Source organism: Melitaea cinxia, chromosome 1 (assembly GCF_905220565.1).
Source record: "Melitaea cinxia chromosome 1, ilMelCinx1.1, whole genome shotgun sequence".
NCBI lineage: Eukaryota > Metazoa > Arthropoda > Insecta > Lepidoptera > Nymphalidae > Melitaea > Melitaea cinxia.
The window spans coordinates 15,478,395-15,539,342 of NC_059394.1; the positions used below are offsets into that span (position 1 = coordinate 15,478,395).

The 60,948-nt window shown below is 31.6% G+C and overlaps 3 protein-coding genes across 3 annotated transcripts in view; all 3 read left to right on the forward strand.

Annotated features, from left to right (window-relative positions):
* The window catches only part of LOC123654253 (monocarboxylate transporter 3-like), a 7,569-nt gene extending 2,174 nt beyond the window's left edge, over positions 1-5,395 (forward strand). The window contains exons 4-10 of the mRNA XM_045590170.1: positions 380-482; positions 3,157-3,333; positions 3,427-3,565; positions 3,645-3,792; positions 3,964-4,111; positions 4,714-4,905; positions 5,220-5,395. Coding sequence (XP_045446126.1) covers positions 380-482; positions 3,157-3,333; positions 3,427-3,565; positions 3,645-3,792; positions 3,964-4,111; positions 4,714-4,905; positions 5,220-5,371 — 1,059 coding nt within the window. The 3' untranslated portion in view covers positions 5,372-5,395. The remainder of the gene's footprint in view (positions 1-379; positions 483-3,156; positions 3,334-3,426; positions 3,566-3,644; positions 3,793-3,963; positions 4,112-4,713; positions 4,906-5,219) is intronic.
* A 2,011-nt stretch (positions 5,396-7,406) lies between these two features.
* On the forward strand, positions 7,407-9,434 carry LOC123654264 (trypsin, alkaline B-like). Its single transcript, XM_045590181.1, has 4 exons — positions 7,407-7,490; positions 7,639-7,807; positions 8,490-8,742; positions 9,054-9,434. Exons 1-4 carry the CDS (start codon positions 7,445-7,447, stop codon positions 9,348-9,350), a joined length of 765 nt encoding a protein of 254 aa, XP_045446137.1. The 5' UTR covers positions 7,407-7,444; the 3' UTR covers positions 9,351-9,434.
* Positions 9,435-28,785: 19,351 nt separating this feature from the next.
* LOC123654276 (monocarboxylate transporter 9-like) lies at positions 28,786-58,286 on the forward strand. The gene is made up of 8 exons (XM_045590191.1): positions 28,786-28,905; positions 42,876-43,002; positions 45,914-46,336; positions 46,557-46,902; positions 47,254-47,401; positions 54,887-55,031; positions 56,740-56,931; positions 58,153-58,286. The coding sequence occupies exons 1-8, from the start codon at positions 28,786-28,788 to the stop codon at positions 58,284-58,286; spliced, it is 1,635 nt and encodes a 544-aa protein (XP_045446147.1).
* The last annotated feature ends 2,662 nt before the right edge of the window (positions 58,287-60,948 follow it).

Below are 60,948 nucleotides of genomic sequence, written 5' to 3' on the forward strand. Positions count from 1 at the left end.
TTTACAGACTGTGATGTACAATGGGCGGACTTATGGCTATTTAGCCATTTCTTCCAGACAACCCAACCTATATTATAATTTTGAAAATTAAAATTGTAACTTAAATGGTTTACAAAGTACAGGACTTAGTCATTATTATAAGATATATGGCCACAGCGTTGCATAACTTTTTCATAAATTGAAATTAAAATTGTAATATAATAGTTGTCATTACCTAGTAGCTCTAAATGAAGATCTACGATTATATGTGGTTCTATATTCTATAGTGGGATTAAATTCAATCCCAATTGAAAGTGGCTGAGACTTTTTACTATAAAAAGGTGTTTGCAATTTGAAAAACGTATTTCTGTAGTTACTACAAGTATTTTTTATGTTTCAGAGCTGCGGAAATGGCGTTTTATATAATTTGTCCTGTACTGCATTAAATAATTATTTCGTTAAAAAGAGACTACTGGCTGTTAGTATCGTACACACTATTGTAGGTTGGTAATATTTTATTTATTTATTTAAACCAAACTCGAGTTGTGTAAGAAACAACATCCTGATGCGGCGATATTTCTGTTAGAATTTTGCAATACGTATTTAAATTAAAAAAATAAAATGAAAATTATTAAGTTTAAGTTACTACTAACTTGAATACCTAAACTGTATTTTATTTCGAATAAATTTTACTGAAGTAATGCAAAAAATTTTAAAGAAACGTGCTAAGAGTATGTCCATTGCTAGTAATAAACGTACACCCAAGTCTTGGATGAATGAGGATATTCTGCGCTTTATCCGATACATTTACTACATTACGAAATACAATGCAGAAAAATTTACGTATTAATGATATGAGCGTTTAAAAATCACGCATAAAAAGGTATCGAAATTTGAATTTGAATTCGAATGAATTAATTAGAAATTTTAAATTATAATATATAAAAAAATAAACAGTTGGTTGTATCAGTAAAATATTATTAACTACTACAGGTGCAATTCTGATACTAAATGTAAAATATAAAATAAATATTTGCAATGTAAGCGCAAAAAACGCGTTTATTTACAACATCACATTAGAAACCTATAAAACTACCAGTGTTCCTCTACTATATTATGCATGTAGTATACATATAAATCTTCCTCTGGGATCTTTCGATTTACTAAAGACCGCATCAAAATCCGTTGCGCAGTTTTAAAGATCTAAGCATACAGACAAAGGGAAGCGACTTTAATTTATACTGTGTAACGATAATGATAAGTAATACGATTTAAGGCCCCTAGAATGCAAAAACCATCCAGCTATCATCAAGATTTTTAAGTTAACAGTGACACACTTAGAATCGGTCAATCCGGTCTACAACTTTTTTTTCGAGTATAGGCAGATCTCTTGCTTAGACTTTTACCGGTAGTGGAAACTGTTATAGTGTTTGTACTAGTTGTTTTATTTCTGACTTCCAGTTCTTTCTTTTGCTACACGAACGTTAGATACAGACCCATCTGAATGAGAGAGCATATTTATGATCTTATATTCAAGCGAAACAGAATGAGACAACATCGCAACAGCATTTCTGAAATAAAAATTCGAGGGAATTGTTGCTAGTGATTCGATTAATTTAATCTTCGATGAAGATAAGCATTTATGCCATCCCTTATCACTCCTGTGTACAAGTGAAATAAATCACTAATTATATAAATATCTGTTTTGACTATTATTCCAAAAATTATTTTAAAAAACACTGAACAAAATATTCTTAAACTATCTCAACACATTCAATAATATTATTAATAAGTAAATAAAAAATGGTACGTACGTAAGGTTTATCTATAGAGGATCTGAGCAAATAAATTATGCAACGGTCGGTAAAAACAAAAAGTGTTTCATAGTTTTCTTAAATTTAAAAAAACTCTTCGCGTCACGGTCAAAGTTCGAAACACTCATTATATTGAGTTAACTAGAACCCGAGATATTTTAGGGACAAGTCTGTAACTTTTAAATACGGAGCCCCCAAAAAGATACGATTAGACTGATTCTATTTTTTATATACAAGTATCAATTACATAATATGGAACTTAGGTAGAGCCAGTTATTTTCCTATTCAGATGATACTACCGTTATCTTTGTAACGAAAACAGAATTAGAGTTGTCCAAGGCGACAAAGTGGCTTAATGAGAATTCACTAACTTTGAACATTTCCAAAACAAATCACGTTTGCTTTACAAAGTTTAATGTGAAACTCAACCAACACCTTGTTTTGTAATAAAAATTCATAGATGCCCTGATGCCCTAAATTCTAATTTTAACTGTCCTAAAATAATTAATGTCTCAATTGCAAAATACTTTAGGATTATGGTTTACAGAGATTGTCTTGGTATTCGTTGTAGATTTGATGACAACCTGAATTAGGAAACTAATTTGGGCATTTCAGCCTCTACGATATATTTGGGTGGTTACGGCAGTAAAGAATATAGCCATCATCTCTCTTTCCGTGGATGTCGTAAGAGGAGCTAAGGGTGAAAAATGGTTTTTCTCGATTTCTAGCTAAACTACAAGTCCTATGGAAAAAAGTCCAATGGCAAAGTTGTAGGTACAAAAAAGATCTACAACTTTTGTTTTTACACTTTTTTCACTTTTATTTTTTTAGAATTCTAAGGTTATAAATTCATGTGACAAATTCAAAAAACCAATTTTTTGGTTTTTTATTTTTAGCTTTTACAAGATTTTTTCTACGAAGTTTGATGAAAACATCTTTTTATGTTCCAAACACACCGAAAAAGCACCCTCATTTTCAATCAAAAATTCTCATGTCAAAATATCAGCTTTTTTTAATAAGTAGGTGGGCTTTTTGTTCGTTGAAATCTCTTTTTTCTGATGGTTTAAATATATATATATATATATATATATTACTATGGTAAATGTTCTCACAAAATATAAAGCTATATATGCTATTGTGTTCCTATTGGTGAGTAAAGTGACTAGCTCCGGGGGCATTGGGGATAGGGTCGTAATCGCGCTTGTGATACTTCTGGTGTTGCAGACGTCTATAAGCTACGGTAATCGCTTATCATCAGGTGAACCGTACGCTTGTTGGCCGACCTAGTCATATAAAAAAAATTGCCTAGTATCAACATTCATATAAATAATACTAGTTCACAATACTCCTACTGTAATTTCAGGATTAGCTGCGCTTTTTTCACCTCAGTTTATAAAGTGGTCAATGGAAATATACGGGTTCAGAGGAACTTTGTTACTTGTGTCAGCCATTTCTTTACAAAGCATAGTAGGAACAGCACTAATGCAACCAGTAGAATGGCACATGAAGAAAGTCGAAGTACCTGAAGACAAAGAAAACGGTATATTAGTTGAATTGTTAACTTCGTATAAAGTATTGTACGGGTAGAAATATAAAAATATATTATATAATAGTTTTAATCATATATTTTTAGAAAGTAAACTTCTTTTGAGACCTGAAGAAAATCCTAGGACGTGTAATGAAGACACGAACATGATAAAATCAGCCGAAGATGCAAAAAACTTCAACAAGGCAGAAAATGTCAAAGGTCAAGAACCTAGTAGTTTTATAAAGTAACATCTTTCAAACTAATTTTGATTGCACATATTTACATAAGTTTATTGTTGATATTATTTTTAATATTTTTTTCAGTACTATTATTTCAAGTATCTTAGATGTATCAATATTCAAGAATTTTGTATTATCTAATGCTTGTGTCGGAATGGCTTTTGTTATTTTCGCGGAATTCACATTTACAACGTTGCTTCCACAAGCTTTATATGCGATAGGATTGAACGATGTAAGTTCTGATCGAATTCAATTCTTACTATATGTATCACTCTATTATATTATACATTTATGTTATTTTTTTAATACGTTTTCGGTCAGTGTTAATCATCTTTACTATAATTTTCATTTTTTAAACATTTAAAATTAGCTTGTACTTAATTATTTTTTGTCGTTTTTATAGGACGATGTAGCATGGGCTCTTTCAATGTACGCGTCAGGAGATGTAGCGACAAGATTCTTGTTTATATTCATTAGCAATTGGCTGTTTAAATTTGGAAGCCATGAGACTTATGTTATTGGACTAGTATTAACATTTATTTCCAGAATCGGTACGACCCTATTAAAAATAATACCGCCTAACCTTTATAGTTACTACATGCTCATACGAACTCCAGTATGACGTTTCATTTCTAATATTTCTTTACACAAATTGGCTTTTAAAGATATAAAGATCAAATACAAGAGAAGATAGAAAGGATAAAATCACTGGACCGATCCGAGCTAGCAGACCTTAGCACGCTTAATTTTATGATGCTTTATTATATTATATAACAATATTTCTGAAATGTACACGAACTTTATTGATTTTTTGTTTGATAATGAATTAATGATATATCTTTATCAAAACTTCATAAATCATTTGAAATTTTTGACGCACAATAATAATTAGTAATAACCCTATAATCTATACCAATCCATACTAATGTTATAAAGCTGAAGAGTTTGTTTGTTTGCTTGAACGCGCTAATTTTAGGAACTACTGGTCAAATTTGAAAAATTATTTCGGTTTTAGATAGCCCATTTATCGAAGAAGGATATCTATAGTGAAATAATAGACTAAAATGAATAGATAAATTCTTACTAATGCGATTATATACTTAAAAGTTTCGGTAATAAGGTCTTTAGCCACTTAAAATATTTTACCTTTCAGGAATGCTCTGGTCAGATAATAAGTTGGTGATTATAGTATTTATTACTGTAATGGGAGTTTCACGATGCTTTATATTGACGCTTATTCAAGTAGTGGTAGCGGACGCTGTGGAACCAGAAAAATTTAGCTGTGCTATCGGACTGTTATTCCTACTTTTTGGATTTTTTAATATAGTTGTTGGTCCTATTATAGGTGAGATATTTTATTTATTCACAAGTACTGTCGTTGTTTATTTTATTGCAAAAAAAAAAATGTTCCATTTGACTTAATGATACTGTAATTTTCTATCACTAAAACAATCGACCTTTGGATGGTATTTATTTCTACCATAATCACTACATATCTGAATAACTGCTATAGATAGGTATACCAACATAAAATATGTGCATATACTTTTTCCCTTACATTTTCTTTTTTCATATCGATAAAAGCAACATCTTTGTTTTTACCGAAACTGCACAAAAATTTAACGATTTTTTGAACATAAATAATTAACGTGTTTTCAGGCGCTATACGTGATTTGACGGATAGTTACTCGACTGCGTTCTACATATTAACATCGTGTATTGGCGTAGTGATCATCTTCTGGACCATAGAATTAATTTACAAAAAGAATAAACACAAGAGACAACCAAAAGAACATGTTTCAAAAGTGTGATTAATAAAAATGTTTTGTATTGTATTATTATTATGTATGTCATGTTTATTTTTAAATTTAGAGAACAATATTAATACATTACTTACTTATTTAACTAATTGTTTAATAACATTTCGAAAATGAGATTAATTTAAGTCTAGTTTATTGTTCTAACAATTTATATAATGATTTGTACAGAGTACATGTGTATTAAAACTTCTTAGAGATAATTTCCAAAACTACTTTGTAAATGAGTCCCTCTTTCTGAATTCAATCAAATAGGCACGTTATTCTATAAGTGCCGGTAACAATAGGTGCCTGATCCAAAAGCAGGAGCAAATTGCACGCTGCTGTCATTGCTGTATTTATAATTGGACTGTTAATTCGAGCCATTTTTGTTTCCTTTTTGTTTACAGACAACACACTTAAACGATATCTAAATACAAAAATAAAAATTTCTGTATCTGCTAGTGGATTATAACTTATGTTGACTGGAAAACGCGTATCAGTAACAAAACACAAAAACTTAATCAAACAATAGTTATAACTATATGTCCAATATGAAAATATGTAAATGTGCTCTGTGTAGCATTATATTATATAACGTTATATATATTTATATATATAATTGAAACTGAGATCAGGCACAAAAGAAAATATCCTACTCCAAAGCTGGAGCAACGCGGCTGGCGAAATACCACGACCTTAAAGAGCATGACAGCTGAATAATACTGCTTTCAAGCAGTGTGTGTTCTTTTTAGTGAGTAAGATGACCTCCTGGGGGAAATTTTGGATAAGGTCGGCAACGTGCTTGCGATAATTCTGGTGTTGCAGGTGTATAAGCTACGTTAATTGCTTAACATCAAGTGAGCAATACGCTTGTTTGGCAGCATAGATAATTCAAATATTTTAATTCAAGTAATGAGTTTCAAGGAGTATAGAATTGACCATAAGTAATGACATAAATCAACGTAATTAACACTGATCTTGTGTATTGTGTATATTTCCGGCCCCCGACACAGAAGAAAATCCTGCATGGGGCCGTTGAGTGTTTATTTATTTTATATTTTTATTTATTGTGCTCGATAAGATTAATTTCATGCTACCAAATTGGGGTGTTGTTGTGTGTTTGTGTTGTGTGTTTAGGTTTTGTTGTTGTGTTCCCTGATATACGCTTCAGCCTGTAATATCCCACTACTGGGCATAGGCCTCTTTACCCATGTAGGAGAAGGATTAGAGCTTAATCCACCACGCTGCTCCAATGCGGGTTGGCGGATATATTCCCTACCATGAGTAACGATCGCTATCAGGTGTACATGATAACAACCGGGACCGACGGCTTAACGTGCTCTCCGAGGCACGGTGGGGAGACCCCACAAGGACTGCACAAACACCCAGACCACGGCAAACACCTGTATGGCCAATACAAATGTTTGTCATGTGCGGGGATCGAACCCGCAACCGCCAGCGCAACAGGTACAATCCATGGCTGTAACCGTTGCGCCAACTTGGTGTGTTCCCTGATATAAAAAATATATATTTGTCACAATAGAAATTACATTTTTATGGACTCAGTCAAATTAGATCTGAATGCGTGTTTTCATTAAGCCTTTTAGGTGAAGTTTGTAATCCAGCTTCGAATTTTTTTTTTGGACTTTCACTGGTAGATAGCTGGTGTAATAGGGAGTAACTTAGGCTACTTTTATTTTAGACATTTATTTAATTTTATAACTCTGTGAACTGAACGAAAACTTTTTTGTTAAATTCCACGCGAATGAAATCGCGGGCCCAGCTAGTATTATATATAATATATAGATTTTGGCCTGAATCAATAAAATTTGAACGAAAGGTTTGGGACTCAAAAGTTCAGCTAGGGGGATTAGACAGTTTTTAATTCATTTACGTATTTTTATGACTTCAGTATTATCACAGTTTACAGTAAGAGATATCGTCCTATAATACCGAAGATTATTAACTCGAGGATTGAATCACATTATCTATATCTTTAAAAAACCCATTATATCAATAACGAATTAATACGCACCTATGTCCAGTCAGTATATGATTGTGAGGCAATCATTCTAAGTGTTCAGGATGCGTACTCACGTTGTTCTAGTATTTTGCTTAGCCGTGGTTACTGGTAAGATATCTGTTTATACTCTAAATACATAACTATATTCGAATTCATAAAATATATGTAAGTGTTATTTTACAAGAAATACTCACACATTTAAAGTTTGCAAAATTAAAGTTGTATAATTTAAAACTTAAAAAATATTATCTGTTAGACAGTACCACGGCTCAAAAAATTGTCGGAGGAGATGAAGTTGCGTCGATCACCCAGTACCCTTTCATAACAGCTTTACTTGGCTCGCCAACGGGTTTTTATTTCTCCGTACAATGCGGTGGTACTATAATAAATAACAGATCAGTTTTAACGGCTGCCCACTGTTTTACGTGAGTAGACTACATTAAATATAACAAACCTCCTATAGAGTACCAATTTTTTTAATGCATTTATAATATTTTTACCCATACGATTCACTATTCCGCTTCTATTAAAACAAATAATTGATATCACTGGAAAATGTATCAACTTTCAACATTTAAATGTCAATTCGTCTCCGTCAGGAGTAAATATCAATCATAATATAAGACGAAACTATAAGAGTTATCAATTTTATAGTTATATCTCTATAATCGTTTTTACACTTAACTCGAGAAACTTGACGTTTGCAAAGGTGTTGGCATGTATATTTAGTGCTCGACAACAGTGTGGAAATTGCTTTGTACGTCGTGCAGGGGTCGTAAACACAAAATAGCGTTGCTTAGTACAAAAATAAACGAAAAAAATAATAAGTATGTACTTGGAAATCTAGTTCCGTATCTTTGCCGATAACTATACAAAGTCACATAAATTGAAAATTTGAGACGACATCTAATAATGACTAAAAGTTATTTATTTTTTAACTTCAAAATAACAGTCACGAAAATAAAACAAAAAATTATTTCTAAGTTGTTAAGTGCTAGGAATTATTGGGTTGTGCTTATCATGGCTGTAGCATTTATATCTATGGTAATAAAATTACAATAATATTTTTTTTAATCAATAACAACTGGTAATAGTTATTTTTTTTAGATATTATCCTTTTCCTTTTCAATGGCGTATACGAGCTGGTTCCCTATATCACAATAGGGATGGATTTGTGGCTTCAACTAACTTACTCATTATCCACCCCAACTACGACACCATGACATTAAATAATGATATTGCTATTATAAGAATTATTGGCGAATTTTCATTTAATGACAACGTCGGCGTAGCGTCTATGGCTAGCTACACTCCTGCCGACAATTCACCGGTATGGGCTGTTGGATGGGGATCACTTTATGTAAGTTTGTTTATTTATATAAATAATGGTTTCTAACAAAACATAAAATAAAAATTATCTAATAGTACATTAGTTTCATGAATAATTGCTATTCTAATTATAAGTGCTTATAATACAACGACTGACAAAGCAACAATGAGAATTAAATAACCAAGAATCAATAAAAAAAAAATTAAGATTAAAGAAGTAAAAAAGTACCCCAAACTTTAAAGTTAAGTTTCAGTTCAAAATTTAAGTTGTAAATTTAACATATATTTTTTAGTAAGGGAGTATTGACATATTAAAAAAAGTATAATTACTGTTAATTTTAGTATAATGGTCCACCCGTTGATCGACTTCGCCATGTTCAAAAATGGACGGTAAACCAAGCAACCTGCAGAGACCGTTATGAAGAAATTAATGATGTGATCACTGAAAATATGCTGTGCTCCGGCTACCTCGATGTCGGCGGTCGCGACGCATGTCAAGGAGATTCCGGAGGACCTCTCCTCCATAACAATGTTGTCGTCGGTGTAACATCTTTTGGAGAGGACTGCGCCCACTCTTATTTCCCTGGAGTCAATGTCCGAATATCTAATTATATTTCTTGGATTCAGAACAATCGATAATAATATGTCCACCTTTTAATGTTTTTCCAGCTCTTTTATTTAATTTAGTATTTAAAAGAAAATAAATAATATACTACATATTAAGAGTGTGATCTTTTTTGCCCGTACTTAAAATACACAAAATACTAGTCCTAATACTAGCCATACACCATACAAAAAACACAGTTGTACTATTTCCTTTTTTGAAGTGAGAATTAATTTAAAAATATCGTTTGTATCTAACTATCAATACTGACAAAAAGTTTTTACAAATAAAAGCTGGTCCTTTAAGGTCTTATTCAGCAGAAGATATTAAAAAAAATATATTTACATATTCAGCCTGTAACATCCCATTGTTGGGTATAGGCCTCTGTCTCCATATAAGAGAAGGATTTGAGCTTGATCCACTACACTGTAACGATCGCTATTATGCTATCGCTAACTATTTACATGCTGCTGCTCATATTTAACTACAAGTTGTGCCTATAAACTGTGAACCTATAGACTTAAATTAAGTAGCGAATTATAACAATAAAATCAACTCACAGTCGTTATTATAACTATTCAAATATATTTTCTTAATTATCTCAATTCAATTTCTCTTTACAGGCTCGGGAGCGGAGGTAATAACGCTTATAAGCATTCTCCGAGTAAAGTTTAGGTGCGTCATTTCATTAAAAAAAACGCAGTGATTGTTTAGTTAAATTGGTAAATAGCTTTGCAATATAAAAGATAAAAATAAAGTTAAAATACACAAATGTACAAAATACAAAATAAGTATTAAAAATTCTGTTAGAGAGGTTATATATAATTTTTAAAACTCTTCTCTATTAATATTTGTAAGAATGACTAAAATGAGAAGCTCAGAAAAAAAATTGAATTTAGACATTAAAATATGTAAAGGTGTATACGACAAAATTCATACCACTCTGGTGTACAGGTGCGTATGGCGTAAGGGCGCCTTAACACCGGCGGTTAGGGGATCGAGTCCCACTCGTGAAGGATTCTTGTACATTGTATTAATATTATATTTACAAGCAATTGTACAAATATATGTTTACGGTGTGGGGTCCGTCTTTATTTTTATTTATTTATTTATTTATTTATTTATTTATTTATTTATTTATTTATTTATTTTAGGACAACTTACGAAACATACACTAATACAGATTTAACAAAAATGTTTACAATAATTTGCTAAGTGTTGTTTTATTTACGAGTTGCCACGGCGTAATTAAGGACAATTCCATCTGATTAGTAATTATTTTATTTATTTTGAATTTGTATAAATGTAAAAAACAAAAACCTAAAAACTCCCAATAACAAATTCTTATATAAATTAAAGGAGACTGTCCATTTTCGGCCCAGCGTGAACAGAATTCATACAAAAAAACAAATATACAAAAAAAAACATATATTAATTGATTATTCGTGATTTTCAATTGTATTAATATAAATTGATAAAAAGTTTATTTAATAAGTATTTAAATACTTCTAGTTTATTTTTGGTTGGTGATTTGATTACACCACGTTGCCAGTCTTAAACAAACAACAATAATTATTAACGAACAATCGATTTTAAAATATGTTTAAATCAATTATTTGTTAATATCGATTAAAAATAATGCTAAATTGAATTAATAAGAAAAAAAGGTATCTATAAAAGTGTTTTTAGTAAAAAAAGATTTAACTTTGGTGAAAATTAAACTATTTTAGAAACATTGTTATTGACTAAATAAAAAGCAAGGAATTAATTATATTAAATTCGATTATCGATTTATTTGTTTATTAAAAATATTATTTATTATGGCAACCCTAAAGTACAGAGTTTTGCGTCATATATTCATTTGACTTTCATATTGATATAGCAACCTACTGAAAGGTTTTCCGTCAACCGAGAATTCATCACTACTGCTACTCACTAAGTAGGAAAATATATTTTGTATTTATTTTATATTATGTGAGTGAGTGAGTGAGTGAAACAATAGGTCAGGCAGAGAAACCACAAAAAAATATTATTGCAACTGCATGGTTGATCGACGGACAGTAGGTTTTTGTGCCCATGTCAATTGATGACAATTATTTGGCTTTTGGGCTGGAAAAGGTACCAAGATTTTATAAATCTACCTGCCCTGTTTTTAGATAACATTCTGTTAACGTACGAATCCGATTAATAGAACAAAAATAACAAAAACAATGATTTTTTATTTTAGACACCTTCTTGCAATTATCCACAAAAAAACAAAAAATGAAACACCTGGACACAAAACTATATCATTTTTCTAATTCCTACTTGTTAGTACTTAATATATAATTATTATTCTCAGTGACTGTCCACTCAGGGCCGAAACCCCCCTCCATACAAAAAGATAGACAGAAAAAAAGTACAATTTATCCATAAAATCCTGTCTTGGTGTATCTCCTCACCGTACTTCGGAGAATATAGAACGAGTGTGATGAGATATCGTTAAAAGATTAACATATACTATCGCGGTATTTTTTGTAGACCTATGTAAGAGAATTAATTCCACCAGGGATTGAGATAACGGAGGAGAGGAAGGAATTTTGTTTTTTGCTCAGCACTAAAAATTTATGGCGAAGAAATACAATTTTGTCGTAATAAAAATACGTAGACATATATAGTCAGAAACAATTATCTAAACATATTGAAATGAACAAATAGGGATATAGTTTACTAAGGTAAAACAGAAAATATCTGTAAACTACGGTAATCACTTTCAACTAAATGGGACGTACGCTTGTTTACCGTCCTAGTATTTTAGTTAAAATGTATGAAATGGCTGTTTGAGTTAGCCCTGCCCTTAGTTAACCCTGAACAATGAACATACCATTTCAAGGCAAGTTTGGCAACCAAACCATAATAGCAAAATAAACAAACAGACTGATTTTCGCATTTATAACATAACTATGCAAATATTTTTATTAACATAAATTATAAATTTTCCATTATGTTGTGCGGACAACCAGAGCAAATATGATAAAACAATAAAGCAGTATGGGGTTTACCTCAATGATGTTTATAAGCCTTAACAATACATATCTTCTTAACATTCAAAACTAAAACGCTGTAAAATGTGTGCGTAACTATCACTATCACTACATATAATGAAACGAATTCCCCTTGTCTGTTTATTCATGATAAACCCAAAACCATCGAATATAGGTTATTAGGTAAGGGAGGGTTAGTGTAAAATTGATTTAAGTCTTCTTAAAGTGATCGAAATATGACGATGACTGTTAAATAAGTCATAAATCAAGTAAAAACTAAACGATTACTAATCTATTCGAGATATCATTTTTATCTATAGATAACTCTGCGATTTTATGTATCCATTTTTAAAGAATGGTTTATTATACTGATTCTGACTTGGGCTAAATGTGGGCTAATTAGACGGATGATAACGGTTCCTTATAAACTTAAATACATTAGTTACAATAAGTGTTTTCACATACATTGTGATAACCCTTTACATTTACAATTTAAACTTAATCACAGGTTTTTTTTCCAAAATGAAACTTAACGCGCATGAAAACGAAATAGTCACAATCACTAAGACCATATAATATACTATCCGTCAAAAGCCGGGGTGGGATGCTAGTACCATATAAATGTATAAAGCGCTATGCGCTGTTAGTGGCAAAAATAAGGTCGTTGTCGCGAGTTCAATCTTAGCTTACGATAAAAATTTGTATAGGCAACACATACATTTGTTATGGAATGGATGTTTTTATTCTTATGTTAAGGAAATATTAGTATTACAGTACATAGTGTTTATTATATTCTTTATTGCACTTAAAAAAAAAGGAAAACTGTTAGTACGATCAGAAATATTTTTTGCCGGATTATTTGATAACGCTTTGTTCTAAAGTACATACACAACATTTGTTTTTAAATTTTATAATGAAATCGTAAAGGGTAAATAATGAAGTAACTTTTATTCATTATTTTGATAAAACTTTTACCTAAACATTTTGATGCCGTACGGCGCAATTCCGGTTTTAATAGTATATATAGCTAGTATTCTGATAAATATGTAAACAATATATGTAATGTCTAGAACACAAAAATAGATTTATAATTCACTGTGAAGCTTGTACTCTAAATGATTTTTTCTTTTGTTACAGAAAAAAAAAAACGACACAGTAGGCGTTATTTTAACAAAAGTAATTTCATAATCACTAACATTATAATTTATGTACATACTATGATTTGTGTGTAACTCTAATGACATAACAATGCGTAATTTTTGTTTTTGTCTGCAAAAACTTTATATGGTTCTAAATACGGTCTAGGTTCGTGGAAAAATTAAAAATCAAAATCCAGTAAAAAAAAAATAGATTTTTATATTTTTTATTCTGTTCTATATGTGGTAAATTATTACAATACATGTGTACATTACATTACACTTAAATTTGGTTTATAAGTAGGAACAACTGTCTAATTGTTGTGTAGTTCTAAAAAAACACGTTTGAAAAACCGACTTAAATAATTAAAAACCAAAAAGTGCTTGATATAAATTTAACTGGCAACACGTTTTCTTATGCCAACCTACTTTCTACCTTTAATAAAATATTATTATTTATACGTGCTGCCTACTTATAGGTTTGAAGTCGCTACCAGGCTCTAAACAAAATAAACCTTAATATTATAAACAGCTTGAATGAATTCTTGTAAACTACTGTAATGAACGACGCTTGGGTTCTTTTGTTATAGGGTAAGTCACGGCAAGTGTTACATTTCTTACATTTGGCTTTATACCATAATTTAATCATGTCATTAGTTCCAGTTGAGTTGTCCTTTTTTTAATGTACAGACACTCCTGGGGGGATTGGGGATTGGGTCGGCAACGCGCTTGCGATGCTTCTGGTGTGGCAGGTATCTATAAGCTACGGTAATCGCTTACCATCAGGTGAGCCGTACGCTTGTTGCCGACCTAGTGACATAAAAAAAACAGAATTTTTATATCTAATCCCTACTAATATTATAAATGTGAATGTAAGTTTGTATGTTACGCTTTCACGCGAAAATTACTTAACCTATCATCGTGAAACTTTGTACACATATTCTTGGAGGTATTAGAAGTAGCATAGGATACTTTTTTTATTTAAAAAAATTCAATGCGAGCGAAGCCGCACGTAAAAGCTAGTTTGAAATATTTTTGTTCAGTTGTAGTAGTTTTTTCGACTTTTGTAAACAAAGGTCAATAATAGTAACAATTTAAAAAAAAATCATAAGGTTTGTTTGCAAGATTCTGCCGCAGGATATTGCTTGCACACATATGGTTGTCCCCAGATAAAGTGTCGCTATCGGGTATATTTCGCCTGTTTATTCTACGTCTATCGCCTTATTTTGAAAAGAAAATCGTGCCCTGAAGCTCAAGAAGATGCTTTGTAAAGTATTGTCATTAGGGTGTAGAAATATTATTGTTTTTTCAAGTTATTCAAAGCTATCACGGTAAATGGCGGACTATCTAACACAGCATTACAGATGTCTAGTCATCATTTATATCAAATTTTGACTTTACCACTACTAAAATAGCGATCGTTACTCATAGGAACATATCCGCCAACCAACAGTGGAAGAGCGTGGTGGATTAAGCTCCAATCCTTCTCTTACTTGGGGAAAGAGGCCTATGCCCAGCAACATATATCCCATTGATAGATACCTAACAATTACAGTCTTTTATGATGGTTATCACGTCATGATGTCACGAAAACGACTGTTAGTGACATGATAAGCATTCTTCAAAGAAGTTCGGAGTTTAACATTAACAAGTAAGTCTTAGGTTATCGGCGCATGTTAAGAAACAATGTAACCCTATCAAGTTCGGAAGTATGTCAAGTATCGACTGGAATAATGAACTTTTAGATAGGATTTTAAAAAAAAAACTTATTATCAATTTGGCGCGTGTATGGGTTATCGCCCGATTTACGTTTTTTTTTATGAATCGAGAATATCATTCACGCTTATCACTTTGACGATAGTCTAAAAAAAAATCTGCGTTCCAATTAAACATGATCATATTTTAATTAATAATAAAAACGAAATGTTTGTTCGACCCCGAAAAGAGTTTATGTTCAAATAACTGCACTTTCTTTGTTGGGTATGGTTAAAAAAGACGGTGATAATTATATAAATATAGACATCTTAGAATTTAAGACTAAAACTTAAGGTTCACTTCAAATTTACCTAGGCGCTGAGCAGTCAGGTCTGTACGGATATAAAAGACTTGGAAACAAACATCCGGTAATAATTTACATTTACCCATTACCGGTAATAATTTCCATTTTTTTATATGAAAATTGCAGCAACAAGAAGATATTATGTAACTTCTAGAAGCTTTTAATTAGAGTAACTTGTAAAAAGTTAAGATTGACGCCAACCAAAGCCTATTATCTATCCTAAACCTAATACTATAATCCTCCTTGGTCCTAATAAAAATTAAAAACTAAACTACTAAATTTAAAGCATATGAGTTAGCGAGACATCCAGTACAATAGTATATTTTATAACGTTCTAGTTCTGACGTATAATTTTAATTGTTTGAGCTTTAAAAATGGCATAAAATTAGTTAGTAATTAAGTGGAACGTTTTTGACCTTAATTGTTTTAACTTTTGACCCCTCTTTATCGCCTGTTTGTGTTTCATGTATGGGAGCAACATCACTCTACAGCCTATTTTTTGTTTTTTTTTTTTTGTTATCGCAGGGGAACTTTTTTATGGGTGATATCCAGGACGCCCGGGTAGGCTCCCGATCCTATCCCGGCCCGACACGAGCACAGGGGCGTTACTGGAGGTGCATTAAGTAGCACCTCCTACGCACCCCCGTTCGTCGCCTGCGGACGGAGGCTTCGTCGGTGGCCTCCTCTCTCATCCGCTCGTCGTTCTCCTTCTGGAACATTACTGTCTCGCAGAAGGAGATCATCGCCGTCCAGGACTCGTCGTCGCCGAGCATCGCGGTGATGATGCTCGGCAGTGACAAGTCTCCTCCGAGGACTGTCGTCAGATCGCGACGCAGCACCGCCCATCTCGGGCACATCTCGAGAGTGTGCTGGGCAGAGTCCACCGCCGCGCCACAATCGTGACATCCAGACGTCGGCTCCTTTTGGGCCGTCCGACACAAGTATTCACCAAATCACTCTACAGCCTATGTTAGTCTATGAAACACTAGCTAGGACTTGTATGTTGATTTGATATCGTAAATATGTATTTAGATTAATAGTTACTGGAAACAATGGAAAAAGTTGTTTTGCTGTAAACAAGTTGTTATGTAGTATATGTGTAAGTATTAAATGCGTACCCGAGGATAATCTTTGTTCATTTTTTGTTTGTTATATAGAAACAATATTATCATTACTAATGTATTTAGTTACAAGGAGGAGATGGTTGTAATTATTTGTACATTAAATTTTCATTTCTTTATTATTTTTTCGCACTGTTCGTAGGATTATTTCAGATATTATTAGTAAGGGTAAAATATACGTTTAACTTCTATATAATTACAAAAACATTTTTTGTGCATTTATTAAAAAGTTTTTATAAAAACGAGAAGTGACCTTATAAGTAACTTTTACTTTTTCGAACTTGACGTTTCGATTGTCGACTGGTTTTCAAAACCTCAATAATCACTTTTTTTAAAAATGAAGGTCTTTTTGATAGTCTGTTTTAATAAAAAGATAAATTTGGAAATTATCTTAATTATTAGCATTTATTTTTCGCTTTTTATTTGTAATTATATTTATTTAAGGATTTTTAACGGTTTTTTACGAATTAATTAAAAAAAGGTAACTTATCCATTACCGTGCTTAGGAATTTTAATTTCATCGTATATTTTTAATTCCTAGCGATCAAGTTTCGAAGGATTGCGACCACAAACACTGACATAATGTAAGATTTTTATATATTTGATAATCATCACTTCAGCCTATCACATTCCACTGCTGAGCATAGCCGCATGTCTAAGTTCGCGCCAAAAATGGCGCGAACTCATGTGTCATAATAAAAAGGGAAAAAAACAAATTTATCAAAGATTTTAAGGGATTAACTACTTTAAAGTTTATTAGTCATCTATGATATTACGCGAACGGAGTTTATTAAACAATAATGATTAACCATTCAAGAAACAAAAACTAATTACGAAGTCATTTAAAAGTGTAATACATAAATAAATTAATAATTACTAAACAATCAACGTGTTAAAGACACTAGTCATTATCTATCAAAACGTATTTGATAACACGAGTTTTAATAATTGTATTTATTTTGCTCGAAAACCAAAAAAAAAAATGAATTCAATTACATCGACAAGTAATACGAAGTAGGTAATCGATAAAACAGTCAATGAAAAGGTACACGTCTGATTTCGAAAAAAAAAAATGGAACCTCATAGCAAGCATCAGCTTTCGATTAAAAAATAATGTAATCATTAAAATCTGTACACCCAGTAAAAAGTTATGAAGTAACACTCATTAGAAATACAGTTGGATTGAGAACCTCTTTCATTTTTGAAGTCGGTTCAAAGATAAACAACTGATAAATTGTTACAGATACTTAATATATTATCTACACCAGGGGTTCCCAAACTTATTTTGTCTACTGCCCACTAAGAGAATAAATTATTTTATAGTGCCCCCTTTGAGCAATCTTTTGATGAATATTAGTTGATGTTCACAAATTGTAGCCGAGAGTCCTTATAGATTAAATGACAAATCGCCCCCCAAGCCACCACAACGGCACCAATTTTTTTCTAGGTCTCTAACCGCTCCTTTAGTACTGCAGCGCCCACAATGGGACGTTATCGCCCACTTTGGGAAACACTGATCTACATAGATAAAAATGAATCACCGCTCAATCACTGGTGCTAAAATGTGATTCCATTTAAATTTGATCGATACCCGACGAGTACTCTTTGAGTTATCATTAATGATGCGTAACTTGATTATTATTTCGAATTCTTACATTATATAAGATTATAGATTAACATGGTTACTTCTATTAGGAAAATTACTCGAAAACGGGATATTTACCATATTTATTATTTTCGCTTTGCGGAGCTCGATATCTCGACATTGATTTCGAATGTCTTGATCACGAGACTCGTGTGACAGTCTAAAATAATAAACATGAATATCCCGTTCAAATAATATCAAATATTTTGGAATAATTTTCCTTCTTTTTTTTTTTTTTTTTTTTAATATATAGACTAGCGCTTGACTGCGATCTCACCTGAAGTCAAGTGAAGATGCAGCCTAAGGTGGTGCGCGCTTGCCTAGAAGATGCCTATTCACTCTTGATTTAAAGATACCCAAGTTATAGTTCGTTGGAAAAACGGAGGCCGGAAGGGCATTCCAAATTTTAGCGGTGCGTATTAGGAACGAGGAAGCAAATCGTTTAGTGCGAGATCGTGGGATTTCAACCACATAGCGGTGCAGATTCATGCGATGCCTTGTGGTTCGGTGGTAGAAAGGTGATGGTGGAACCAAATTGTATAGTTCTAGAGCACACTCTCCGAAATATAACCTGTAAAATACCGACAAACAGGCAACCTTGCGCCGATGTTCGAGACTTTGAAGTCTAGAGCGAACCAGCGATTTGTCACCGATGAGTCTTCTGGCGCGTCGATCCACAGAATCCAAAGCAGCGAGCTGGTACTTGGCAGAGCCATCCCATAAGTGGCTGCAGTACTCCATACACGATCGAACTTGTGCTTGGTAGAGAGTAAGAAGCTGTTCCGGTGTGAAGTACTGCCTGATTTTATTGAGGATACCAAGTTTCTTACCAGCAATTTTTGCCTTGGATTCTATGCATTGTCCGAAGTTCATATTAGACGAAATATTTATGCCTAGAAGATCAATACTATCGGTGATCGGAACAGATACACCCCGGAAAGTTGGGGCTAATGAGAATGGACTCCGTTTAGCAGTGAAAAGACACGCTTGTGTTTTGGAAGCATTAAATTTGACTAGGTTGGCGTCACCCCAATCGGATACCGGTTTCAAAGCCAAATTCATGCGTTCAACCAGGGCCTCTCTATGCTCATGAGTTTCAGCCCCACCAGCTCGGGGACCGGACACGTATCTCTCCGTAACAGTGCTGTCATCCGCGTATCCAAAGATACCGGGCCTGAGGAGGTCATTTATGTGAATCAAGAAGAGGGTTGCAGAGAGAACTGATCCCTGAGGGACACCGGCATTAACCGCCATCAACTCAGACGAGGAGCCATCTAAGACCACCCGAAATGATCGTCCACTCAGGAAATCTGATATCCAGTCACACAAGCTCGGGGGTATTCCGTAAGCTGAAAGCTTGCTCAATAGGCTCTCATGCCAGACCCGGTCAAATGCCTTCGATACATCAAGTGAGACAGCTAGCGCTTCTCCGTGCTTGTCCAAGGCTTCGCCCCAGATGTGCGAGGCGTACACTAAAAGATCCCCCGTGGACCTGTTACGGCGGAAACCGTATTGCTGGTCCGACAGGAGGTCATTCAACTGGAGGTATGCTAGGAGCTTTTCATTCAGTATACGCTCCAAACTTTTACACAGTATGGAGGTGATCGCGATAGGTCTATAGTTAGCCGGGTCGGCACGACTACCTTTTTTAGGTACAGGTTGTACGTTAGCAATCTTCCATGCTTTAGGAACTTGAGCGGATTTTAGAGAGAGGCGGTACAAGCGCGTGAGAATAGGAGACAACTCAGGAGCACAGTGTTTAAGTACTCTTGCTGGTATCCCGTCAGGACCACTAGCCTTATTCACGTCCAAGTTACGGAGTACTCTCAAAACCTCAGTTTGGCGAATGCGTAGTTCTGACATAACAGAGTCGCAAGGTCGTTCTTACATTATATTATTGATGCAAACTAATGTGTGTTTCTTTTGCTTTTGTGAAGAAACACAATTATGTTCTTTTAGGATTTTTTTTCCTGTAGTCGCAATACGTCAACTATTGCTTACCGTTTTGTTAGCAATGCAAATGACCTCGGATCAGGTCAGTTAAAAGATTTTTATCTTTATATTTGTATACTTTAATGGTATGCAATATTATTAATAATAAAGATTTACAATAGTAATAGCGGTATTATATATTAAAATGCGTTATATAAATTGAAAATGTTAAAGGATTATTCTCAGTAATTTTTGTAATATTGATTGGTTTCCACCAGTGCGGTTGACGTTGTTGCAACTATCAACTAGTTACTAATTCTATTTGTGAATGTATTGTAGCACCTTTGTCCATAAAATTAATTATTTCTCTATCTTTTATCTAAGGAAAAGAAAACCCAAGAAAATATGATTAGCAGTGCAATAAAACAACTATAATCTTACGGTTTATTGAATCAGATTTGTATCATATCTGGTGCATCCTTGCTGAATGAAACAAATATTTTTCAATTTGATGTTATATACATAAATATAATAAAATTCCGACCAGGCGTATTTTTATTTACCTTTTATTAACATCATACATTACGCTTATACTACAGACGATTATAACTTAAAAATTTAGATCAGTCCTGTGACTGCCTAGTGCCTAGTAAAGCTAGGACGTGGCTCGACGCTGATGGTATTTTTATATTACATTGTCTTTTTTACACACATACACACACGCACACGCGCGTGCGCTTGTACACACAAACTTTTATTTATTTATTGCATTTAACTTATATTTTACAGGAAAACGCAAGGCAACTCTTGCAGAGCTCTGCAAGAGTTTCTATAATATAAAACAGGAAAAAGGATAAATATATCAAGAAGAACTGAACTGATATCGTTTAAGGTTTAAGTTGACCATATAGCCATTAGTACCAATAGTACCAAGACGGCACAGATGATTTCGCCAATGTTATGTAGAATGAAGGATACACGAAAAAGATTGTTCGGCGTGATACACTACTAGTTTCATTGTTCAAATCTTTTATGTCCAAATGACCGAATTGACATCTTACCCTATCTTTTTGTGTAACTAATATGTATCTCTGAAAATCATTGAAATACACAAGTAAGTTTTACTTTTGGCTGAAGCAGCAATGAAAGCTTTTTTTACTTAACAATTCCGGACGACTGACATATTGTAACAAATTTTGAACGATTATAAGGAAGATTTTAGACCAGATATTTTAAACAAAAGTCACGTATCGATATGGTCATGTAATGTAACAATTTTATAAAAATTAAGTTATTTAATAGCGACATTTGTCAAAGATAGTAAGTTAATACAGACGAAAAAAGAAGTTTGATGCGGTGTCTTGTGGTTGGCAGCACTGTCGCTCAATTCAGTCAAGACGATACAACGTTGACGCGTATTTTTAAAACAATCAGGATCAAAAATAAAAACTTTTATAAAAAAAATAAAAATTGTTGTCAACATTTAGTACAGTGCACAAATCGGTTAATCATTCTAAAACTCAATTTTGTGCCCCATATTTTGTCTACATTTTATGTATACGTATGAACATATAAATGTTTTTAAGTTGTGATATAATATTTTGAATTTCAAAGTGAATTAGTTTCTCATTTAAGATAGGTAAGATAATAGGTATTTTTTTAGAGAATTAAAACTTTGAGTTGGCAACACCGCTGTATTTGACAACCCATTTAATAGCTGGTAGTAGCTTTTTGTTTAGTTTGGGTTGATATTTTATTTTTATAGATAGACTTACGCCAGAGTGATGTTTGCAAATTATTGAAATGTTTAATCAAAATAATTGTCCTTTTCGTCAAACTTATACATTTTATGGCGTACGTATTCGTCCTTTAGAGCGGCAAATTCAAATAACAATGGATCGTTTTCGGAACACGTTTACTCTTAATGATAATGATAATCGCGTGAAATGAAAACTGTGAGCACTGAACTGAACAGAAAAGCATTGAAAAAGATCCAAATAATTCCAATAAATTCACCGCCATTCTCAGCAGCTGGGGTTTATCCTGCCACTTTGGAAGATTTTACGAAAGGATCTTGGCTTAAAATATTTCAAAATTTAACTAATGCATGAATTAAAGCCAAGCAACAATCGGCCAATGCAGTGAATATACTGAAGCAAAATTGATATGAATATTGAATTTTAATTCAAAATTTTGCTCTCCGATGGAGCCTAATTTTCGGTATAATAAGCATAATTGTCGCATTTGAGGATAATCCACAATATTTTGTAGAAACATCATTACATCCACAGAAAATTACAGTTTGGTGCGTTTTATGGGCTGGCGGAGTCATTGGTACATATGTCTTCATACGATGATGGTCGAAATGCTACTGTCAACGGTATAGGGACATGATTAGAATTTTTTTCGTACCTTAATTGGCTGGCATTAATCTTGGTTATATGTGGTTGCAACTGGATGAAGCCATGTGCCACACAGCGCGTGCTACTATTGATTTGATTAAAGAAACTTTGACGAAAGAATAATTTCACGTAATTGTCCAATTAATTAGCCACCTAGATCGTGTGATTTAACTGCATTGGATTATTTTCTTTGAGATTATATAAATTTACTTTTTAACGTCAAATACACGTCACAAAAACCAGAGACAATTGAACATCTGGAAATCAACATCCGAAGAGTTGTTGGCAAAATACGGCCGCAAATACCTCGACATGTTTGTGAAAATTGGTGTTCTAGATTGCGCTTAAACGCGCCAGCCGTGGTGGCCCCATGGCCGAAATCATATTTGAACATTAATGTCATAAAATTTTCTATGCAATAAATCCCGATTCATTGATATAAAAAAAAATCTTTTTATATTATGATTTAAACTTGTGTAATTCTAAAATAAAACACCCCTAATATAAAAAAAAAAACATCAATTTACATCGACAAGTAATAAGATGAGAACGTCATCAATACTACTTGTCAAATTTCGTTCAAATTTAAATGAGAGTAAATGACAAGCACTGGCTTTTGACTAAGAAGGAACATCAAAATCGGTACATCCAGTAAAAAACTATGAGGTAAGATACAGTCGAATAAAAAACCTCCTCTTTTTTATGTAGGTTGAAAAGACACCATGAACTGTTAATGACTTATTAAGAAAGTACTGTTTTTAACTTCTTTCACAGATGTATATATAATTTCAAAAATATTAATAGCTGTATTATTATAAAATATATAATAATTTAAAAAATAGATAATAATTTCACAAATAATGTTCCATAGTTAAGTAGGGGGAAAAAGTATCGCAATCATTTAATCTGATTGTGATAGAATACTATTAAATATAATACTATACAAAACATGAAGTAAATAACAATAGAATTGTAATAATAATATGCAAAAACTATATTAATGTAGGCAATACTGACAATGCAACAACGCAAGATTCATAAGAATTGCAATAGGAAACAGTAAAGATTATTATTATTGTATTTTTTAAGGAAGAATAAATTTATTGAAATAATTATCAATACTAGTAACATAGTTAATTGTCAAAATTTAATTTCGTTCTAGGATGAATCTAATGAAATTAAAAAAACAAAGTTTATGGTTATTAACATTCTGAGGAAGGCCAACAAAACACACAAGTCTTGAAAATGGCGTAGAGAGACAAAAATGTATTAGAGTAATGAGACCACATTACAAGCATCAGCTTTCGGTACGCCCAGTAAAAAGCGCTTAGGAAATACATAAAAAATTACAGTCGAATTGATAACCTCGTCCTTTTCTTGAATTCAGTCTAAAGCTCGGTTTCTGTATAAAAAAAAAAAAAAAACAATTGGTTTTGTTCACGAACAGTTTAATTTCCAACAAGTTATGTAGGGGCCAAGCATAATTGATGAAATTATAAAAGATGTGTAAAAAAATAGACGGTTTGCGTAGAAATTGCATACTGATTAGTGTTTAAAAATTACGAAAATTGCAAGCAGCCAACCTGCTGCCAACCCCTGGAGGGCAAGAGGATGTAATCGAAAGAACTCTATATTGGCAAGGACTTTGAGAGGCTTGTTGGCGTATTTAACTGTGAACATTGCATTAACGATATACGTAGATGACGTAACTTAAACAACATCCAGACTGATATAATAGTAATTGAATAACATGTTTTTTGGAGAAGTTCACACCATTGTACAAAAAGTCTGCGTGTAAAAACATGTGACAGATATAAACTTGATTTATATCGCTTTCAATGTCAGACAGTTTGTTGCATACGATTACATGTATATATATTTTTTATCCTTCACCTATAAGTGACAAAACCTTGTTTAGAATAATTATTAATAAATAGTAATCAACAATTGTCGCCAAGTGAGAAACAAGATAAATCACTTAAGATGATAACAAATAGGTACAAATATAGGTATACAATCTTCACATTTAGTTCAATCATTAAAGATCCTAAAGCAAATAAGCTTCAGAATGAACACTGTTTTTTTTTTTTTTGTTAAATTGAGTTAATTTATATGTTTAATATTCAAACCAAATCGTGGTCAACAGCTATTTTTAACCGACTTCCAAAAAAGGAGGAGGTTCTCAATTCGACTGTATTTTTTTTTTTTTTTTTTTTTATGTATGTTACATCAGAACTTTTGACCGGGTAGACCGATTTCGACAAATTTTGTTTAATCGAAAGGTGGTGTGTGCCAATTGGTCCCATTTAAATTTATTTGAGATCTAACAACTACTTTTTGAGTTATATCTAATAATGCGTTTTTACTTGACGCTTTTTTCGTCGACCTACGTTGTATTATACCGCATAACTTTCTACTGAATGTACCGATTTTGATAATTCTTTTTTTGTTAGAAAGAGGATATCCCTAGTTTAGTACCATGATAAGGAAACCAGGATCTGATGATGGAATCCCAGAGAAATCGAGGGAAACTCTCGAAAATCCGCAATAACTTTTTACTGGGTGTACCGATTTTGATAATTTTTAATTTAATCAAAAGCTGATGTTTATTATGTGGTTACATATAAATTTTATCGAGGTCTGATAACTAATTTTTGAGTAATCTTTGATAACGCGTCGTTACTTGACTATTTTTTCGTCGATCTACGTTGTATTACTCGTCAATGTAATTGAAGTCGGTTTTTTTTTTCGTTTGCGAGCAAACACAATTATGTATGTAATGTTACTAATATTTTCAATCAGGAAATTAAATATTTCAAAATAATACTTAGCGGTATTCACATTATAATCTAGTAATATATAATTCAAAAGTATAGATTGAAAATGGGAAAATATTATTGTTTAAAAAAATAGAGTAAAAAATTGTAAACCATATATTTATATATTTTTTTTAACCAATTTTAAAAACCTGTTTACACAAAAAAAATCGTATCGATCGCGCAGGAAATTGCGAAAACGTTTGGAAAATGATTTAATTTAATTTAATTTAATTTACTCTTTATTGTACACATAAAAAGAAGTTTACAATTTACAAAACGATTCACAAAAAGAAATGTACAACAGGCGGTCTTATTGATCGATCTCTTATCAGCGACCCAGACTACCAGCCAGACTACCAGCTTGGAGAAGATAATGTGAAAAAAGCGGAAAAGGTGTAGAGAATTAAAATGAAGAAAACAGGAAGAAGACCAAATATACACACATACCTGCATACATATACATACATATTATACATATTAAAAATATATTAACTATACAAAATATTACAGAACACATTACATAATAATATGTACACACACTACGCATATAAATACTGGTATAGATACATTTATATTTTTTATATAATTTCTTTCAATTTTAACGAGCAGGACAAGATAAAGACTAGTGATTAGGTAAATAAGACATTTATTTATTATTTAGAACGATTAGTACGAATCCGTGCTATATACTGTTTCCGTAGTAATTAAGTTATTAATCTTTACAATGGCTCTTTATTTTTTCAAATTTTAAATATATAAAAAAAAATGAATTCTGTTGGTGCAGCGGTCACAGCCATGGATTGTACCTGTTGCGGGTTAAATCTCCGCACATGACAAACATTTTGTATTGGCCATACAGGTGTTTGCCGTGGTCTGGGTGTTTGGGCAGTCCTAGCGGGTCTCCCCACCGTGCCTCGGAGCACAGGTTAAGCCGTCGGACCCGGTTGTTATCATGTACACCTGATAGCGATCGTTACTCATAGTAGGGAATATATCCGCCAACCCGCATTGGAGCAGCGTGGTGGATTAAGCTCTGATCCTTCTCCTACACGAGGAAAGAGGCTTATGCCCAGTAGTGGGATATTACAGGCTGAAGCGATGAACTCTGTTAAAATGATTTATTTGAAGAAAAAATTATTTTAATACATATATAAATATATACACTCTTAAAGCCTTTAACTTGCGTTCAAGTTATTCATTTCCTGAACATGTCATTACAGTAGACACGCAAGCATTTTAAAAATAAATTTGTTAAAAATTTTAGTATCTCTTGATTATATTTAATTGTTAAAAAAAAGTGATGATAATCTATAACCAATATTTTGTTGCCATTCCTTTTAATCGAAATACGTACAATCCTCTGCTAGCAAAGAAAGATGATTTTTTTTCATTGCAGGTGGTAATGCAGCACTAGATAAGGACTACTATTTTATTTTTAATGATAGTCAACAGATATCTATTCCAATAACCAGTTATAAAATCTCAAACCAATTAAAGCTGTGAAATTTGTTAAAAACTGTTTATAACTAGAGAATTTGATAATTGTGATTAGACACACACATTCATTCATACGACTAGCCCGATGGCGCAGTTTGTAGTGACCCTGTTTCTGTTCCGCCGGCTGCAGGTTCCGCCTGAGTCTGGGTGTAATATGTGTATTTAAATATTTATATATGTATTATTTCTATGTAAATATATAAAAAAAAATTGCTTTAACAATCGGCTATTACCTCATAACACAAGCAATAAGTTGCTTTCCTTAGGAACAGACGACCGTGTTTATGTGTGTGTGTGTATGTTATAAGATGTTTATTTATTATTATTTATTCACAAACGAAAAAGCGACAGCGTCATACTTGTAAAACCCTTTTGACCGACTACGAAAAAAAAAGCGGAGCCTATCAATTCGACAGCATTTTTTTATGTGTTTTCACATAACTTCTAACTGTAAATATTTTAATCATAAAAAATATATATAAAAAAAAAATTAAATACAGATAAAATTAATTATCATATATATTAATACGCTAAGGTAAGATGTTTGCCTCCTTTTTTTAGAAAAAACCTTACAATTACTCCACATAATTATACATGCTTGTTCTACCGGCATCCGCAACTAAAAAAATGTATTATTGCTTTTGTTTTTGTAAATTAATAAATTATAAAAATTATATATATAGATATACATTGAGACAATACAGCAATGCTGCCATCTGACGGCTTTAATTTTGAAACAACGTCAACATGATTGATGGTCGGTAAATTTTTCAGTTATTTAGTGCGAATTATTCGCACAGGTATTGCTAGTATTTTTTATTTAATTAAATAAAATTATAATGATTCTGTAAAAACTAATAGCCTGTAACCTAAACAAAAGTAACGAAGCAGAATAATTTGTTTATTTCTTTGCCAAATCGTGTTGTAAATCTCAGGACACGCCTACTGCCTGCCTGCCTGATTCTAATTGTTTTATGCATTTGAAATCTAGGTTATTAAGGAAAGTGTTCTTGTTTTTTATAGGTATTCTATCAAACTGGAAAATAACAACGGAGCGTAAGCAAGGACGTCGACACACATAAAACCACGCGACTCATCTAGTCGAAATATATGCTTTTAAATGGTAAATATGACTAGGCTAGACATTTTACATTTAATTTTTGCAAAAAGTGACCTGTACTTTTTAATATACACCTGACATTGTTTTAATATTTTAAAATTTTATTACACTACTAACTTCTATAGATTATTTGCTGGTGCATTCTAAAAGCGACTAATGGAAGAATGTATCATATAGCGTTTAAAATAATTGTATCAAATTATCGTTAAATGTGTCACGATTACATGAATGGGAATAGATGACGTAGCGTTCGGAAGGTTGTAAAATCTTCGGTCAACACATTCGATTCGAAAGCTGACATTGAAAATTATAATATAATTATAATCTTCACAGTCGAAGTGAAGTTAATCCATACGAGAGACGCGTATCTGAGTACAAGATCGATTTTTAATATATTAAATAAAATAATTCGCTATATTTACGAAGACAGCTTAGTGTGATTCGATCATTGTGAGACGGCGCACGATGCTGTGCTAACAAAAATATTTCATAGTTTTATCAGTTGTTTGTTGTTTTACGTTTGGGAAATCCATTATTTTCTGTTTACTATCTGATGCTGCGTATCCTCATTAAATGCTATATAGTTTAATCCTTATGTTAACAACTTTGGAGCATTATTATTAGATCTATGAAACCACCACCGGAGATTGTTTTATAAAGAAAGGTTGCCGTAATTGATTCTTAGACACTGTTTATTCGTCGAAGCGTTAAGTAAAATGAGTTCGCAAGGTAAAAGTAGCCTGGGAAGCTGTGATAGAGATGAGAAGAAATATGAGATGGTGCCTCCAGAAGGCGGATGGGGCTATGTGGTTTGCGTTGGCCTCTCGGTTATTTTTGTGAGTAAATTTTATATTATTTTATTACTATAATTTAATCATCTTTTATATATATCCCATTTTACATTTTTATTGAATGTTGGTAGCATCTTGTCACATGAACTTTTTTGGTCTTGCCTAGTTTTTTTTTAATACTTATTTGTTGATATTATTAATGATGGTTTTATATAATTTATTTAACATAAATGTCATTTGCAACTTCCGTCCCTAATTACACTTAACTTATAATAAGTTTATAAATAGTTACTTACTCCAGAGTGATAAATAAAAAAATTTAAATTTAAATATAAAAAAAAAATATGCATAAAAATTAATTTATATTAACTAAATAGGAACTCTTGAACACTTATACATATAGGAAATGTTATAATGACCAATTTTATATATCTATTACTCCAAAAGTTAAAAGAATTCGTTTTGCCTTGTTGAACCGCGCACGCTTTATCCGTATTTAATATTGTTACTAGTCTGGCTAAATAGGTCACAGTGCGATATTTTATAGCCTAAATAAATTATTACTGACATATTTATACTGAGTTCCTACAAAGTCAGTTCAGTATTTATTGATATTTGAACGATCACTCAGACAGCCAAAAGTGAAGAAATTACTGTAACGATTATAGTTAAAAATTTACGTAGCCACACAATAATTTCATCCTAAATATATATAAATGTAAGCCTAAAAATATACATATCTAAGAAGCGTAATGTGACATGTTATTTGCATGGATTAACCTTTAAAAATATTTACTTTATTCAACATAAAATAAACATTTTTGCTTAGGAAAAAAGATATTTACATTAAATTTTGCACTCACTTATATTTGAAATATTTAAGTCATTCATTCTAGTACTCATTGCTTTTAATTTAAGACATATATTGAAAAGGTTAAAAATGTTAACATAAGCCCTATTGATTATGTTCCGCAAAAAAAATGCCTGTATCAATTTTAACCTCATTTCATATTTCATTAAACACAGTCATGTGAATAGCTAAAACAACAAAAAGTACGCGTAAAACACGCACATAACGATTGTTTTTTTTTTTACTTTTTTATGATCTAAAATCATTAAATTTTAAGATCTATTATATTTTATTACAAACGCTACTATTACACATTGCAAGATATTATTTCTATTACATTTTAAAATAAAATATATCTTTTACAAACAAACGAACTGAGGGACAATAATGTTCCATAATAATTATGATGTTGGATATATAAATCCAAAAAACAATATTAGTATAAACAAGCAATTCTAGAACGAATTTTTATTTTATTTTATAACTTTATCATTAAACATGTAAGGTTTTTTGTCAGTTCACGTGATCTTTACATTTTATTTTATTCCCAGCTAAATAAAATTAAAATATATGCTTCAAAGTGTTTCTCAAAAGATTAAGCGAAGGAAAATAAATAGAATAATGTTTTGAAATCTGAAGTATTATAATGTTAAAATTTTATAAAATAAAAATATAATATTGATAAAAGACACTTAGGAATACTTAGTGTTCGTTTCAAACCTCTTGGTATTATTTGACGAAATACAAACACAAAATTAAAATGGATAACAAAAATTAAAACACAAATTTCTTGCTAAATCCGAAATGAAACCCCGATATATATAGTGCTGTCTACTGGATCGTCACGTTGCAACACGATCGATCCCTCTTATTATTCATATACTTGACATGTGATATATGGCCAGTAGGTATGAAACTGTATCTCGTGTGCAATACCGAATCCACAAGCAGAAATAATGTTATAATCATGAGTGTTTATTATTTCAAACGTTCGGTTTATTCCATTTAAAAAATACACCGTGTTTATTTATGTATTTATTATTGCTCTTTCGCACCATACATAAAGCATCGTCTATCAGTCAACCTTAGGACGTACAAGACCAAGCGTTTCATCATTTCAGCCTATCACAGTCCACTGCTGGACATAGGCCTCCACAAGTTTACGCCAAAAATAACGTGAACTCATGTGTTTTACCCATAGTCACCACGCTAGGCAGGCGGGTTGGTGACCGCAGTACTGGCTTTGTCGCACCGAAGACGCTGCTGCCCGTCTTCGGCCTGTGTACTTCAAAGCCAGCAGTTGGATGGTTATCCCGCCATCGGTCGGCTTCTTAAGTTCCAAGGTGGTTGTGGAACCTTGTTATCCCTTAGTCGCCTCTTACGACACCCACGGGAAGAGAGGGGGTGGCTAAATTCTTTAGTGCCGTAGCCACACAGCACCCAAGACCAAGCGTTTGGAGTTTGTCAAATTTCGAAACAAGGAAGATATATATATTAAAAAAGAGGCATTGGAAGATAATAAAATAACTATAAATCACTACAGTAAAGCAATAAATACATTCATGAATAGATAATTATAATTATATACTTGATCATACACATACATACTTGTACATTCTATCCCTACATCTAACGATATAAAGAGCAAAATAATAAAACCGAATACTTAAATCTATTATATGTATGAACTGAGGCAGGTATCAAGAGGAAATATCCTGCTCAAAATCTAGAGCCCAACTGCGGAAGTACCTCGGTCTTACAAAAGATCACAATTAAATAATACTGTTTAAAAGTAGTGTTTTGTTCCTGTTGGTGAGTAAGGTGACCAGAGCTCCTGGGGGAGCGATGATTAAAGTGACCAGATCTTTTGCGATTAGGGGTAAAATCGGCAAAGAGCTTGCGATGCTTCTGGTGTTGCAGGCGTCTATAAGCTAGGGTAACAGTTAACCATCAGATGAATAATACGCTTGTTTGCCGACCTAATTGTATAAAAATATGTACTATAACAAACAAACACACACTGATATATGCAAAAATTTTCCTTATTAAAATTAGACATTATAGATAAGGAAAATAGTGTAAACTAAAATAAGCATATTAAAATATCTTTTTGGGTAAAACTAACAAACAATTTGTTTGCTTATTAATTTACTATACCATCTTTTTATACTTTTTAATGTATGATGTTTTGAACCTTTATTAATAACGAAATTTTTCCATGAAAACTAAAACAATTTTACAGAGTTCATTCACCACTTGTTAGTGCAGTCACGAAAGTGAATCATTTATATACTTACTTTAAAAATATACATTAAGGATTATATAGATTACTAGCTGACTCGGCAAACGTTGTCTTGCCGCTAAACGCTATTTAAAAATAGGGGTTGGTGGTAGAAGGGTGAAAATTTAGGGTTGTATGTATTTTTAGCGCAAAATCATAATAAAATAAAAAATAAATTTTTCACAAAAAAATTAAAAAAAAATTAGGGGTGGACTACCCTTAACATTTAGGGGGATGAAAAGTAGATGCTGTTCGATTCTCAGACGTAGCCAATATGCACACAAAATTTCATGAGAATCGGTTCGGAGGAGTTTAACTACAAACACCGCGACACGAGAATTCTATATATTAGATTATTTACTACGCGAGAAACAATATGCTAATTTTTTTTTACGGAGTTATAGTATATTTTCTCAAGTATCAAAATAAGTTAGCTGAAAGAGTAAGAGAGACCGAAGAGATTTGAAATAGTTTTTTTACAGTATGACCCGTAACTTTAAAGATTAACGATAATATGTAATGTAAATTAAATGAAACCTTGTTTAATTATCTAACAAATGGCACGACAAATGGTGCCACTATTTCCTTTCTACCTATATAAAGTCAACTTGAAGACAACTGCTGACTTTGTTTCACATGCCATGGATGCGTGCCGTCACATCCTTACGTTTACCGCCACGTCAAAGAAAGTATAACCATTTCCTGGAATATCATATATTTTTATGATAAGTTTACCCTAAGCCCTGAGCGTAATATTAAAAAAAAAAAAAAAAAAAAACTCAAAATAAAACTCGAATCTAAAGAAAAACGCAAACGAGTTGGATTGAAACATACTGGTTGTGTTGTTAGGTTTGAGCTGATATAACTTCGTAAGATAACACAGTAATTCCAAAGCTTATTACTTTTTAAATCTTAGAAAAAATCATAGAACTGTTAAGATTATATACGCTTCAGCCTGTAATATCCTACTACTGGGCATAGGCCTCTTTCCCCATGTAGGAGAAGGATCAGAGCTTAATCCACCACGCTGCTCCAAAGCGGGTTGGCGGGTATATTCCCTACTATGAGTAACGACCGCTATCAGGTGTACATGATAATAACCGGGACCGACGGCTTAACGTGCTCTCCGAGGCACGGTGGGGAGACCCACAAGGACTGCACAAACACCCAGACCACAACCCGCCAACCCAGACACAATATTATATAGCTATTAGCTAATTAAAAGAAATTGAGCTAAATTTAATATGATGATAAAAAATTACTTTATCGATTATTTACGTAATATTTAATCACGGCGAAAATGTCGATTTTGACGCGTTAACGACCACTGAGATGGCTGGCGGGTGGCGGCAGTGACAAATTAGCCATAATAGCGTTTTTAGATTCCGAGAATTTGCGCTGTTTTAACTTATCTCCGTTCCGACTCTCCTCGCTTTTTTTGTTAAATATATGTATTAACTAGCTGTACCCGCGACTTCGTCCGCGTGGAATTTAACAATAATTTTTTAACAATAAAATATTGTCCAGTTCACAGAGGTATAATATAAATAAATTTCTAAAATAAAAGTAGCGTAAGTTACTCCTTATTACATAGGCTATCTACCAGAGAAAGCCCCATTAAAAACGTGCCAGCCGTTTCAGAGATAAGCCGGACAGACAGACAAAAATTATAAAAAAATGTTATTTAGTATATGTGCCGTGTATACATACATTTGCAAATACAAATACTCTTTATTGTACCTAACAGAGAAAAAAATTTACACCGAAAAAGAAAATATTGACACGTACAAAAGGTGGTCTTATACTACAAAGATTCGTACTCATGCTCTTATCTATACTTAATATTATAAAGAGGTAAAGTTTCTAACTTTGTTTGTTTGTAGGGGGTAATCTTCGCAAATACTGACCCGATCATGAAAATTCTTTCACTAACAAAAAGCCACACTATTTGTGTGTGAAACACAGTGAAAAACAATAGTATATGTAAATCAAGTCGGAGATGTGCGAGCGAGATGAAAACTTTACTATATATATGCATCACAAAAATAATTAACGCCCAATGAAGTGGGCACGGGTCGGCTAGTGTTATATATAAGAGCATGAATATGAATCTTTATATGAGGCGAATAAAATTACAACATACATTTTATTTTTATGAAATTAGGCGTTATAACATTACATGTAATCGTACGTATCTCGGTATCGTTATTATTGCTTCAATTAAAACCTCAGTCTTGAATGACATCACAATTTATACAATATTTTCCTTTTATTCATGCACACGTTAAATGTGGGTATTGGAATATAGATAAAAAATTAAAAAAGGATATAATTTAATTCAATTTTTTTTTCTAATTAAAAAAAAATGTCTCGAGTAAAACGCGTTTAAAATTGAACGTACACAATTAAAGTGTGGAAATAAATTATTATTACCTCTAAATTGAGCAACCGTGCAGACGTAACTGTCTCTAAACTACCAACCTGATGCTTTATTCACGATAGTCCTGTTTTACTATGGATCGAATTGAAACTTTTGAGAATATTTTAGAATGTATGTCAGAAATGTTTTTTTAGAAATGGAATACTTGAAGAAATCGTAAAAAATAATATACAAATTATTTTTTCAATAATTCTTACTCGTTACTTGTAATTCTGACTCGGTGTATGTAATCATACACCGAGTCAGAATTACAAGTAACAAGTAAACAAGTAACAAGTACAAGTAAACAAGTGTATGACAAGTAAATACAAAAAAAAGTATATTGATATGCGCTTATTAATAGATGAATAGAGTATAGGTATATTATATATGTATATATAGAGTTTAAAGCAAAGTAATATAGTAAGTGGAGCGAAGTACGTAATAACGAATCGACACTACATTTTTTTATAATTCTTGGAATTTATACACGTGTTAAGTAGAATGTATATATGTATATTATTAAACTATTTATCAAAGTATTTAATTATTATTACGTAATAATTAAGATTTACTAGTAATACAAAGCACATCATCATTATTCACGCTCAAATATAAAATGTATTGAAGCAATTGAGAAGTTAAGGTCATCAATCTTATATATAAAAATGAATCGCAAAATGTGTTGCTAAGCGCAAAACTCGAGAACGGTTGGACCGATTTCGCTAATTCTTTTTTTAAAATGTTCCTTGAAGTACGAGGATGGTTCTTACGGAGAGAAAAATTCTAAAAAAAAAATTTAAAAACAACACTTTTCTATACTCCCATACAAAAGATTTGTGATAATACTTAAAAGTCAATTTGAACTTTAATACCATACGATAAAGTTTGTGTTAGGCGATACGAAGTTCGCCGGGTCAGCTAGTATTAATATATTAATAAAAAAGAAAACAATTTCGTAATTATAATCTCAACCGACTGTATCTACTTGTACATTATATATAAGTAAGATAATTACGCATCTTATATTCGTTGATATACATAATTCTTCTGTCTGTGTATAATAAATGTAAGATTTCAGAGGTTTTATGATTACAAGATAAAGCCTCCGGAAGGTTATATTAACAAGTAATGATGATTGCAATAAAAAGAATTTTATGCTATGTAAAAAATACCATGCATTGGTGTAAAGCAAAAGCAACGAATATCAACCAATCAGTTGTTGAAACATCAAGCATGTAAAAAAGAAGTTTAATCGTATAATTGTTCAGAAGAATTTATTAGCGGCATAGTTATTATTTAACTTTGTGTGTTCAAAAACCATAACTAATACAACGTAGGTAGTCAAACAAATATTCAATTAAAAGAGGCTTTATTAGGGATAACACAACAAGTACCCGTCAGGCCTCGTTTAAATTTAAATGGGAGCAAAAATAATTTACAAAGATCAAAGTGTCTCTTCCATCTTTCCTAGCATATATCATGTTTAAAATTAGGATTTATTTAAAGTTTAAGGCAAAGTTTTTTTAACTGACTTCCAAAGAGGGAGGAGGTTCTCAATTCGACTGTATTTTTTTTAATGTATGTTACCTCTGAAGTTTTGACTGGGTGGACCGATTTCGATGATGTTTTAATCGAATGGTGTATGTAATTTGGTTCTATTTAAATTAAATCGAGATCTGAAAAGTACTTTTCGAGTTGTATCTATTGTATCTATGTAGGTATTATTACCTACGTTGTATTATATCGCACAACTTCTTGGCGTACCGATTTTGATGATTCTTGTTTTAATGAAAAGCTGATGCTTGATCGGAATCTTTTTGAGTTATATTTGATAACCCGTTTTTGCTTAACAATTTTTCGTCTACCTACGTTGGATTACTTGTCGATATAATTAAAGTCATTTTTTTCGTAACATAATTATAAAAGACATATTTATATAATATACTTTTGTTAACTTATCTCATTTTGTTATATGTTTAAGAATCGGGTCTCAAATCAGTACACGCAGTAAATATACGAAATCAGAACAGAGAGTTGATTAAATTATCATCATTACAGCCTATACAGTCCACTGCTGGAGATAGGCCTCCACAAGTTTACGCCAAAAATAACGTGAACTCATGTGTTTTGATTAAATTATATGCCAATTAAATTTAAATATATATTGCATATTCACGGAATTCCCATAAATATCCAAAGATTTTTTTTATTGTAATGTTGTTCTTAAAAGTATTATCATTTATTTAAAGAATTAACAAAATTTCTAATAACTCGTATGAAGTTATACATTAGCTGCAAAACCAAAGACTAATAAAAATATACAGACACTCATAAATATGTGTTTTTTCGTTTTATCTGTTTTCTGACAAAATCGTGAACAGACACGAATTGCCTTTTAACTTTAATAGTATCTAATTATGTGAGAATTTTATTATTACTTTGCTATTTATTTGGACGAAATAAACTAAACGCTCAACTAGTGGCCGCTCAGTGGTCGAAAATCGACCTTAAATAATTTAAATTATAAGTTTGAATATTATTAAGGTTTCTTGTCACTGTACTTCTATAATAATAAGGAGTACATATGCGTGTTTGTCTCAAATAAATGGCGGTGTGTGTAATATTTTTTTTATTGATTTAATGTACTTTTATGCATAATTAAAAAAAATATTAGCAATATGCACTCCTCTACTAACTATAAGGGTGCGAAATTTCATACTCCTCCGTCCGCGCAATTTTCGTAAAAAGGGGTACAAAGTTTTTGCTTCACGTATTCATAATTATATAGCAAAACGATTATTTTTTTAACCTTTAGTTGGCAGTTTACGAATCACAATAGTTACGATCTATAGATACAAAGTACTAGAAAAAACTACTACGCAATAATCATAATTTTTTATTTAAATTAAGATTCTTTTTTTTCTTTTCGTGTATCTGTCTAATATTGCTTTATTTATAAAAATGTAATTCTCAAATATAAATAATATATCTATAGTAATAAGATTTTTATAACTGACGTAAATTAATGAGAATGCTATTTTTCAAGACCAGCTTTTCTAAAGACATCAAATTTTGTATGGACGGAGAAACGTTATAAAAATATCTTCACGGTAAAGAAAGTCCTGTTAAATACTTTTGTTTGTTGTTGTAATTTATCCGACATCAAAATTTTTAGCTCAAGGTTCCTTAATTTAAGGGTCAAGACCTTTGATTGAACGCCCATCAAAATGAAATTGTAGGTTAATTCTCTTAACAAGCAGGCTATTTTAAAAATTCTATAGCAAAAGGGAGCAAACAGGACCCTAGCGCTAAAACTTCGCCGCATGGCATGTTTCAAATTTATCAGAAAATACTTACTATAACCATTTTAATAAGATTGTGTTACTCACGTACGAAAAAAAAACCGATATTAATTTACGCCAAACATTATTAGTTAGATCTCGAACAAATTTAAATTATACCACTTGAGACAAACACTAGATTTCGATTTAAACAAATCATCAAAATCGGTACACTCAATAAAAAGTTACGAGGTAACACACAAAAAATATAGTCTAATTAATAATCTCCTCATTTTTTTAAAGTCAGGTAAAAAGGAACCATTGATGACTAATTTTAATTGTTTAAGACGTAAAAACCGATGATACAGTACATAAATTTCAAGCACATTTCCCAACGTTATTCGATTTTTTATTACTGCAGAATACAAAGAGCATTGTAACGATCAAAAAAATATAGTTACTGTAAGCATTATAGCGCGACGCGTTGGCGCAACGGTCACAGAACTGAATTGTGGCTGTTGCGCTGACGGTTGCGTCTTGGTGTTTGTGCAGTCCTTGTGAGTCTCCCCGTCGTGCCTCGGAGAGCACGTTAAACAGTCGGTCCCGGTTGTTATCATGTACACCTGATAGCGATCGTTACTCATAGTAGGGAATATATCCACCAGCACGCATTGGAGCAGCGCGGTGGACTAAGCTATGATCCTCTATGGGGAAAAAGGTATATGCCCAGCAGTGGGATATTCCTGGCTGAAGCGATATACAATAGTCACAATCACTGATTTACACACTTTCTAGTTTGCAAATTGATGATATCGCAAAGATATGTTAATATCATCTCATGTGATTCCGGCCCGCTGGACCGATGAGCTACGTAAAATTACTGGTGGTGGCAGAAGGAGGATTCCGAGTTAATTATAATTAAGCATGCAGCAGCATAAGAATTTTGTGTGTGAATACACCTTAACGATAGGCCTAAATATACTACAAAGTTATTCAAATACCTGTTACACTTCCACACTTCAATCAGGTTCACAGTATTATACCTATTTTGAAAAAAAATCGCGTACGATATTATTACCGAGATCATGGTGAGACGATAAAGCGTTAGATATCCATGTCTATTACATTGATCACAGCCTAACGAGCATTGCATCTCGGATTTGCGGTATCCACAGCACGATTGCACTGACAAAATAGTATAGTAAACGGTTTATGTGGTGCAGATAATTATTAGTATGGTTGTCAGCTGTAGGGCTTCATTTTGGAACATCGAACTCCGTTTTGGGGTTCTAAAACATTGGTTAGGCAAGTTTCAATTTGGAAGTAGACCGATATGTTAGTGAACTGCAGCGTTCGATGTTGGACGAGTAGATAACCTTACTAATTTTGTTAATTTATTGAATTGTACGTGGCTAATACGATCGTTGCTGTGCTCAGATTTTGCGCCCTATATATATATATCTATTAGATTTAAGTACTAGTATTTACTTAGTTTGAAAAATTTCAATAATAATGCAATTTATTTGTTTATCTACATAGGTAAATCTCGCTCTCTCTCTGTAACTTTTAATTTATTTACTAATGAACCATAACCTTTACGTTCTAAAATAATCAAAGAATACCGTTGGTAAAGGTGGGTTTATATTTATTTTTTTATTTTGTACTTATTTTTTATTTGTGAATAATGCAGCGTGTTTGGTTGGAAATTTTGATACATGTACACAATAGTCAAATATTTATAGATTTAAAATTTTTGATATGATAACCCTAATCAAAAATGATAAAAATGGTTAACTTTTGCTACATCTTAATCAGTTTTTGTAATCTTGCATAATATAAAAATAATTCTTTGGAGCACAATTTTAATTTAAAAAATATTGAATTTTTCAATTGGTAATCCTTAAATGTTTTATTGAATAAATTGAATATTTTTTTATGATGTAAATATATTGTAAACGTATTTAAAGAAAATATATTTTAGTTAGTTCACTTTTGTTTATGCCATTTTTTTTCAAAGTTGTCGACAAGCAACACGGCAAATGGAAACTTTTGACATATCGAAAAAGCAGGCCATATCTATTCATGCTATGTGGTAGCAAGGTGAAGCAAACTAGAACAAATTAAAGATTGTAAACAACAACATTGATTTTTATAACAGGTTTTTATATTTAAAAAAGGTTCCGTCTTCTTTAAATAATATATTCAACCTTCGTACCGATGAAGCAAATTATTTATTATTTATATTTAAAGATTATTTATAAAATAATAATATAAATATTTTAAATGTTGCAATCGAATACTGCAGGATCAATTTCTAATCTTATATTTCTATCTTTTTTTATATATGACTAGGTCGGCAAACAAGCGCACGGTTCGCCTGGTAGTAACCAATTACCGTAGGAACTCTGGTCACCTTATTCACCACAGGAACACAACACTGCTTGAAAACAGTATTTTTTAGCTGTGAACTATCTTTTGGGGAGATGGTTAAAACAGACACACAGATATAATAGAAACGTCATCCTGCTTTTATTGAACTCGATATATATGGAAATTAAATTTCAATGATAATACGAAAAAAAAAATGGTATAATTCAAAATCACAATATTTCATGTACTCGTATAATATTGCTAAGTATACTCAATAGTCCCCAATCCTTCAGAAGTATGGAAATAGACAAGAAACATGAAAAAAAACAACAATATTTATAATTATGTCCTAAACAAATATTCGGGAATTAAACACAATCGCTTGTAAGCACAGATTATTATTTTTCTTACGTTGGAAAATGCATTTACACATACTGCCGCCAAGCTGCGGTTATTAGGGACTTGCCGATTAAGCGCCGGAAAACCCACTAAAATCCATCGACAACGGCTCCACCTTAATGGTGCGCCGTTCGCTTGTTCATACAACCATGATGCCTCGGTCTTTGGACACATAATCCTGTTGGAAGGACCGCTCGGTTGGGCCACCAGGGCCCCCTCTGAGAACGAGAAGCGACCTGTTATCGTGAGGCCACGCCACTCGCAAGTTCTCTTCCGAAAAACGAAAGAGTTGCGAGACTCAATTTCCGCCGTCGGATAAGTACCTTTAGAGGTAGCCCCGCAAGAGTACAACAGATAACTGTGCCAATCTCAATCAATTATTATCAATATAGATAGGCACGGCTTATATTTATTATACGGGTTATAGTTATACGCATTCTTCATGAAACGATCCATAAATGTAATTAAGAATATATAATTAATTAAGAATTAAGAGATCTTAATTTATTGATTTTGATTATAGTCATCGATTTACATTACACCACATTTATAACTTTTATTATTGCAAAACAAAAGAAAACGCTATTTGGTAGGTCTGGTTGTCTGGTCTACCTTTAAACGGAGGAAATAGGGATTGAAAGTTTAAATAAGAAATTAGTCATTTTTAAAACTAAAAACATCAAATTTTATTTCTGGACTACTAATTAAAAATGAATGAACACGTGTTTCAGTTTTTGTTAAAAATTCTACCCTTAAAAGGGAATGGAAGGGGGAGGTGACGTTTCGTAGACAATTGTGCCTTATCCTTCATTTCTGGACTGCTTTTGATCTTATAAATATTACTTTACCTTTTAGTTTTACCCAGTTAGGTTATTGGTTAAAAAATATGTATTAATAAAGTATATGCTAGTTTTTTATATACACCATAATTTTGGTATATATTTAATTATAATCAGTCAACGAAAATTTTCCGTTGACTATAAAAATTGTTTCATTTATGCGTATGTATAAAAATACCAGTAAGATAATCGTATATATAAAATATAATACGTATATATATATATATATATATATATCTTGCATATTATTATAATAATAATGTACGCATAATTTAATATGTATAGTGTATTGACCTCGCATAGTTTAATATATCAGTGGTCTTTATAACTTGTTCGTAGTCTAAATACGAATGTGGACTAAATAATTTTATCGAGCATGTATGTATGTAAAAAACCTATCTATTAATAACAGATGCCATTATCGAAATAATCGCCGCGTCCACTTACCTATAATATTTATTAATAACAATTTATTTTTAGAGTGCAAAACATTTTGCGAAAAAATACAGTTAAGGTTTAAAAAAGTTTTAACCTTTTGAAAGCTAAGAAAATACATGTTGTTATTCAATTTGATGAAAGGGATGAATATATCGAAATCATATCGAATCAATGTCGAAGAGAAATAGAAATTTTACACGCCTTCTTTTTCATGGTTAATATAATGTCATATAAATTTGCTAGTTTGTTCGCTAAATAACATATAATAAGGAGTTAACCACTGCGTTCATTGTTTAGTCGTGTAGTATGCTCGTTTTAGTAGCATTTTAGATATAAAAAAATGGAACATTTTTTCATATCACTAGAACAGCCCGACGGCGGATCGTAACAGCCGTAAAGCGGGTCTTACGCTTGTGCGGTCTTCCTTATGGTAAGCGATCACCATAGTTTATGGATGCGTGTAATATATCAAGAGCATAACGAGTATGTAACCGACTCTACCCCTAATATTAAAACAGCGCTTCTTCAAAGGCTCTGGTTACCTCACTCATCACAGAAGTACTTCACTACTTGAGATAAGTATTATTAAGCTAGCTTACATCTTATGCAAAGCGTACCTCTCCAGCCAATCCTTCCGACGACGATCGATGCTTCCAGATTATGAGCAAGGTTTATTCCTGTTATGTCATACCTCAATCGTTGTTTAATACATGTCAATCCTTGTCTATACTCAGCTTTAGGTTTTAATACTGTTAAAGTTAAGCGGGTAGGTACTGTGCATTCTATTGAAGATTTATCTTAACTTACATATCCGTTGGGTAACTTATTAATTCTTAAGACAATTGATAAGAAAAGTTTGAAATCAAATGCCGAGAATAATACATTGTGTACGTAGTTATAACAGGGCAAAAGTAGTAAACCTATTTCTTAAACCTAAATCGTTTAAAAATAAAAAATAAAAATACTCTGCTGGCTATCGAACTCAAATATCCCAAAATAAAAAAAAGTCATTAAAATAATACTCATTAATTGAAATGTCATTAACAACACAAACAGTACATCCAAAAAAGATTATAAAGCTTAATTCTATTACTTAGATTCTTCATTAACTTACAACTTCCTTTCTTTGTTTTAGATCGCTGGCACAGCTCATCAGCCGGTCTTCGGGTTCATATATAACGACTTTCTGGATGACTTAGGAGTTGGAACGGGTGCCGTTACGGTTGTATTCGGTGTGTTCCAGGTCACAGTAGCGATAGCTGGTGAGTGTTTAGTTAGTACGCTAACTTGAGTAAACAACGTCAATCTACCGTTAAGACAGCTTAAACATTTTACTTGTGATAAAAATATCACAAACGTAGACATTCCTTTGTATAAAATGCGGATATCTATGTATAAATATTAAATATAAAAATTTATAAACAAAAATATCTTATATTTTTTTAATATATATAAACATACGTTATTTAAAAAACGTCAAAAAATGCTTTTATATATTTTTTATAATTTTTTTTTTGTCAACTCAGTCAAGTCTCAATCTTTGAAACTTAATAGGTAGGTTATCTTTCCACGTAGGTTCCTTATTCTAAGATAACTTTAAATAATGTAATAATAATAACTTCTTGAGGATTTGTACAACTATATTGTATAATAAAATTTGTCCTATTTTTAGCCTCGTACAAATTATTTTTAGCTTTGTTACTACTTATTTAAAACATGACGCCATGAAACACTTGCTTAGTCTATTCATTAAGTCATTATTTTAACTTACCTTATGTTTAAGTAAAATATTTTAAATACGAACGAGAAAACCAGAAATGTAGTGATATGTAATTATTTTAATTAAAAACAATTATTATAAATGCACGCTGAATTGTTGCTATGCGCTCTTTACTTTTACATATTTCGTTTTTTCTATAGTAGTAATAATAATTACTAGGTATAAACTTACGAAAGAATTACCGCAGTCTTTATGAAGTAGTGTATATTATTAAAAAATAAAACAAAAAATAATTCAGCCTGTGACATACCACTGCTAAACATAGACCTCTTTCTCCATGTATGATATATATGATATGTTATGATAATAACTGGGACCGACCCAAAGCGGAAAGAAATATTTGTACAAATACAAATATATACAATATATATATATATATATATATATATATATATATATATATTGTATATTATTTAATAATTAAGTTATACTTTACCTTAAAATGCTATTAAATGCTAATGTAGTTTCAAGTTGAAAGATAAGTACTTATACAATTCAAATCTTTTCTGAACTTTACGTAATAGTCGTGCGTCAAGTCAAATAACAACATTAAAATTGATAATGGAATTTCTGTGTTTCTGGTGACGTTGTGGAGAGTTCACAAAAATAGTGTCTAACTACACTAAATGTAGTTACAAGTGATGCTAAAGCATGATAATATATTATGAGTTTTTAAATTTTCCCGGTCACTATGAAAACTTTTGATTCTACGGAACTTACTACGATTATTATTTTGGGAAAAAAAAACTCGATATTTCGGGGCCGTCACTGGCGCCTTGATCGCGGTTAACTCGTCTGCCACCACCCGACCTGGCGCCTACGAGGTCTTTCGTTATGATATATTACATAATTTTGGTACACACGTGGTGATTTGATGATCTAAGCTAAAATTATTCAAAAACGGGATATTTACCATGTTTTTTTATATTCATTTTGCTGAGCTTAGTCTCGTGAACAAGGCATTCGTAGCTAATGTTGAAATATCGATCTCCGCAAAGTTAATAATTTTTGCAATAAAAATAACCACGTTAATTTAAAATATTATATTGATGATATAAGTTTACCGGGTTCTTGACACTCCCTGTAGTTTATACCTACGACTAAACTCCATTACCGTAAAACCTTTGCTCATTTTATGGAACGAGAAGCAATAATTTGATATAAAACAATATTATTTTAAAATGTTTGAAACTCTATATCCAATAATTCTCAGTCCAGTTAGAGAGATATTTCTGGACTAGTTATTTAAATTAAAATATAAAAATGTAAAACAATCATTTGCATATAAAAATAAATATTATTTAATAGCTTTTGCGACGTTTTCAGTAGATGAATGCCTTTTGGTTCTAAAACATGCCTTATTTATCATTAGATTTAAGTTTTAGATTAGACTGTCAGCGATGACTAAAACTTCTTGGACATGTCATTATTTTTACAATGTAAGCTATTTTAAAGGAATAATTTTTTTTTATATTTCTTATGATTTTTTTTTTTGAAATCTGATAATATATATATATATATATATATATATATATATATATATATATATATATATATTTAGAATATTTTTACGATAAAAATTATTTATGGTTTATATATCTTAAATTTATTTATGAGAAAGAAGGCTAATATTGTAATATATTATAGTTCATACTGACTTAATGAGGGAATAGATAAACTGGTACGAAGAAGTCAGCTTCTAAACAACACGTATACGTATTAATTATATACCTTATTGGAATTCTAAATTTTGTTGGAAATACGTTGTACGAAAAATTTCTACATGTTCCGACAGGAAAACACGTTGGTAGTTCTTCTTTGTGTGTTAGACAACCATTCTAGTGTAGTGTCACAAGTAGTCACCCTAATGCGGGCGTTCGCGGGCTTTTTATTAATGATACAAATATTTGTTATAGTGCTTCTTAAGTACGTAAACTCCTACTAATAGCGTATAAGAGTAGTTACCCATGGTAGGAATTGATGCTCAGAAATGCATAATAATTACAATTATGGCACCTAGTTCAGTCCAGGTCCGACCAAATTTGTTTAAGTTATATTAAAAAAGTCGTATACTTATTTACGCACGTAAGAAGTTATACATCATTGGCTAGCTAGCTTCACGTTGCTAACTTCTTCTTCGTTGACTAGCTAACTTTAGGGTGTCGGTTTTTTGTGATGGTGTGCGTGCGCATCGTAAAAAAATAATCGTAAACTTGTGGAGGCCAATGTCCAGCAATAGATTGCGATAGGCTGAAGTGATGACGATTTACCAAAAAAAAAAAACCGGTTCTCGGTTATCCAAGTACTATTTTATTTAAAACACAACAGCCTTGTTCAACTGCGTCAACTTACCTGTAATTATACATATTTTAACATTTTGTATTTTGTTTTAGGTTTCTGTTCAAACATAGTTCTCAAGAAACTATCGCTAAGACAAGTCGGTCTTATAGGAGCGTTTACATATACGTTAGCCTCATTCCTAGCCATATTCGTAGCATCTACAACTCAACTAATTATTACAAATGGGTTCCTACAAGGTTTGGGAATGGGCCTCCTCATCCCGGTATCCTATACAAGTTTTAATAGTTACTTTACGAGGAAAAAGGTGCTTTATTTAAGTTTATGTAAGGCTTCGATTGGATTGATAACGATGGTGTACCCACTTTTCATAAAGTTTACAATAACTGAGTACGGTTTCCGAGGGACACTGGCTATCCTGTGTGCAATATCGGCTCATAGTATTTTTGGTGCTCTGGTGATGCAACCAGTACAATGGCATATGGTCAAAAGAATGAAGTCTTGTGAAAAAATCATCCGTGAGTATTCATTGATTATTATGTAAGTAAACAAGTTTAAGTAAGCATAGAAATATAAAAGAATGAGCCTCCATATCGTAAAAACTCGTTTTTTGACTTAATTTTGCATCAAAATATATTGCGAAAATTAAATTTCCTTAATAAAATCTATAAAAACAACAATTTATCGCATTTTTTAAAATAGTATGTCAAAGTTACTAAGACAAACAACAACTTGCAGTTATTCCACCAACCCCAGCGTCAGAAAATAGTGAAGAAAAATTTAATTTTATAAATAATGACGTCGCAATACAAGATACAAAATCTGTACAAGATTTGTATACAAAAACTGACAAAGATCAGAAAGAATCTGGATTGCTATTCCTACCAAAGTTCACTGATTCAAGGCGGCTCAGTATTCCCGTAGTATTGATCCCGAGTGATTCGAGGACAGACAGCAAATTTAACTCTAGTGATAACGTGTACTTAGAAAACTTGTTCAAGGCCGCTTCAGTATCCAGTTTGGGTAATTTTGGAAATGTTGTTGTTGATCCATTGCCTATTATAAAAAATAAGGAAGGAAAATGGTAAGTCGGTGTGACGTTTTTATTTATTAAAATAAAATTATTTAAATTATTAAATTTTAATCCCTTGATTTTGTTAATGTTGTCGTCATTGTCGAATATTCCTATAACACTGTCCATAAAACACTAAATACTTGAATTTCTATTATTTTATTTTACAGTACATTTAATAGTGATATAATTTTAATATGACATACTATAATTCTAATGTAAAATACAATTAGAAATAAAATAAAATTAAAACTTATTTCTCTACTTAATTCGATTTTCAAAGTGATCAGAATTGAACACATCGATCCAAATAATTGTAGTTATTATTATTATTATTAATGCACTTCTTTCTTTCTGTTTTAGGCAAACGATAGCGGAGTACTTAGATTTAACTCTTTTAAAGGACTTGGTTTACGACAACATTATAGTTGGGATGTCGATGACGTTTTTTGCAGACTTGACGTTTTTCACACTAGAACCCCTCTTTCTTGATAAGAATAACTTAAGTAAGGTAAGCGATGCTTTTTAGTACAAAACAAACAAACAACAACATATAAATAATAAATATAACAGTATACTGTTTGTACGTTTATATTTTGACAAGCCCGTTGGCGCAGTTTTCTAGTAGCCCTGCTTTCTGCTCCACGGGTTGCGGGTTCTATTCCCGTCTGAGTGTGGGTGTTATATTTTTATTTATGTATGTATTATTTCTAAGCATATTTATCAAAAATATATATTTAGTTATATCAGTCGGTTGCTACCCATATAATACATAGCATTACGTTGCTTACCATAGGAACACGCGACCGTGTGTGTATGTTATAAGATATTTATATTTATGTAATTATCAGAAATTTATTAACGGAATAGAAGCGCACCAATTAGTTTTAGACAACCGTTTTTGGGTTGTTCTCGTCCGATATATATATATATCCTTTTGAATCTCCCCATAGTCTCGGCTAGCACGTAAAGCCATCGGAACTGGCTGTTTAAAGACATCTGATAGTGATCTATACTCGTGCTAAGAAAATATCCGCCAATTCCCAGTGGATTAAACTCAATCGTGTTGTGGATAAAACTTAATGGTGTGAGTTGAGTTAATGGCGTTAAGCCTGAGGCTTAATCCACCAATACTTCTCTTATATTGAGGAAAGGTTTTTGCCTACAACTATGACATTTACATGTGAATACGTGTGGATTAATGTGTGTTGATACGCTTCAGCCTGTAATATCCCACTAATGGGCATGGCTTCTTTCCTCATGTAGGAGAAGGATCAGAGCTTAATCCACCACGCTGCTCCAATGTGGCTCGGCGGATATATTCCCTACTATGAGTAACGATCGCTATCAGGTGTACATGATAACATTCGGGACCGACGGCTTAACGTGCTCTCCGAAGCACGGTGGGGAGACCCGAACCGACAAGGACTGCACCGTGTACGTGGACCGTAGATACGGTTCAATATGTTTATAAAAATTTAAGTCTTTTATCGCCCTATAAGAAATATCACACTTCAGCCTATCGCAGTCCACTACTGGACATAGGCCTCCACAACTACGCACCAAAAATGGCGCAAACTCATGCATGTTGCCCATAATCACCACGCTGAGCAGGCGGGTTGGTGATCTTCGGCCTGTGTATTTCAAAGTCAGCAGTTGGATGATTATCCCGCCATCGGTCGGCTTTTAAGTTCCGAGCTGGTAGTGAAACTGTGTTATCCCTTAGTCGCCTCTTACGACACCCACGGAGAGAGGGGGTGGCTATATTCTTTACTGGCTTAGCCACACAGCAGATAAGAAATATCACAGGGCATATAAAGTTAATCAATATGAATAAACTACTAGACGTTTCCAGTCTTAATCATTTCTTGGAAAAAAAATGTGTAATTGACTTAATATTTAAAAAACCTTAAAATAGTTTATCTTAATTGACACAAATTGGTTATTTAACGTTTGGTTATATAAAATTTTGATTTTGATTATTTTGAATTTAATATCGACGGAAGCTGTAAATTTGATTTATCAGCACGACGTACCACAGGCCCTTAAAGCCTGTGTAATAGATATCAAATAGCGATATCCTATAGATATCTAGTCACTCTACTTACTTACTACATACTTACATGTAGTAAGTAAAGTGAAAAAAAATACCAAATATTTGTTATGTGTGGGATATTATTATACGTTTGATAGGTTTATAACTAAACATGATGAAACCAGCCCTGAATATATCGTTTGATAAAATCAAAATCTAAATTACAAACCTCTTTTTTTAAATGTCAAATTTTACTTGCTACGTATTGTTTTTATCACACAACTCATGATTTTATATTTGTTAATTAATATTATGCAACAGTATCAAAGTAATAAAACCAAGCGAAGAGGTCGAACTATGTATTACACAATATTAAAATTAAAGTCGTATAGAATTCTTAACGAGAGCTTTTGACGTCATACCTCGAAATAATTTAAAAAAATACTAATAATTACTACTCAGGGTAATTAGTAAAACACGAAAATTTTCGTAATATTTTTTGGCATCATGATCAGTTTCGTCACTTGATATAAATAGTTTTATCCGTTGGGTAATATTGCGTTAGGCATAAAAGTAAGTAAATATTTTTAGAGGAATTTTAGCATTCATTTACAGAAAAGACTGTTTTTTTGATACAGGCAGAGACAACTTCTTTCCACTTGCTACGATCCTTACATACTTCTTTTGCTTCGTCCACTTTCATTATTCCCTTCATACATGCTCTTCGGTTTAGGGCACTCTTGATCTGGCCTTTTTTCAAGACGTCCCTTATTTGGGCTCGGAACGTCCGCCTAGGTCTACCCCTTTCAACCCTTCCATTCACACACACTTTTATTATTTTGATTTCATTTGGATTACCGATGTCTGCTACTACATGAATACATACGAAAAATATGAGTTTTAGAAGAAGTTATGGGGCTATAGACAATTGTAGTGAAATCGCAACGAAGTTATTTTGTGGTACACGTATTTACCGCAGTAGACTAATAACTTAAACTTTTTTTAACAATTTTTAGATATGCTATATACAATTTTATAAACTACTTTCATGTTTGTTTATTACATTTGTAATTGATTCATATTTATGTAATGAATGTCTATTTTCGTAAACATTTGATTGGCCTTGGTGCTTTGTGCGTGTTTGTATTTTTTGTTCTATACTATTAAGATGTAATTTTTTTTAATGTATGCATAAATAATTACACCTAATGTTAATACAAGCGCATTAATCAAATTCATATAAATAGTATCTGCTCAATTAAATTAAATATGAACTGCTATTTTATCTATTTAAGTAATCTTTAAATTATTCTCACTGACACATTAATAATCATGTGAGTAACTACCTGATTTTAGTCGCGTTGTTACAATGTTAATGGAAAAAAATGTAAAGTAATTTTGATATAAATTAAAAATTTTAATATAAAGTATTACGTAACATTTAATGACGTTGCTTCATCAAAAATGAATGAAATAAAATCTAACTAACATTGGAATTGAATGAGAGATTTGTTTCCAAGAAAATTATTTCAAATTTAAATTATAATAGTAACGAAAATGTATATGTTTTTTTTTAGCACATTGGTATGAAAAGTAATCATGGCTTTGAATTTGTACCATCTTTACTAAGAGTGTGAAAAAGTAAAGTATATGTGAGTTTATTCGTGGGCTTTAGGGGCTAATCTTTTAAAGAAATTATGCGATTTTGAGAATTCTTTCCTACATTACAACTAAGTATCATTGACTATAATTTATATCCGTATATACTATACATTATTAGATTTGATCTAGTAAAATATTCAACGAGAAGATTATTATTATTTTAAATTTTTTATACTTAACAGTTGTCGTAATATGGTATATAATTTACGCCAAGGTTCATTTAAATCTAATTATGTTCATCGTTACAAAAAAAAATCTTCTTCTTCATTCTTAGGATTAGTGGTTTTCAATACAAAAATTCAACATACTTTAATACTTGTCACATGACAACAATTATATAATAGTCTAGTCTGCAAGTTCAAAAACGTGTTAAATAGAGATAAAGCTCCTAAGAATGTGAGCCATAGCTCATTCGATCCGGAGTGACATCTAGAAAAATGGGTCGGAGAATTTTCCGGAACACGAAAAATTGCAAAACCATATGTTGCAAAAAATGAATTTCATTTTTTATTAGTAACTACGAAAATATTAATATTTAAGGAATTTTAAAAAGTTCCTTAAAAAGGGGAAATTTGGAATAAAAAAGTTCTGACTTCGAGAGTTTTATCTCTATTATTTACCTATAATTTTAATTTAGCGCTAAAATACGTCTCATAGCTAAAGTCTCTAAGGCTTACGCGCACCGTCAACAAAACCAGTATGTCCACAAAATAAGTCCACATATATTTATAATGTGTTAAATATATGTATATTTAAAAAAATTGAAATTATGATGTATTCCAAACATTTGAATTCCGGTTTGAAAAAGTTTTAAAGTCCATTTTTTTTAAAAAATAGACTATTGTTAATTAAAAAACTTTTCCCGACCTCTATCTTCGTTACAAATAATTTTAACAAATGTTTAAATAATTGCTATATATATATATTTTTTTTTTGTTGCTTTTTGGAATCTAAATATATTTATGCTCAACAGGATTACGTTGGTAAAGTTTTTATAAATCGTGTATTTTGTTCATAATAATTTTTTAAAGTATTTTTTTTTAATGAACGGTCTTTTATTTTTTAACCGACTTCCAAAAAGGAGGAGGTTCTCAATTCGACTGTATTTTTTTTTTTTTTATGTATGTTACATCAGAACTTTTGACTGGGTGGAGCGATTTCGACAAATTTTCTTTCAATCGAAAGGTGGTGTGTGCCAATTAGTCCCATTTAAATTTATTTGAGATCTAACAACTACTTTTCGAGCTATATCTAATAATGCGTTTTTACTTGACGCTTTTTTCGTCGACCTACGTTGTATTATACCGCATAACTTTCTACTGGCTGTACCGATTTTGATAATTCTTTTTTTGTTGGAAAGAAGATATCCTTAGTTTAGTACTATGATAAGGAAACCAGGATCTGATGATGGAATCCCAGAGAAATCGAGGGAACTTCTTGAAAATCCGCAATAACTTTTTACTGGGTTTTCCGATTTTAATAATTTTTAATTTAATCGAAAGCTGATGTTTGTCCTGTGGTCACATATAAATTTTATTGAGATCTGATAACTACTTTTTGAGTAATCTTCGATAACGCGCAGTTACTTGACTATTTTTTCGTCGATCTACGTTATATTACTCGTCGATGTAACTGAAGTCGGTTTTTTTTTCGTTTGCGAGCAAACACAATTATTGTTAAAAGTACTTTTTGTTATATATATATATATATATATATATATATATATATATATAGTATGTATAGTCACCGATCCGGTCACCAACCCGCCTGCCCAGCGTGGTGACTATGGGCAAAACACATGAATTCACGCTATTTATGGCGTCAACTCGTGGAGGCCTGTGTCCAGCAGTGGACTGTATAGGCTGTAATGAATGATGATGTATAGTATGCTTGTTAAAAATACTGAGTAATTAAAATATTAAATAAATTGTGCGCCAATAAAACAAATAAAACGATTTTTTTACCACTTTAAAGCCTTTCACAAATAATATAAAAATTCGTACTGACTAAATTAAACTTATAATGTCATTTAAATTAAAATATTACTATATTTATTTTTACCATGTTGTTGTTTTTTATCATATTTTTTAAAAATATATTTCATCATAATTAATTACCATCTAAATAAAAATATAATTAATTCTTATGGCAACATCAGTAAACAAGTTATTAACGCTCAAAAAACTACTTTCGAATAAGTCAATTATATAACAATGGTAATTTCTTTCATACGCTGAAATTAAATAAATAATTCTACATTCGAAGTTATCTTAGTTATTATGTATTTAATTTTTTTTATATATATTAAAGTTCGAACACTATATAGTTGATTATTATAATAGTTGACTGGAGTGGCGAAAAATTCATGAAAAGGTATCGTAATTTTTGTTTCCAAATGTGGTTGACATCGAAATTTAGTTAATTTCTTATAGCAAAATATATAAATAAAACAATTCATTGCATTTGATAATTTAAAACTATTCTTAAATTATCTTAAAAATTAAAATACACAAATATTGAATATTTTTTTAATTATAATTATCTTTTTTAGATGTAAATTAAATTCTTTTTTTTTTAAACAACGAACAATTACCAGATTTTGAATACCAGACAGCCATTTCTTTACAAAATGTAATAATTAGAGCGTTATGAAATTAATATTTTTGTATAATTCTTAAAAAACCAAAGCAATACAAATTTCAGTAGCTCTATTTTGTTTAAAAAAAATAGAACAAATAACGTAACCAAAAGTATGTCATTTTTAACGAAATCATCGATCATATAAAAGCTAACAGCTACCTGATATAATTGTTATCTTGTACTTTCGTCTTTCTCTCGTGCTATTCTTAGCATAAAGCTAAATTATGTACCTCACTAATATACTTTGGTAGTGATAGTAGAATAATGTTAGAAGGACCTTATCATTAAGTCGAATGTGTACCTATTGATAATGTCGACAACACTGATGTCCGGTAAAACTCAAATGCATTTAGGTGACATCTTTTTGTATTTTAAATGCTTTGGTCTATACTACCTATACTAATATTATAAAGAGGTAAAGTTTTTAAATGTGTTTGTTTGTAGGGGGTAATCTTCGTAAATACTGGTCCGATCATAAAAATTCTTTCACTATCAAAAAGCTACACTATTCAAGAGTCATATCAAGTATATATAGGTTAAATTTTATTGTTATTGAACAAATAGTTCAGTGAAAAATAATAGTACCTATATGTAAATCAAGTCGGAGAAATGCGAGCGACATGAACACTTTACTCTTTATTTGCATCACGAAAATAATTAACGCCCAACGAAGTGGGCACGGGTCGGCTAGTGTATTATATTAGTAAATAAATAAATAAATAAATAAAAAAACAAATGATAACAATATTTTCGTAATTACTTTAAGACAACTTTTTAATCTGAAATAACTTTTGGGTTTATCTGAAGGACGTGGTAACATCCGTGACAACCTTGTTTTATTAACGCTCTCTTCTTCCGTATACAAGTACATTAACGTTTAATAATACAAAAATCCATTACTTAAATGAAATAGAAATTGTTAACACACTTGGTAGAAAATAAGGCTTGTCTTTTTGTAATAAAATTTGATATACCTCTTGTTTTGCGACATTTTTGGTAATGAGGAGTAAGCAGGTCGGGTGAAACTGGCACGCCCTAGTAAAAAACTGCTTGTATGTAAGATCAACACGATTACGCATAAAACAAGGTATTAAACTTTATAGTCAACGTGTCAAACGAAAGATAAATTTATTATTCATTGACTCGCCCGAGTCGTATCTAAAATACGACTAAGCGAGTGTAAAATTACATATAACAAAATAACTTCACCGCAACGCGGTCAATGTGTAAAATTGTAACAAATAGCATTTAATATCACGATATAGTGATTTCACTATTACTTACTAGTTAAAGAACTTTCATTGTTCTTTTACAACCTAGAAACACAATAGTGATTTTTTTTTTGTCAAATATACATTTTTTTATTAACAACAACACACTTATATAAAATACGCAATGATAAAAGTTTTATACTAAAGATCAACTAAATCTCTTTTTGTTGAAAAACTTGTACGTATTATTTCATATAAATAGTGATATTTATTTATTTATTTTAATAAAATTATAAATTACACAATTTATGTGTTACACGTATAAACGCCTTTTTTTAAATAACTACAAAATAAAACTGCATTATCATTTTTTTTTCTAATAGTCTGAATAATTTATAGTTGTCGTGCTCGTTACTATTTTGAGTTCATCTTTTATGTTTCTTTTTAGGCGGAGATAGCGAACATTATAGCTATTGGGGGCGCCACAGATATGTCTGCTCGACTCCTCCTCGGTGTGTCGGGGCAGTTCTTCAAAATGAATAGCCGATATATGTTTTATGTCGGTGCTCTACTTACCGCCTTGTTTAGATTAGGTATGTATTAAACACTCTTTATTGACATACATGTTTTATTCATATAAGTAAAAGGCAATTATTTTACATGCACATGTGTACGTATAAACTTAGAATTTTAAAAATCGCCGCAGACAAAGAACAGATGACCTATTGTTGTGAAATCTATTTGTACTAGTGACCCGCCCCGGCTTCGCACGGGTGCAATGCTGATACTAAATATACTACAGAATGTTTTTATTTATAGTATGAAGCTACCTTATAGCATGGTTATTAACATAATAACAACATTCAAATATGCGTCGTTAGATTACACGTTGGTACAGAATGCGTTGAAGAAATAAAGGTTCACTGCTCGTTCCCCGTAGGTGATAGCGTGATAATTTGTAGCCTCTATGTTGACCCGACTTCTTAATAATATTCGTGCCAAATTTAAGTAAATCCATGTAGTACTTTTTGAGTTTATCCCGGACATACATACAGACAAACAGACAAACAGACAAAAAATCTAAAATCTATATTTTTAGCTTCGGTATCGATTGTAGATCACACCCTCAGTATTCTTTTAAAAAAAATATTTAATGTACAGTTTTGACTTTCATACCATTTTATTATATGTATAGATACTTGTTTATCTTTTATTCTGGAATTTCAGAATATACCAAATGAGTAACTTTAAAAAAAAAATTAATACATAATTATATAAATATATAGTGCTATAATTATATAATGCTCTCGTAACCAAGTTTGTCTATGAATGAAGAAGTAAAGAACGAGCTAATAAAACTTTTACAAATTCATTTTCAAATGAGGTAAATATAATTGATATCCTTAAGCCAAATCGATTTATTTAATATCAAAAATTAATATTTTTAAAAATCGCATAGCAAATACTGAATTAGATTAGAACAAGTAATGGTAAAGACTTTTTTACAGGTTTTAATATCATATCCAACTTAAAATTAGAATATAAATCGCTCTTAATATTTCTAGTCTCGTTTAATGTAAATAGAAATCAAGATATAATATCAAAATTTATTAGGTTTTTATTAGTTAATGCGTTATATACGTATATAGTTAATGTGTTAAATTCACATCAGGCTCGAAGAGGGGGTTCGGAAGAACATCACCTAATAATCCCAAGGAGCACGTGTATTTATTTTTCGTTGAACATGCGATTTCGAAACCAAAAACGAAACAACGAAAAAGCGCCCTAAAACCTTGATGCCTGTCAAAAAATTTGTCTAGAAATTTTCAAAATTTAACCAGATTATACATGTATTTAGAGATATTCTGAAATTGATAATTTACTGTGCAAAAATAATACACGTGATTATTCGTTAGTGGAGGGGTTTCATCTGAAATCTCACCACATATCACGATACGGGAGGGGGGGGGGGGTTAAAAAGTTGCTAGTAGTTGATTACCTTATAACTAGCAAGCAATTTATACCTAGTAGTACCTGCCTACGCATAAAACTTTACAAAAGCATTTTAGACATAAGCTCGTAAAACTTAACATTTTAAATTTATAACATTAGGTCATGCTGAGTTGCTGAGAAGAAATTTAGACGTTTCTCGCTGTTTCACTTGTATCTTGTCAAAAATAATCAAAGTGGTTGACATTTAAGACCATTTATCAATATAAAAGAACAGATCATTTAAGACGGCGAATTTTTAATTAAAAGGTGTTTTAATATTTAAAAATTTCTAATGATTTTTTTTTTCAGTCTTCATACAGTTCACAACGTACCTTCCACTGCTTATATTGACGGGGATTCTTGGAGGTCTGCGATCCCTGGTACATATAGCGCAACCCATAGTCATGGCAGAACACGTTCCTATAGAACGCTATCCACCTGCATACAGTCTGTACATGTTACTAGCGGGTGCCATCAGTTTGAGTGTGGGGCCTATGATAGGTAAGATATATTAGACATCACTAAAGTTTCATAGTTTTTAAGTGAAACTTCTATAGGCGCATGAGGGTAAAATGTTAATTAAGGATGAAACGCAAGAATAATAATATTAGCGTTACGAAGATGTGCTATGTTTTTATCGAACAACAGAGCCACCTAGCGTGTACTATAGAAACTACAAAGGTTAATATCGATAGTATTACATTGCAAACTAACTAGATGGCGCTGAAACGGAAATCTAAAGCTTTAATTTGTATAAATATAAACGAGAGTTAAAAATAATTTTGCCAAAGAAGTTTCACTTCTGACATGTGTATTTTGTATGCACGCCCTTTTTTTTTTAAGTACGAGTACGAGTAGATTTTATGGCACGTGACAAAAATATGTAAGGTATCTACATTTTTTCAAAAGTAACAGACTGTTGACCTAACCACAGCATAGATAATTATATATTTTATCACCTGTACGTAACACAAAAATTTAAAAAGTTTTATGACGTGTACTTAATATTAAACCTAAAACTTATTTAAGTAAAGTCATAATTTGTCCCAAAAATTAATACCTAAAATTAAGATTTGCTGTATGAGCAGAAAACAAACGGGTCGGTAGACTCACTTATCAAAATTATGATAAAACTTTTATAAACGGAGTATTATTTAAGTGAAACTTTTCGAGAAGCTGCAAAGAGAAAGTTGTAAGACTTTAAACGAACTTCTCGATTAATATTAAAGAGCTCGCTAAACACATTTTCTTGCTCAGCCAAAGTACAACACTGGCTCGATTCGAATTGTTCTGCTAGAATCATTTTCAACTTCTTCAATACTTAGGTACTTGCAATTAACTTCAATCTGCTGGGTCCCTTATTCTAAAACGAAAATAATTTATATTTTTGTTTAAACAAAGATAATTCATATTTTTTGTATTTTGTTTGCCATTGTGAAATACACAAATCAATTAAAAGCGTACGATACCAGTCCTGTAGGATACCAATCCTGCGCTGAGTGATTCTAAAACATCTACAACACACGAGTACAAAAGTTCAGAGCACGGCTAACATATTTATGACCTACATATTATGTTGTGTAAAATATAACTTCTTATCTGATCTGATCAACGATTGCTAGCGCTTTAGTAAGATGTCATCACCACTGCACCAAAGTGTCGTCAAATAACATATAAAATAAATACATAAAACGATTCAACAATAACAATTTTCTTTTACAGGTTTCATTCGTGACTACACCGGAAGTTATGTAATAGCGTTCCTCATGCTAGCAATATGCAATTTTTGTTGTGTAGTTCCATGGACCATAGAAGCTATCGTGGTAAAATGTAAAAGAAAAAGTACAAAAACGTAAATGTGTGCTGACTAAATTTTAATGAAAAGACTTAATGAAAGCTTAGTGTGCTATGGTGTAGCTATATTTTATCCATTCAACTATTTGTATACGTCGAAACGAATGTTGTAACGAGCATCCAAAGAATTTACAAAGGTAGAAAAACGCGTAATTTTTGTACGGTTTTGTAATGAGTCCTAAATGAAAATAATAATAATTGATTACTTTAGAAATTAAACATTAGACTGTCAATGAAACCAAAATAAATATGTTATTGAATTGTATTTTGGAAATTATTAACAACTTCGTTACTTATCAAAGTATTTCTAAAAATATTTTAATTTAAAACTCATTTGATATAACGATACATGACGTTAAAAAAATAATACGATATACATTGTTTAATTTTATTAAAAGCGCCTTATTATTTTAATTAGCAACGGAGTAGTCACGCGTCTTAGCAGAAATATATTAAGAGAAATTATATTCGTTAAGTGAACTCTGTAAAGTTATGATAATGCAAAAATGTGTTCAGTGCGTTTTGAAGTAAGACTTCTTAACGCACGCTTGACTTGGTGAGTTAGGAGGAATGCGTGACGAGAGCGTCTCGAAAAGTGTGATCGGGCGAGGCGAATGGAAGTTGAGAGGCAGATATGAGTTAGCGAAGATAGAAAGAGTGAGTTATGTTTCGTATGTTACTGTAACAACTAAAAAAGTTTTAATCCAGTCGTGTGGTCTAAAGCACACTTGTTTTTTTATAATAAGACTTATTGTGTTCGAAATATGTTCCATAGTTATGCTATTTAGAAGTTAAAGTATTATATAGTACATGAAGCTATAAATAGTAATTAAAACTAAAATAAGAATATAAAATACGAATTTATATTTATAAGTATTAAAATATTATTGTATATTAAAAAAAAATGTGTGCCATCGTATTAACGTGTATTCATTAACTATATTTATTTGTTTAATTTTTAATATATTTGTTCGTGTATTGTTCGATGTTTCTATATATATCTACCTATATGAATAATTAAATTTATTCTTACATAATTAATAATACTCAATGTAATATTTAGTTGACCTTCAAACATATGAAAAATTGTATGTCAATAAAACTTGATATTAAGGAAACCTCTACAACTCAAAAAAACCTTTCTGGATTAAAATGTTGAAGCAATAAATAAAATGTTGAAACAATAAAATTGTTGTAAAAAATATATATTTTTTTTAATTTTTGTAATCTTAATACTTCGAAATGACCTGATTCCCCGTAATGAAACTAGAAAAGTCAAATTTCACCACAATTTCAACCATTAACAATGGTATAGTGAGTCTGGTAATGCTTATAACTCATTTTTATTGTTAATATTTAGAAAGACGAAATCAGAAAATCTGTTTAGATATGTACTCACAAATTTTAATTCTTATAATTATAGTAATCATGATCTAAAATTCCGTTTTAACCGTAATGAGATCATCATCGAAACACTCACTTCGTATAACGTCACACACAGTTCTCAACTTCAGTTACTTTTTGCTTAGTTATACGTTTTTTCTTTTGTGTTTCCTTTTAAACCTGTTTCTGTTTTGAAAAGTGACCTATTATCAGATTATACTTAAAACATGGCCGCCAAACCAACCACAACTAGTACCTGCTATATATGAGTGACATTTCTCTAGATAATACACGCAGCTATTTATGAGCTAATCAATTAAGAAGTATCATCAGAAGTATTAAATTTCGTGATTTTTGAGCTGACTTTTACGTGATCTTGCGAGAGCGAAATTGAAATCTCGCGAGACCATCAGATTTGACTGAAAATATGCCTATGATCGCTTAGATGTTTCTGCTTTTAAGCGGAACAAATATATCATCAAGTTAATCAAAACAAAGCTTCTCTTTTGCATCCTCTTATAAATTGCTTGTAAATTTTAAAAAAACTTAATCAGTCTATAAAGGGACCCACTGTCACGGATAAAAGCCTCTTCTACAAATAAAAAATGTTTGGAGCTCAACCTGACTCTCCTCTACTGTGGTTTGCCTGATAATTACCCTAATAAGATTAGCGACGGCTATCAGATCACTATGATAACGATTAGGACAGTCGGTTTTACGTGCTGAAGCGTAGCGGAGAGACCGACGAGCACTTACACCGGACAGCAACAAATATTTGCGTAAATACAAATAAGACCCCGAACCCGCCATGATAGTCTGTGTTACGACGACTATTTCCACTAATTACTATGTTCATAGATGAATATATATTTTTTTATAGCGATTTAACGGGGAAATGTTGCCAGCATTCTTGCCACAATTTCATGCGGATATGATTTGTACCAACTTGTCAATCCAACCCTTCCACGAAGAAGAAATAATGATAAAAATTAAAAAATTAAAAAAAGATAAAAGTCCGGGTGCTGACAATATCCCAAATGAAGCATTGATAGTTGGAAAACACCTACTGCTAAGACCACTTACTACTCTCTTCACAAAGATACTGGAAGAACAAGAAATCCCTATCAAATGGGCAAAATCGAGAATAATTCTTATATACAAAAAGGGGGACCCAGCGGATATAAATAACTACCGACCTATTAGTCTACTACCAACAATGTATAAGCTATTTGCAATGTGCCTGGAGAAAAGAATAGAGCCAACTATAGAAAAGAACCAACC

Bases quoted from the DNA above. Each gene is read 5' to 3' on its own strand.
- LOC123654276 (XM_045590191.1), top strand. From the start codon at position 28,786: ATGAGTTCGCAAGGTAAAAGTAGCCTGGGAAGCTGTGATAGAGATGAG. The intron at 28,906-42,875 runs GTGAGTAAATTT...TCTTTGTTTTAG, and splicing joins TTGGCCTCTCGGTTATTTTT to ATCGCTGGCACAGCTCATCA. The intron at 43,003-45,913 runs GTGAGTGTTTAG...ATTTTGTTTTAG, and splicing joins GGTCACAGTAGCGATAGCTG to GTTTCTGTTCAAACATAGTT.
- LOC123654264 (XM_045590181.1), top strand. From the start codon at position 7,445: ATGCGTACTCACGTTGTTCTAGTATTTTGCTTAGCCGTGGTTACTG. The intron at 7,808-8,489 runs GTGAGTAGACTA...TATTTTTTTTAG, and splicing joins ACGGCTGCCCACTGTTTTAC to ATATTATCCTTTTCCTTTTC. The intron at 8,743-9,053 runs GTAAGTTTGTTT...TGTTAATTTTAG, and splicing joins TTGGATGGGGATCACTTTAT to TATAATGGTCCACCCGTTGA.